The sequence below is a fragment of the Cricetulus griseus genome, chromosome 4, assembly GCF_003668045.3.
Source record: "Cricetulus griseus strain 17A/GY chromosome 4, alternate assembly CriGri-PICRH-1.0, whole genome shotgun sequence".
Classification (NCBI taxonomy): domain Eukaryota; kingdom Metazoa; phylum Chordata; class Mammalia; order Rodentia; family Cricetidae; genus Cricetulus; species Cricetulus griseus.
Genome location: NC_048597.1, coordinates 57,246,654 through 57,310,923, shown reverse-complemented (window position 1 = coordinate 57,310,923; position 64,270 = coordinate 57,246,654). Strand labels below are relative to the sequence as shown.

Genomic DNA, 64,270 nt, shown 5'->3' with positions numbered 1-64,270 from the left:
GCATAATGCCCGAACCTTTCAATGACCGCAGCAACTCTTTTTTTCTGTGTGTAGGCTTGGCTGCCCTGGAACTCACTCTGTAGAGCAGGCTGGCCTCGAACTCACAGAGATTCACCTGCCTCTGCCTCCCAGGTGCTGGGATTAAAGGCATGCACCACCACCATCTGGCTCTTTGACCATAGCAACTCTTATAAAGGAAAACATTTAATTGAAGCAGTGGCTTACCGTTTCAGGGGTTTACTCCATTATCATCATGGCAGGGAGCAAGGCAGGCAGGCAGACATGGTGCTGGAGAAGGAACTGCTTGCTATATGTTGATATGTAGGCAACAGGAAGTAGACTGACTCACTGGATGTGGCTTGAGCATACACTTCTCTTTCCTGGGATGGTTCCATTACCTGTTAGCAGCTTTCCTCGGCAGGTGTCTGCCACTCTGGGCTGGCATGTGTGGTCTCTTAGAGTCTGAAGCACATCTATATAGGCCTTTCTGGCTTTTGGAATCTCCATTGAGAAGTCAAATGTACTTCTATTTACATGTTATGTGGCCTTTTCTCCTTGTAACTTTTAATATTCTTTCTTGTTCTGTATGTTCAGTGTTTTGATTATTATGTGGCTTGGGAACTTTCTTTTCTGTTCCAATCTATTTTGGTGTTCTGTAAGTATCGTGTACCTTTATAGGCATGTCCTTCTTTAGGTTAGGAAATTTTTTTCTATAATTTTGTTAAATATATTTTCTGGGTTTTCGAGCTGGAATTCTCCTTCTCCTTCTCCTTCTCCTTCCTGCAACATAGGTCTTTTCATATGTTGCAGATTTTCTGGATGTATTCTGTTAGAAACTTTTTAGATTTAACATTTTCTTTAACCAATGATTCTATTTCTTCTATTGTCACCTGAGATCCTGTTTGATCTCTTATGTTGGTGATGCCTGCATCTATAGTTCCTTCTCACTTACCTAGATTTTCCACTTCTAGAATTTCCTTAGTTTGTGTTTTCTTTATTGCTTCTATTGCCACTTTCAGGCAATAGAAGTTAGTTTCCTTCACCTGTTTGTTCAAGACCAGCCTGGGCTACAGAATGAGACTCCAAAGCAAAAGGGGAGGAGAGCAATCCATTCCAAGTGGAGCAGGAAATGTGAGATGAATCACTTGTTTTTGCATCTGTAGTAAGAGAAGACTGGAATAAACTAAATTCCCACAGATAGGAGAGAGCAATTTTAAAAATGGGCCCTTATAACCATGGATACCGTGCATTGGCTGAAAGAAATGCATAAGGAGGAATGTCTGGAGCAGAGCAGGGCTCCACATACAGACCTGTGACCTTGATCAGGTTACTTACTTTGCACCCCTGTTGACTCCATTTCCTCATGTAAAATAGGAGCAATGGAGGCTGGAGAGATGACTCAGTGGTTAAGAGCAGTGCTCTTGCAGAGGACCTGGCTTGAGTTCCCATATCAAGCAGCTCACAACTACCTGTAAACCCAGTTCCAGGGGTCAGACATCCTTTTCTGTCCTCTAAGAGCAACTGTATTTAATGTGATGCACATAAAATCACACAGGCACACACATATAACATAAATCTAGAAAAATAAAAATAAAGTTGAAAACATCTAAAATGGGAACAATAGCAATACCCAACTCATCAGGTTGTTCTACAATATCTGAAAATGAGATTAAAATAGATATGTCAGTAAAATTCCTCACACACCCACAATGACATATGAGAGAACATAGTAAGACATAAATCTTGCCAGGCAGTGGTGGTGCATGCCTTTTATCCCAGCACTTTGGAGGCAGAAGCAGGAAGATTTTTGAGCTTAAGGCCAGCCCGGCAAGGGTGAGCCAGAATGAATTCCAGTACAACAAGGACTACACAGAGAAACCTTGTCTTAAAAAATAAAATAAAAAACAAATCTTATTCTCAACTTAAAAAAACAATAACCAACTTAGATGCCACAAGGAAAGTATACTTCCTGTCTTACTTTCCATCCATTTAAACGGAATTCCACTAGACTGACTGTTAAACCCCCGGAAAACTCAAGCCTCTGGGGTCTCAGCTCAGGACCTCAGTCACCCTAATCACCAGGCTGATTCGAAAGCTTGCTGCAAACTGCATGAGGCTTTATTGTTGCTTTAACGAGCTAACCCCATGTTAGCTCGGGTCTTTCACCCACCCGCCATGGCTAGCAAAGACAGCTCGAAGGGGCTGCATAGAGATCTTGTAGGGCATCGTAAGGGGAGTGTCTAGGGGTACGCACAGGCTCAGGATTGGTGTGCTCCAGGCTTGGAGGTTTTGCCCTGTGTTGATTGGTCAACTGGTTGTTATGGCTCATAGGCCCTCCCAGGGTGGTTGCTATGCTCTGCGCATCATTGCTGTGCACTTGTCCATAAAGTACACCCAGGGTCGTAAAGCATAGCACCACCAGCTAGCTTCTGATTGGTTCCTTGCCACGAGGCAGGCACCTAACCTCTAGTGACCAAGGCAAGGTCAGAAAAGCACGTGTTACTGTCATGGCGCCCAAAAGGGGCAGGCATCTGACTTTAGTGACTAAGACAAGGTCAGACAATACGTGTTCGGCTGTTATGGCTGCTGAAATGGGGAGCTGGTCCCTTCATGACAATTTATCTCCAGAGTGACTCCATTTATAAAAACTGATCTGTGCACACTAGGCTCATGTAGGTGGGTTTCTGTCCCACCAGCAGCTCTAAAACACACTGAGGCTTAAATTAATTATAAATGTTCAGCCAATAATAGCTCAGGCTTCTTACTAGCTAACTTTTACATTTTCAATTATTCCATATTTTTATCTACACTTTGCCACATGACTTGGTTCCTTTCCTTAGTACAGCATGTCCATCTTGCTGCTCTCTGTGTCTGATCACTACTTCTCAGACTCTGCCCTTCTTCCCAGAATTCTCCTATCTGGCTTTCCTGCCCAATCTCTCTTGCTCAGTTGTAGGCCAGTCACCTCTTTACTAACCAATGAGAGTAATACATATTTACAGTGTACAAAGGTTGTTCCACAGTATTTCCCTTTTTGTCTAATTAAAAAAGGGAAGTTTTAACATAGTAAAATTATGTACAACAAAACAGTTATCAAGTAAGAGTTATAGTTACACTATCCAGTTTATTTGTATTTGCCAAAATTAGAGAAAATATTATTTATCTTATCTTTGTGAGTCTAAAGTTTATACCTAATTTGCCTTTCACCATAACTAAGAAAAACTTTAACTATGACTATCTAGTCTTCAACTCCATCAAAGACCCCAGGAGGGTGTAATATTACCTAATGACAGGGACATCTGGCTGTCTGGACAGTCACCCAAAGTTCTTCTGTAATATTGGGGCATCCATCTTTGGCCTATAGGCCTAGTATATCTAACAGATGTTTTTTCAGAAGCAGGGAATTTTTAAGGACTGTTTTACCCTGTCTTGGCAAAGTTTGGCAGTCATCTTCTTTTGCATCCTGCTGGTCTATTTTGGACAGTATACTGTCAAGCAATTAAGGCAAGGACAGTTTTTTGCCCAAATGACTAGTTTTTGCCATAAAGAAATTAAATAATGAAGGAAAGCAGGAACTAGCCTATAAATCCAGTTGGATGAGTGTGGTGGCTTGAAGGAGACTATTCCCCTAGACCACCACGAGGCTCATGTATTTGGTGGTGCTCTGCCAGAAGGTTATGGATCTTTCAGGGCTCTGATCCTGGCTGAGGACATACGTCACCATCGATGTGGGCTTTTAGAGTTTATAGCAGTCATAGTCTCTAAGAGAATCTTGCCCCCAATAGGCTCAGATGTTTGAGTACTAGGTCCCCAGTTGGTGGCACTGTTTGTATAGGCTTGGGTGTAGCCTTTCTGAAAGTACTTCACTGGGAGTGGTCTTTGAGGTTTCAAACCTCTCTGCTTGGTGTGCGTGGTTCAAGATGTGAGCTCTCTGCCTCCAGTTCCTGCTGCCATGCCTGCAGCTTGCTACCGTCCTCACCGTGACAGACTCTTCTCCCTCAGTAACAAATAAAAAAGCAAACAAACTCTTCTATACGTTGGCTTGGTCACAATATTTTTTCACAAGAGAAAAACAAAATAGGGGGCTGGAGAGATGGCTCAGAGGTTGAGAGCACTCACTGCTCTTCCAGAGGCCCTGAGTTCGATTACTAGCAACCACATGGTGGCTCACAACCATCATCTATAATGAGATCTGGTGCCCTCTTCTGACCTGCAGGAATATATGCAGGCAGAACACTGTATACATAATAGATGAATAAATAAATCTTTAAAAATATTATAAAAAAAAAGAAAGAAAGGAAAACAAACTAGGCCCAGAGTGGGTGTGTATGCCTTTAATTCCAGCACTCCAGTGGCAAAGGCAGAGGCAGGTGGAGTTCAGGGCCAGCCTGGTCTACAGAGTGAGTTCCAGGACAGCCAGGACTACTGTTACACAGAGAAACCCTATTTAAAAAACAAAGGAAGGAAGGAAGGAAGGAAGGAAGGGAGGGAGGGAGGGAGGGAGAGAGAGAGAGAGAGAGAGAGAGAGAGAGAGAGAGAGAGAAAAGAAGACACAATAGACTTCCAGTTTACTCTCTGCTTCCTATGTATGGCTGACATGTGATCTCTTATCATCTTGATCTGGCTTCCTAATGCCGTACTTTCCTTGTCACTATAGATCTCCCTTTGTAAACTTAAGCCAAAATAAACTCTTTCTTCTGTAAATTGCTTTGGGTCATGGTGTTTCATCACAGCAACAAAAAGCAACTAATAAGAGGTAGCAAATTAGAAACCTATATAAAAATTTTTTGAGGGGGGGGTTGGTTCAAGACAGGGTTTCTCTGTAGCTTTGGAACCTGTCCTAGAACTAGCTCTTGTAGACCAGGCTGGTCTTGAACTCACAGAGATCTGCCTGCCTCTGCCTCCCGAGTGCTGAGACTAAAGGTGTGCGCCACCACTGCCAGGCCCTATATAAAAATGTTTAAACACTCTTTTTTGTGTTACACATAGGGACAAGAAGCCACCTAGTGTCTTTTATGCATTTGGTAACCTGTGGTGTAAATGTGTCACAGTGCTGTCAACTGAAAACATGCCCAAGGCTATAAGGCCATTTAATACATTCCCCGGGGCCAGAGGTATGATGTAGACATGTAAACCATTTGCCACTTGGGCGATGTTTGAAAATGTCTTTCAGGCAACCCAGGGGGAATTGGCTCTTACTAGTCTGCAAAACCTCAGTGTTCGCATACCCTCTGGATCACTGGATTGTTTCTCAGTTCAGAAAGATGGAGACTTTAATTACGAAGTCGGATGGTCTCCGATCCCTTCAAACAAAGAAACAGAATAGTGGTCCTTCTCCTTTTACACAGCATGCAGCATGGCTAACTGTGCCCAGCTAGGCACTTGTCTGTATAGAATGCAACCTCTTGTACCTTCAGTAATGCATGCCTATATTGTTGCATTGTCTGTGCTAGTGGAGGAGAGGGGAGCTGCTCCGGGTATTATGATGAACAATTATTATTATTATTATTATTATTATTATTATTATTATTATTATTATTTTCATGTGTGTATGTGTGGGGGTTCCTCCTTGGATACCAGAAGAGGGTGTTGGGTGCCCTGGAGCAGGAGTTACAGGTCATTGTGAGCCATCAGTCTCGGGTGCTGGGAACTTAACTTGGGTAGGTCCTCTGTAACAGCAGCAAGTGTATGTGCTTAGCCATCTCTCCAGCCATTCCCCGATTTCGTTTATAACAATGGTTCTCAGCCTGTGGGTCAAGACCCCTTGGGGGGGCAAACAACTCTTTCACAGGGGTCACCTAAGACCATCAGAAAACACAGATATTTATATTATGAATCATAACATTAGCAAAATTACAATTATTAAGTAGCAACAAAGACAATTTTGTGGCTTGAGGGTCACCATAACATGAGGAACTGTATTAAAGGGTTGCAGCATTAGGAAGGCTGAGAACCACTGGTTTATAATAATGAAAACTTGGAACAACCTGAATGGCAGTCAGGGGAAGAAGAGAGAGATGGTAGTGTGGTTGTATGATGGAGTGCAACGGTAAACATCCGTGTATCTAAATGTATCTAAACTTAGTACAGTAAAAATTCTAGTGAAGTGTGTCAACTCTCCTATAGTCTTTGGGGCCACCATTATGTATGTGGTCATTTTGTGGCTGGTGGCTGTGTGGACACATGGTGGTTTGGTAATGCACAAAACCCTTCTTTATGGAGTCATTCCTGTTAGGAGCCGTTACAAGCTGTGCGCATGCGCAATAGGTAACTTTGTAACGTTCCAGCCCTTTGTCTCTGCCCCTCCCGTGACGTCATATGGTCCGATCAGCTGACGTCATATGGTCCGACGGGCTTCAGCCAGTCAAAAAGTAACAGTCTGAGGCGATGATTGCCAGGCTATATAAGGAGGGGTTTTTTGGGTGTTCAGAGTCTCCGCTCTGTAAGCTGATGCTCTTCCTCTCAAGAGGCATTAAAGCTTTACTGCAGAAGGATCCTGAGGAGTGTCCCCGTGTCGTTTTTGCTGGTGAGGCAGTTAGCGCGGGACATCTGGTGCCGAAACCCGGGAAATTTACCTCATCATCGTCAGCACCATTGGAGACCCCTTGGCAACAAGGAGGATTCAGAACTGCAGGGAGGTAGGATTCGGAGAGGCATGTCTTTTCTGGACTTTGGCTTGGGATTGTTGCCATCTTGGGAGGTTAGTGTAGAGGCTTTTGTGCTTTTACTCGGAGCCATCTTGATCTTTTTCACTGTTGTAGCAATCTTGAAGAAGTCCAGAATTACATGTCAGAAACCGAACTTAGTGAGAGGTGGGGCACGCCCGGTCATAAAAAAGGAAAAAGGACCTCCCGGGGTGTCTCATGACAAGGGAGTGTATTTGTCAGATCCTAGGGGTATTTGTCCCTCCTGATAAATCTCTTGTGTGAGATTTGTTGTACAGTGAGACTTTGTGGTATTTATTCTTTGGCTCCTGACCTTCCCATGTGAGCTGTAACGCTTTCATTAGCCACAGTAGACTAGGACCCCTTCTACCCTAGTATGGCCTCATCTAAACTTGCATCAGAAATGACCCTGTTGTTAAAAGGACACATTCGGGAGTACCCAAGGGTTAAGAAGTTGGCATATGGTCTTTGAGTTCAAGGCCAGCCTGGTCTACAGAGTGAGTTCCAGGACAGCCAGGATGACACAAAGAAACCCTGTCTCGAAAAGACAACAAAAAATTGAACCTATGGGCTGGAGAGACAGCTCAGCAGTTGAGACTACTTGCTGTTCTTGGAGAGGTTTCCACAAGACAATTCACCTATGATAATACTTCTAGGGGAACTAATGCTCTCTTCTGACCTCTGTGGGCTCCTGCACACACGTGGTACACAGACAGACAGACACACACAACAATACATATACACACACAAAATGAAATATCTAAAAATGTTAACATATGACACGATTCAACCCATACCATTATGTTTATTTCTTTCCTATAGCAGTTTTCAATAATTAAATCCTCTTTTGTCAAACAAGTAAAAGCTTGCTTCTCAGATATGACCAACAACAGCTATGGCTTCTTAGCTTTGGCTTAGCAACCAAATTTTCTTGCCACCCACTTCAAGGAGGACTAACTATATGGTCTCTGAAAAGAATCCAGATAAGAATACTGACATGTAGGCTAATCGAGGTGGCACATGCCATTAATCCCAGCAGTTGGCATTAATCCCAGCAGTTGGGAGGCAGAGGCAGGCAGATCTCTGTGAGTTCCAGGACAGTCAGGGCTATGTAGAGGAAATACTGACATCTAAAAGACGGCAGACTACATGAAATTCTGTGGCTACTTGTGTATACTCTGTCAGCCACATGCTCACAGTAGACAAGGTTTCTTTTTATTTCTTCCTTTTTTTCTTTTTGGTTTTTCAAGACAGGGTTTCTGGCTATCCTGGAACTCACTTTTAGCCTTGAACTCAGAGATCCACCTGCCTCTACCTCCCAAATGCTAGCATTAAAGGTGTTTGCCACCACCACACTGCAAGTCTTTTACTTTTTCTAATAATTTATATTTTTTGTATATACATTGGTGTTTTGCTTGCATGTGTGTCTGTGTGAGAATGCCAGATCCCTTGGAACAGGAGGTACAGACAGTTGTGAGCTGCCATGTGGGGGCTGCCATGTGGGGGCTGGAAATTGGGTTTTCTGGAAGAGCAACCAGTGCTCTCAACCAACCACTGAGTCATCTCTCCAGCCCCAGCCTTTTCTTTTTCTTTTTCTTTCTTTCTTTCTTTCTTTCTTTCTTTCTTTCTTTCTTTCTTTCTTTCTTTCTTTCGAGACAGGGTTTCTGTGTAGCTTTGGAGCCTCTCCTGGCAATCACTCTAGAGACCAGGCTGGCCTCAAACTCACAGAGATCCGCCTGCCTCTGCCTCCCGAGTGCTGGGATTAAAGGCGTGCACCATGAACGCCCGGCCCCAGCTTTTTCTTTCTAAGAAAAAGTATTGCATTTATTTATTTGTCTGTGTGTATGTGATCTGAGTCAGTAGGGATCCTGCAGAGGTCAGGGGACAACTTGTAGGAGTTGGTTCTCTTTTTCTACCATGTGGGTGTCCGGGGAAAAGCACATGTGCACTTGTAACTGATCAAAGTGTTGAGAATAAAGTGCCTGTGAGTGCTGTATCAGCCTCCAACCCAGCCTAAGGCAAAAGGAACTCTGCAGGAGAGGGGCAGAAAGAGGCTGGAGATAGCCCATTGGTCAAGAGCACCGTTTACTTTTCCAGTTCTGAGTTCAATTCCCAGCACCCATACTGCAGCTCACAACTGTCTGCAACTCCAGTCCCAGGGGATACATTGCCCTCTTCTGGCATTTTGTAGGAACTGGGAACACAAACAATGCACAGATATACCTACAGACAAAATACCCATACACATAAAAATAAACAAAAATTAGAAAAGAAAAGAAGAAATACTATAGGTTGGAGGGTGGGGGGGTACTGTGAAATGCTGTCATGGAACAGAACATGGCTGCTGCACTCATGAACTCACAGCAGATGTGGCACCTGCCCAGAATCAAGTCAGCACAGATGGGAGAAGGGCTCACTGACGGCTTGTGTGGGAGGAAGAGTCATTTTTAAAACTTGGGGTGTGGTCACTCGAAAGTTGACCATGCTCTGGTGGAGGGCCCCATGCCCGTGCGTGTCCAGGCAGGACTCCGTGGGAGAAGAATGAGGAAGCAGAAGAAGAAGGGGAAGCAGAAGCAGCAGTAGTTGGGTGGCGACACACCTTTCATCCCAGCACTCAGGAGGCAGAGGCAGGAGGATCTCTGTGAGTTCGTGGCCAGCCTGTATACATTGTGAGTTTCCAGGACAGCTAGGGCTCCACAGACCATCTTAACAATACAAGACACCAGAGGACATGGAGTTGGGGGGAGGAATGTACTGGGGAGACTTTGAGGGGAAATTGTAGGGGGGGACTAATGGGTGGACATGATAAAAATGTGTACGTGTATGAAAATTTAAAAAAGAATATTCCATTAAAGAATAAGCACAAACGGACCTGTTTAGTGGGCAAATGGGTTTCCACATGAGCATGGAGATCCCTCCAGAACCCATGTAACAGTGCAAAAAGAGAACCAACTCCCGAACCTGTGCACATGGCACAAATGCCACCTGTTGTGGAGTATCACTTTAACTATGTAAAGATGTGGTGCTTTTGTTAAGGCTGCATTTGTCTGACTATGTAAAGATGTGCTGCTGTTTTACCTTGCCTACATAAGGCACCTGATTGGTCTAATAAAAAGCCGAACAGCCAATAGCTAGGCAGTAGATGAATAAGTAGTAGGAGGAATCTAGGCTTGAGCGAGGTCGAAGAAAGAGAGACACCAGGGGCCAGCCAGACACAGAAGCAGGAAAGCAGGGTGGACGGTACGTATGTGAGGTAAACAAATCTCAGGGAACACATGATTCATAGAAATGGGTTCATTTAAGTTAAAAAAAAAAACGCAGCTAATTAGAAACAAGCCTAAGCTAAGGCCTAGCATTCATAATTAATAATAAGTCTCTGTCATGATTTGTGGGTCCAAGAAAGGCTACCACAGCCACACCCTACCTCATGCATACAGACATTAACAGTAACAAACAATAAATAATGAGTTATTGTCCAGGGTCTGGCAATGGATGGGTCTGAATTTAACTTCAATTTATATTTAATGTATTACACTTTACTGATTTACTTGGAATACAGGTGTATGTCGGTGGGTGTGCCACAGCATGGGGGTCAGAGGACAGTTTTCAGGAGTTGGTTCTCTTCCTACCATATGGGTGCGGAGAGTAAGTTTCAGGTTTTGGGCTTGATGGATAACCCCTTTACCTGTTGAGTCATCTTGTCCATCTAGTTTGACTTAGCTTTGTTTTCATCCTGAAAGGTGATCTTCTGGTTCAAGGGCAAATTACCTAGAAACTTGTTAACTATATCAGTATGAATGTTTGACTCCATTCTCTTACTTTGCAGAATTTACCCAGGCATCCTCTTGTAAAAAGGCTTCCTAGACACAGTATCTTAGCTGTGATCAATATATACGTGTCAAAACTTACTTGATGATCTGACTATGGATCTTGTCCAGGCTGACCTCACACTTGTTATGTAGCTGAAGGTAACCATGAATCTGGTTCTCCTGCCTCCACCTCTAAGGGCTGGATCACAGGTCTTCTAGATTGTAGAGCTAGTAAAGCCAATGAGGAAAGCGAGACAGCAACAGCTGTTTAAAACCTTCTTCTTTTTTGAATCAGGGTCTCACTATATAGCTGTGGCCAGGCTGGGACTCAGAGATCCTCCTGCCTCTGCCTCCTGAGTGCTGAGACTAAAGGCATGTGCCTACACAGCCTGCCCTTTTACATTTACTTAGTGTGTATATGTATCCATGTTCATGCCATAGTGAACACGTGGAGGTCAGAGGAGATCTTGTAAGAGTCAGTTCTCATGCTCACTTCGGCAGCACATATACTACAATTGAACAATACAGAGATTAGCATGACCCCCTGTGCAAGGATGACACGCAAATTCATGAAGTGTTCCATATTTTAAATGAGTCAGTTCTCTCCTCCCATCATATGGATTCTGGGGATCAAACTCAAGTCCTCAGTCTTGATGCCAAGAGCTCTTACCTACTGAGCCATCTCACTGACCCCAGCAGGAGCTCCTTTATTGGACATCATTCACTGTCTGCCTCAACTACAAATTAGTTCCAACTGCCTTTGAACAGTTTTACTCCAGACGTGTTTGAAACTGAGATCACTACCACCTAGCCAATTCCTCCTTTTCAGCTCCCTATCTTTTTAAAAATATTTTTATTTATTTATTATGTATACAACATTCTGCTTCCATGTGTATCTGCACACCAGAAGAGGGCACCAGATCTTATAATGGATGGTTGTGAGCCACCATGTGGTTGCTGGGAATTGAACTCAGGACCTCTGGAAGAGCAGTCAGTGCTCTTAACCTCTGAGCCATCGCTCCAGCCCTCAGCTTCCTATCTTAATGAGGGACCAGCCCTATTCTCAGCTGATCACAGCAACAATGTTTTGTTCTTCCTGTATAGTCAACTGACCTTCCTATTCTTTTTCTTGGGGGGGAGGCGTGGAGGGGCAGGTGTATAGGTAGATGTTCATGCGTACTGTCTTGGCTAGATTTTGCAAACTTGACATAAGCTAGTGGATTGGGGAAAGAGATTCACTGTTGAGAAAATGCCTCCATAAGATTTGACTCTAGGTACCTGTAGTACATTTTACATGATTGATGTGGGTGGTGCCATCCCTGGACAGGTGGTCCTGGATGACATAAGAAAGCAGGTTGAACAGCTTACATGGAGCAAGGCAGCAAGCAGAGTTCTTCCAAGGCCTCAGCTTCAGTTCCTGCCCCCATGTTGCTGCCCTAGCTTCTTTTTACTCTTCAAGTCAGGACTATATACCGTAAGGGGAGATAAACCTCCTCTCCTCTTTAGTTGTTTTCCACCTTTTCTGAGACAGGGACTCTTACTGAACCTGAATGACACTGATTCAGCTAAACTGGCTGGCCAGCAAGCCCAAGGGATTACACGCCCCCTCTGCAGCACTGGTGGCACAGGTGTGTGCCACCAAGCCCAGCTTCCACAGCAAACACTACCTGCTGAGCCATCTCTCCATGCCCTCAGAATATCTCAAAACATCTCTCCTTCATATTCTTAGTTGCCTTGGTTAAGCCTTAGTCATTTGCTATCCTGACCGCCTGTTACTTTTTGCAAGTGGAATACTCATTGGATTCTATCATGGATCATGCTGTGACCCTGCTGCAAACTTTTGAGTGGCGTCCCTACGAGTCAGGAAAAACCCAAAGCTCTTAGTTTGACAGCTATGTAGTGGCCTCAGTATCCTGGAACTATACTCTCACTTCTCCAGCAAACAGTTGCCAGATACTACTTACACCTCATATCACAGCAGACTGCCATCTATAACAGTGATCTATATACTCTCATCTCCTGAGACTCTACTTAGACGTCAGTCCAGGTTTAGAGCATCCATTCTCTTCTACCACAGGGGACCCCATGCTTAAGTCCATTAAGGCAATGATTCCTTTGGCACTGTGGCCATCTTCCCATCTAACTCAAGAGCAACTGCAGAACAGTGTTGTTTCTAGTTTTGTTCACATCTTTATATTTATATCCATAGTAGCTGGCAAGTGCCCTGCATGTGGTGGGTGCTACAAGATACTTAATCAATTCTGAATTGACTCTTGATTTTTTTCATTCTTTCTCAATTCCTGTAGGTGGCTAATAGCAGGGTGGTTGGGGAGATGTTTCAGAAGCTGCAGCTTAACTACAGCCATGTAAAACACATAAAAAGTGTGGCCCACTTCCATGGAATGACGGCATAGCATCTAAGTTGGCTAGAGTTTGTGCTGGAAAGGGTGGGTGTCATTCGGCTGCTTCAGAACACTTCGTACAGCCAGCCTGTCACCTTTCAGTGAGTGATCCTGTGTGCGCACTTTCACCACTCTGGGAATCTTGACTAGAAATGACTATCACCTTTTAGCTTCTGAAGAGGACTGTCACTGACAATTTTCATTCCAATTTTTGTTTTGAGTTTCTGTGTTTTGAGTTGTTGGGTTTCTGTGTAACAGCTCTGGCAGCTCTGGCTGTCCTAGAACACACTCTGCATAACAGACTGGGCTCAAACTCCACCTGCCTCTGTCTTCCAAATATGGGATTAGAGGCTTGCATCACTACCACCACCGCCTGGCTTTCATTCCAATCTTAAAGTCCTCTTTCCTTCCAAAGTAAAGTAATCCCAGTACCCTGAGATACAGGCAGAATAACTGATACAATTTCAAGACCAGCCTTCTCCACTCCCTAGTGAGTTCCTATTTCAAAAAACAAAAACAGTGACTCAAAGGCTGCATTTCCCATCATATGCAGAGTCTAGACTTAAATGCACACACATATGACATCAAAGAAGCTGGAGGGAGGACAGAGGTAATGAGAAGGGTGTGACCAAAGTGCATGGAATACAGATGAAAACAGCCTAACAAAACCCATCATTCTTACAGTGAACACATACCAACAAAAGAGCGCAGAAAACAAAACCTCTTTAAATACAGATTGGGAAAGAAAGCAAGTCAGCCATGTTAAAATGAAGATACCTAGCCTACTCCCATTATAATACACTTAGAATTAAACTTTGGAGGCTACCATTTTGTTATTTACTTACAGAACCTTGTGCATGCTAGGCAAGCATTCTACCACTGGGCTATATGCAGACATTAGCTTTTAAGAAAACATTATCTTTACATTTTGTCAGCACACATGCATGTACTTATGTGCCACAGCCTGCATGTGAAGGGTAACTGTCAGGAATTAGCTCTTTCCTTCCAATTTCATGGCCACAGAGATCAAACACAGGCCATGGGGTTTAGTGGCAAATGCCTTTATCTGCTAAGCCATCTTGACAGCCCTAGTTTTAACTTTCCATTAGGAAGCTAAGACAAAACAACTATCCCTGCACCCTAAATTAAAGCCTAATATTCTATTTTCTATTCTGAACAAATATGAAATCTACACTAAGAACTAGAAAGTCATTACCAGTATTTCTGAATAAAGAGGAGTGGCCAAAAAAAAAAAAAAGCATTGCTTCAATCACTCAGATTTGCGTCCTGTACCTTCCTGCTCCACCTGGACTACGATAAAGTTTCTCTCATCTGTCTTTGCTTATACTTTGGTCTGTATATTTAGAAATGCTTTGGTCTTTCTTCCAAATTCTTCTTTTTCACAGAAAATATGTGAGCCCCTGCTTACCTGGCTTAGAGACTGGGCACAAAGGCAAGGAGTACATCTGAGATACTGTGTTCATGCAGGGGAGCTAGACACTATAAGCAGGCTGTAAAGCCACACAGCTTGAGTCAAGTATGTATTAAAAAATAAAACTAGGAAATTGCAGGGAAGTAGAGACTCTGTTGAGGGGAGAGTGAGGAAAATGTAAAATGCTATGAGGGTACCATTTGGGTTGGACACAAACTGTTCCAACAATCCCAGCCGTGGTAGTCTTGACTTATAGAATCTTTTCAACACTTCACTTTAAAAAATTCCTTAATTTGTCTCATCAAACTGTTCATTTCTTAAAATGGTTAAAAGATTCAAAAATGATGAGGTTAGCTATAATTTCTACGCTGTTTTTCAAGCTTCCCAGACAAATCAGGCCCAAGAGACAGGCGGTTCTTCAGCAGAGAGCCATTGCAGATGCTCAGCTGCACCAGGCAAACTTGCTTCAGGTCTGTCAAATCTGTATTTAAGCTTATTTGAGTAAAAATGAGAGATGAAGACGGCTTGACACTCAAAAGTCATCAATGAAAAAAAAATAATGGCAACTATGAAATGACATCTAATAACACAGAATTCCTTGTATGAGTTTTTAATGAATTATGAGCCAATGAACATTACAGAATTAAGCCTTAATATTTCTTCTTTCCTATGAAAAACCAGATAATTATAACAGCCTATCTCAAGTAGGCAGAGGACCATAGTGAATAGTCATAGTAATTAAGGTTTGTTCCACCCATGCATGCTTCCTCAAACAAACACACAAAAGCTCCCCACAGCAACAACAAATTCAATTACATGTCTTCCTGATCACAGCTGCAGGTGAAATAGAACAGATGCTCGCCTTTCGGCAGCCTTCTCACCCACAACACCAGCACTCTGGGTGTTTTCTCTTGTACCCTCTGTATCCTTGTGAGGTAGTGAGGAGAACAAGGATTTCCTAATGTGTAGATGAGAAAACCCTAGGTGAAATTCAGCATATCTGCTCTCAACCTTGGGCAGCATTCTGAAACCAGCAGGACATTTTTAAGCCCTTATGGTCAGAACATATCCCACCAACACCAGAATCAGGGTTAGAGGGCCCAACCTTAAGTATTTCTTTATATTTCTCCAAACTCCAGTCGAGCTGGAGTGGCAATGATTTAATGATGTAGGTGATATACTCGGCCTTCGGGTACAACTGTTTTCTGTTACATGCTTTCTAAGCACCGCGTTCAGCACTGAGCAGTTTGCCTTGATGATCTGGACAGCCACTGCTCGTCTCTAGTAACAAACAGACCCAGCTGTAAACGAAGGCTCTCTGCTCACCTGATGCTCATCCAATCTAGGAACACTCAACTCTTTGAGCTAAGAATGGCTTGTTGTTCTGGGAATGGGGCATATAGTTGTATTCCCAGTATTGGGGAGGCTGGGCAGGGAAGACCACTGTGAGTTCCAGGATAGCTTAAGCTACACAGCAAGAACCGTCTTAAAAAAATCAGAAACAAAACACAGAAAGACTGGCTTGGTGTTAAACCATTAGGCAATTCTCTGATTTTAGGTTCAGTGAGGAATGAATAACCATGTGATTTTCTTTTCCAGTCAGCACCATCAGAACTGTGTTGCAAATGAACATTTATGACAAGACAGAAACAAAATTATAAACCAAACTCATGAGAAGCTGGAGGACTTGTCACAACCTGAAGATACTTAAGGACTGCCATCACCTTTTACCTAGTCAGTCTTCATCCTAGTCAGGTCTCCAATCAAATTTACACACCACCAAATTGAGTTATTCTAGACCAGAAACAAAAACAAAAACAAACAAAACATCAGTTCCTGGGCCAGCTATCTTCCTTAACATGTTTAACATATAATTCCATGTTGTACAAGGTTTCTTCTTGATACAGATTGTAAAAAAGATCTTTAACAAATGTCTCTTTTTCAAGCAACATAGCAAATACACAGTAAATACCAGTAACCATTTCAGGAGGCAACTACAGACCTGTCCTATGGTTGGAGCCTCCTGCTTCATAGCAGTATGGACAAGTTTAATTCTCAAGGACTCCAAGAACCCCAGCAAGCTGCTCACTGCCCCTAATTTTATTAGATTTAAAACAAAATATACATACAGCAATCATGTAAAAAGTACAAAGATTTTACTTGCCTTCATCAATTCTTATGTATCTGAACCATATTAATTATACTGTCATACAGAAAGACGTTACTGTTGTAACAAAAGAAAAAAACAAAACCCTCAGCTCATGTGTGTTGAATTATTAATTTCAGAGAGTATTAACGAGAAGGTTTATGGGTCAAAATAGGAGACCATGTTTAACCCTTTCCAATGAAACTTTCCAATTGTTGCCAGCCTAAGTTTTTAGCATTAAATCCCATGGGTCAATACCTAGGTGATCAAGAACACTCTTAACGGGGTTCTGGCTGGCGCTGTTTCAAGTGGGTGAGTAAACATTTTGTTGACAGCCCCAGTGGAGATTCAGAGGCTTTGATTGTTGTATAATGTAAACAATATGAAATTAAAAATTCTTCATAACATCTACAGCATTATAAAGTTAGAAAATAAAAGAACTGTTGACCATGTGTTCTAGGGTTTATTCTAATAGTGCTCATACTGAGTACTGTAAGAGCAGTTGGTACTGTTCTGTGTGGAGACCAGTTTTCTCAGAAGGCCAAAAACTAAAGCCAAATGCCAAGAGACTCACATTCCTATTACGTCTGCATCAGCCTTGCTGGCAGATGCATAATTATAAGTAGCTCAATTTCCCCAGTCTTTAGCCAGCTGAGGAAATTAGCCTGCTGAGGAACATTTACCATAATTCTGTTACAGCCATGGACTATAAGCCCAAACACAAATGAGTTAGTACAACATGTCTCCTCTTCTTTGTATTACCCTACTGTCCCCAAATATCACTCTAGTTTTGTACCATGTAGTGATTTTTAAGAAACTGAATTAGAACAAAGCAATCCCTTTGTCCTTTTGGTTTTTTTTTTCCTTTACAGTTTTTACACACATTATATATACAACTTTTAAAATAGCTGCACAATTTTATTTCTCATTGCTAGAGAAGTGCAGTCCAGGCAGACCATGCTTCTCAATATATTAAAAAATATTAAATAAAACCCAGCCAGTTTCATACTTTCTAAGTCAAGCTGGCTAGAAGTAAAGGGACTGGAGGAAGAACAGGCAGTTGTAAGATGGGACTGTACCTTCTTCAGAAAACTACCCAAAATCCTGCGGCTCCCTTCTAAGCATCTCTACACCTCATCTTTGAGCTGGAGTAACACACTGCTAATGTAGAGAAGAATCTGCGGCAACATGCACATGTCAACTGCCCACTCAACCAACTGCAACCCTGAGGATTTTTCTGGCCCAGTGGAAAGAGGAAACACTAAGATGATCGCTGTTGTACAGTTTCTTCTCCAGTTCTCAACTCCACGTGTTTTCAGGATGTTCCTTGGGCATGCACACATGATACTATCACTTCATGGCTCTACTTTCCAAAGTAGATCTCTTCTCCACTGTCCTTCTTCCCAGAAAGCCACTGTCATCCATCCAAAGGTTTTCCAAGATAAACCAAAGTCACTTCTGTGTTGCCATATACAGCAGACACTGCTGGGTATAAGCAGGCCTTTGGAAGTCCTCGAAAGGCAACCCCCAGGAACTCATACCCACGCTCAAAAGCTAAAGTCTTATCTTCCATGTCCAAGATGACTCGGATTCTCTCTCCTATCTGTAAACAGACATCACAAGGTTAGCGGGGTATCCACCAAAGGATGACTACAAGAGAGAGGGTACAAATTAGAAAGTGGAAGAAGTACAACGGTCTTTAATCATCTCTGCAAACCAGAGAGGACATTCTGTGTCGGGTAAGGACCCAGAAGGAACACTTATTATCAACACAAGTGTTTCTTTAGATCACCTCTAAAGAAGATTCACATGGGATCTACATTTAATTACTTTAAAGTACTCAAAGGCTCAAAGCCTTTTCTTAAGGAAGTCAACACCACCGTCTATAACTTGGTACATTTTACGGAAATGATCTATCTAAATAACCCCCCATGTTGCTGTAATATATACCAAATAAAATATTAAATAGCCAGAAAAAGAAATAATTTTGTTTGTTTTGGTTTGGTTTTTCAAGACAGGGTTTCTCTGTGTAACTCTAGCTGTCCTGGAACTCGATCCGTAGACGAGGCTGGCCTCGAACTCAGATAATCACCACCTTCTCTCTCTGGAGTGCTGGGATTAAAGGTGTGCACCTATGCCACCATGCCTGGCTTTAAAAAAGAACAGCAGCACTGACTGTTTACACTGCAAACTCAATACATTCAGCTCTTCACCCACTTTGAAAAGTAAAACAAAACAGTAAGACTGTGTCATTTTTATAGCTTGCAGCCATTAAGGAATGCTGCATTTGTATGCTGAAAAGTGGAGAGTAGGACTGGCCACAGAGCTCCTCTGACAGACTGCTTGCCTAGCATGCAGGAAGCTCTGGGTTCAGTCCTCAGCACCACATAACTGCCAGCACTTGGGAGGTGGCAGTAGGAAGCCAGAAGTGCAAGGTCGTCACTGGCTACACAGTGAGACCATGGCCAGCCTAGGCCACATTCAGTTCTGTCTCCAAAATGGGGTAAAAGATGTAGAGTCCTAGGATTGATAATTGAGATTAATACTTCCTGATTATGGCAACTCCTGCTGTTGTCATTAACTTTCCATCATTTCCTGTCCCAAATAACCACCAACATCTGCTATTTTCTACCCTTTGCCCAATTCACGACTGACATACCCAATCTTGCAGGCCTCTAAACCTTTACCATGCCTACTAACCAAATACAAACAGAACAACACTCATGTTCTGTCGAACACCACTGTCTAATGTCCTAGGTAGGAGTCCTCTCACCAGTATCAGGAATTAATCCTACATTGCAGCAGATTAAGAAGACACAACTAGCTGGGTGGTGGTGGTGGTGATGGTAGTGGCGGCGGCGTTGGTGACGGCGTTGGTGGCGCATGCCTTTAATCCCAGCACTCAGGAGGCAGAGGCAGGCGAATCTCTGTGAGTTCGAGACCAGCCTGGTCTACAATAGCTAGTTCCAGGACAGTCTTCAAAGCCACAGAGAAAACTGTCTCAGGGAAAAAACAAACAAACAAACAAACAAAAAAGACACAACTAATTCTGCTGAAATTCCCAAGTTTGTTTCACCTTGAAACACATGTATATTTATGTAAAGGAATTGAAAAGCACAGGTCTCACTAGTGTTGGTGTCTGTGGGTAAAATGTGGGTAGTAGGCCAGGTAGTATAAGCGAACACCTTTAATCCCAGCACTTGGGAGGCTGGCAGAGGCAGGTAGACCTCTGAGTTCAAAGCCAGTCTGGTCTACAGAGGAAGTTCTAGCACAGCCAGGCTTACACAGCACTATGCTGTCTCTAAAAATAAACAAGTGTTGATGGCAGAACAACCAGACACTGTGAAAAGGAGTAACAGAAGAGACCATCCAAATCTGAATGGGTTCTACGAAGGTCTGTGTGAGTCCACAGAGATGGGGGGGGGCATGAAAAGCTCCCAGGGAAGTGGACTGAGAAAGCAGAAAGGCCGAGGAGACATGAGCCATAAACTGTTGCTGCATACCACAGGGGCATGTAGTTTGCAGCCTTGAGTTCCAGCAAGTTAAACTTGCTCACACCAAAGAACAAAGCAGTTTCTAGAAAAAGACATTCCAGAGTTGCTAGTACATCTTACCCACACATGCAATTTTCAATTAAAAACCATCACCGTGATAACATAGAAAAAGTATGACTCTTGAAGTGGCGGGAAATCAAAATAAACTGACTGGCCAGGCAGTGGTGGTGCATGACTTTAATCCCAGCACTCGGGAGGCAGAGGCAGGAGGATCTCTAAGTTCAAGGCCAGCCTGGTCTACAGAGTGAGTTCCAGGACAGCCAGAGTTGTTACACAGAGAAACCCTATCTTAAAAATCAAACAAACAAACAAAAAAATTGACTCTTACCTGGACATAGGTTTTCTAATTTGACAAAGAACTCAAAGTACTTATAGTTATTATGTGTATAAACATGTATGCATATGTAACTGTGAAATGCAGTCAAATATTATATATGCACTAATATATTATAGCCACTTGAAGTATGTCCAAAGAATGAAAGAAACAGGAAACTATAAAACAGAAATGGATACAGAAAAAGAAACCAAATGAGATCTAGATCTAAAGCATACAATAACCAGAACTCATTAGCTGGTTCAACAAGTTGAGATGGTAAAATAAAGGCAGTGGACATGAAGCTAGAGCAACAGAAATTATGCAGTTAAAGAAGACAGAGAACCAAGCATGGTGATGCACACCTTTAATTCCAGCACCAGGGAGGCTGAGGCAGGCAGATCTCTGTGAGTTCCAGGCCAGTGAGGGATATATAGTGAGACCCTGTCTAAAAAAAACAAAAAAGAGAAACAAGGCTTGTAGATGAAGAATAAAAAGATCATAAATTAAGGAACAAAAAGATAGTATTAAACAATTACAATATCCGTAAATGGACTAAACTTTTTTTTTGTTTTGTTTTGGTTTTTTTTTTTTTTTTTTTTTTTGAGACAGGGTTTCTCTGTATAGTTTTGGAGCCTGTCCTGGAACTCACTTTCGTAGACCAGGCTGGCCTCGAACTCGCAGAGATCTGCCTGCCTCTGCTGCTGGAGAGCTGGGATTAAAGACGTGCACAATCACCACCCAGCCTGAACTAAACTCTTAAAAAGACAGAGTGTAAAATGCAGTTAAATAAAGAAGACTCAACCACATGCTATTTAGGGATCCCATTTTAATAACAAGATGAATCAAAAGCAAAAGTCTGGAGATGCTTTGTAATAGTATTCCATAAAAAATTGGAGTGGCTACATTAAAGTCAGACAATACAGACTCAAACACAATAATATTGGTAGAGTCAAAAGTCATTTGTAATGATAAACAGGGAAATGTAATAATTACAGCCCTTAAGTATATGAAGCAAAAACTGACAGACCCAAAAGAAAAACAGACAAACTAGAAAGCACAGTTGAAGACTTCAATTCTTTTTTCAGTGAAAGAACAAGTAAAATCAGTAACAATATAGACAATTTAAATCCTATCAATCCATCTAAGAACTGGCTAAACTAGTAGAAATATATTTCAAAAAATGGAAATAAGATGGGCAGTGGTAGTGCACACACCTTTAATCCTAGCACTCAGGAGGCAGAGGCGGGTGGATCTCTGAGTTCAAGGCTAGCCTGGTCTAAAGAGCAAGTTCCAGGACAGTCAGGGCTACACAGAGAAATCCTGTCTCAAAAACAAAAAACAACAAAAACCAAAAAAGGGAGGAAGGAAGGAGACACAGAATGATCTCTGAAACCAAGGACATGAGGGTTTTCACTACCCCTGAAGGTAGTGATAAGACTTCATGTTCAGTGCTAAAACTGCACACGCCTCTCCACAAGACATATACAGAGCCTAAAGAGACAATGAGGAAATGATTTTATGAAGGAAAATCCTTCCAGGTTTTGCACTTCAAGAAATGGATATACATTTTACCTTTTAAATTAATATGCCAGAGCTGATAATTTTATGATCATATTTTTTATGTGTATCGGTCTTTTGCCTGAATGTGTCTGGGCATCACTTGCATGACAGTGCCTGTGGAAACCAGAAGAGGGCATCAGATTCCTGGGAACTGGAGTTGTGAGCTGCCATGGATGCTGGGAATTGGACATGGGTCCTCTGAAAGAGCAGCTAGTGCTCTTAACCTCTGAGGCATCTTGCAAGCCCCTGTAAGCATTACCGAAGCTGTGGCTCTGAAATATGAAATGTACAGTCTCTCAAGACTTCTGCCTTGGGAATTTTTTTTAAAAAAGATATTTTAAAAAATTGTGTGTTTTAGCTGGGCAGTGGTGGTTTATGCCTTTAATCCCCGCACGTAGGAGGCAGAGGCAGATGGATTTCTGTGAGTTCAAGGCCAGTCTGGTCTACAAAGTGAGTTCAAGGACAGCCAAAACTGTTATACAAAGAAACCCTGTCTCAAAAAACAATAATAAACAAATGTGTTTTAATATAGCACTGAATAAATGATGTGAGTTGTCAATGGATGAGTGATCAACTAATAGCTCTCCTAGTAATTGACTTACTTTTCTTCAAAACAAAATAACAAAAATAATAATTGTGTTTATAGTGATGGTGCACACATTTAATCCCAGCACTCAGAAGGCAGAGTCAGGTAGATCTCTGTAAGTTTGAGGCCAGCCTGGTCTACAGAGTGAGTTCCAGGGCACCCAGGACTGTTTCACATCGAAACCCTGTCTTGAAAAACAAAACAAAAATGTGTGTTTATGTGTGTGCGCAAATGTTTGTAGGTGCCCACAGAGGTCAGTTAAGGGAGTTGAAGCCCCTGGAATTGGAATCACAAGCAGTTGTGAGCTGCTCAAGGTGGGTGATGGGAACTGAACTCTGGAAAAGCAGAAAATGCTCTTAACCACTGAACCAACTCTCCAGCCCACTTCTTGGAATCTTATTGAATTGTTTTATCCTCTGCTAAATCTATACCAATTTGCTTTAAGACACAAGGGTTGTAATTTCAATTCTAGAATCAAATGAGCACAAAACATTAAGATGGAAGTATATGGGGTAGAGAGGTGTCTCGGCAGTTAAAAACACTGCCTGCTCTTCTAGAGGATCCAGGCTCAATTCCCAGCACTCACATCGTGGCTCACAATATCTGTAACTTCCAGGGGATGTGACAGCCTCTTCTGGCTTCCAGGGGCAGCAGGCACACATGTGGTACACAGACATACATGTAGACAAAACACCCAAACCCATAAAATAAAGTTTAAAAACAAATTTAAGATAAGAAAAACAAACAAAAAAATGTAGCAGTTTGCCTGAACTTGTCAATACCTCCAAGGACTTTGAATCCATGTATTAGTAAGAAGCAGAGGGTAAATATGCATGTATACACATGCATTTGTTGTGACAAGGTGACCAGAAAAGAGGGAAAAAAACAGAACAAGCAAGCAAAAGACCTGGATGTTTCATGACACAGGGAAGATGACAATCTTGAACATGATCCAGCACACTGTAGCTCCTGAGCCACACTGGTCATGCAGCTCACAAATGAGGTCTTTTGAAGACAGCCATGCTTCTTTATTCACATTACGTATAGGTGATGTGATGACACCGCAGAGCTCAAAGTGGTTCTAGCTGGGCGTTGGTAGCCCAGGCCTTTAATCCCAGAACGGGAAGCAGAGGCAGGCGGGTCGAGTTCGAGGCCAGCCTGGTCTCCAGATCAAGTACCAGGATAGGCTCCAAAGCTACACAGAGAAACCCTGTCTCGAAAAACCAAAAAAGAAAAAAGAAAAAAAGTGGTTCTGAGATAGCATGGACAACAAAGCCTAAAATAGTTACTCTTTGGCCCCAGACAGAGGAAGTGTGGATTGCTCAAATATGTATTAAGAAATACTGACATATAACCTACCATTTATTTTAAAAATTACAAAAAAAGTACAAAGTTAAAAAGATTACCAAAACAAAGACAAACACCTACAGTGGCTTTATAATATATTTTAAACAAATTCAGATGTGATTTGAAATGGCCCACAATGAGAAAATATCATTTCTCACCTGATATTTTGGTGCATTGTTGCACTGTGGAAAACTGCCATTGACTTCCCCATTATGTAGTAGATTATTGTCCACCAGATTCCAGCCCCAGCTCTGGTCGTCACTCCCCAGCAATGCCACATAACCTTGGCACTGCATAGGAGCCCGTTTCGTAGCAATTCCTATCACTGCCACAGTGCCCAAAGGGCCCTCCCACCATACTTCCCAGGCGTGGCGGCCCTCACTGAAACCAATCTTGGTCCTTGCACCATCGGTGCTCTGAGCGATGGGGTTCCGATGCAAAGTAAAGCCATTCTTCTTGATATAGACATTCCTGGAGCAGTCATTTGTGCTGAAGGCATGTTGGAAAGCTCGTACCTAAAAACATGAGAAATAGACCAAAAGAATAAACTTGATTTTTTTCTTTTTTAATTTTCTTCCCCCCTCTTTGGTCCTTTTTTTTTTTTTTTTAATTTCATTTACATTGGTGTGAGGGTGTCAGATGCCCTGAACTGGAGTCAGAGACAGTTGTGAGCTGCCATATGGGTGCTGGGAATTGAAACTGGGTCTTCTGGGAGAGCAGTCAGTGCTCTGAACCACTGAGCCATCTCTCCAACCTCTGATTTTTTTTTCTTAAATATTAAAATGTAGCAAACTAAATGTGGTAGCTCATATCTGTGATGTCAGCCCTCTGGGATGCTGAAGCAGAATTGAAAGTTCAAGGCCTGTCTGGGCCACTTGGCAAAAGCCCATCTCTCTCTCTCCTGCCCCCAAACTAAAAAACAAAAAACCCTGAGGTTTTGTGTTTATAGATAATAAGATTATAAACTTTTAAATAACACTTATTTCCAAATAATACATAAAGCTTCTGGATGGTGAACAAACATTAACTATTGTATCCCATTAAAAATAACTCCCAGCTAGAGCTAGACATGGTAACACATGCCTGCAATCCTAGATACTCTAGATGGCTTGAACCAGTTTAAGATGAACACAGTAAACAGAGAAACCCTATCTAAAGAAAGGGAGGGAGTAGGGCTGGAGAGATGGCTCAGAGGTTAAGAGCACTGACTGCTCTTCCAGAAGTCCTGAGTTCAATTCCCAGCAACCACATGGTGGCTCACAACCATCTGTAATGAGATCTAGTGCCTTCTGGCCTGCAGGTGTACATGAAGACAGAACACTGTATACATAATAAATAAATAAATCTTAAAAAAAGGGGGGGGAGCAATTCAACTGTCTTACTGAAATTCCAAACTGTAGTATAATTTCTACAAGTAAATTAAAACGTCAAAACATACACACAACTACTATCCTTGTACTTTTTCAGATATATTACTGAAATGTTTATGCATAAAATGATACATGGTAATTGCTTTGAAACAGCCAGAGGCAGAGTAGAGTAAACATGAAACTAGATGTCATGAGTCATTGGTAAAGCTTGGTGTAGATGGCATATGGAAATTCTGCAAACTACGTCCTTTACTTTTATTTATACTTGATTAAGTGATGCAGTTTCCACACTGTCAATACAGTGATCAAAAAAATTACAGTCTAGCTTGGCACATGCTGTGATCACTGCTTGGGAAGATCCGAAGTTCAAGGTCACCCATAGCTAGGTAGTAAGGTAGAGGCCTACCTAGGCTACGAGTTCATTGGTAGAGTGCTGACCCAGCATATGTAAGGAGGGAGGAGGGAGGAGGGAGGGAGGGAGGGAGGGAGGGAGGGAGGGAGGGAGGGAGGGAGGGAGGGAGGGAGGGTGTGTGTGTGTGTGTGTGTGTGTGTGTGTGTGTGTACTACATAAAATATTAGATCTTAAGTTCATGAAAGAGTTTAGTGACCACAAACCACTGTGGATTCTCAATTTCCTTGTTAGGCTATCACTCCCACACTGACATCACCACTCTCAATGCACATCTCCTAGGTAGCACACAAAACAAATTCAACCAGGTTTTTGGAAGAACAGCAGCTACCAATGGGACATGCTAGGGGGCCTTTCACAAGGTTTTAAAGCTCCTGCCATGAAAACAATATAAAAATAGCTCCTTTGTACAAATAATGACAATCTCATGTTTTAAAAATATAAAACTTGCTAAGTGTGGTGGCAGAGGCAGAGGCAGGTGGATCTCTGTGAGTTCAAGGTCAGCCTGATATAAAGTGAGTTCCAGGACAGCTAGGGCTGTTACACAGAGAAACCCTGTCACAAAAAACAAAAAAACAACAACAACATAAACCCAAAAACCAACAACAACAAAACAAAACATAAAAAAACAAACCCTTGGAGCTAGGAGTGGTGGTGCACCCCTTTAATCTCTGCACTTGGATGTCAGAGGCAGACAGATCTCTGAGTTCTAGGCCATCCAGGTCTACAGAGCAAGTTCCAGAACAACCAAGGCTTCAGAGAGAGAAACCCTATCTGGAAAACGAATATATAAATACACATACATATATAGATACACATACAAATATTTTTGTTTCTATTTTACTTTAAAAATCCCATCTTTGTAGCTGGAGACATCACTCAGCAGCTCTTGCAAAAGATCTCAGATCAATTCCCTAGCACCCACACTGCTCTAGTTCCAGAGAAGTCAACACATCCTTCTGGTCTCTGGGGGCAGTGAATGCATGTGATACAATGACACACATGCAGGCAAAGCACTCAGTCACAAAAAAAAATAAAATAAAATAAAATAAAATAAAATAAAATAAAATGAGGCTACAGACCTAAAGGACAGCTACTGAGTGCATGAACCCAGAAAAGAGCCAGGGTCAAAAGCTCATTTTCCAACAGCCAGCATTTTACTGTTTCACTGCTGCCCTGCACAGCACAGAGTAATAGCTTGTTTCATAAAATATTCTGTTTTCATAAGGAAAATGAACAAATGAAGCATGGTGTGGTGTGTGTGTGTGGTGTGTGTGTGCGCGTTCGCGTGTTTGCATACATATGAGATCAGTGCCTATGGAGGCCAGACGAGGGAACCAGATTCCATGAAGGAGTTAGTTGTTAGCCATCTAACAAGGATGCAGTACGCGCTCTTATGCTGAGCTACCTAGCCCTTCAATATATGCTTTTATCCACCTAAAGAATCACAACATAAGGGTAAACAAAGGAGAAAAATATCCATAAGCAAGTATTTTCTAAATCAAAAGAGTAACATAGAAAATTAATTCCTCATGATACTGTTAAATTAATATTTCCTCCAGGCAGTGGTGGCGCACACCTTTAATCCCAGCACTCAAGAGACAGAGGCAGAGGCAGGCGGATCTCTGTCAGTCCGACTACAGGAGCTAGTTCTAGGACAGCCTCCAAAGCCACAGAGAAACCCTGACTCGAAAAACAAAAAACAAAAACAACAACAACAAAAAAGTCTTCTAGTCACATAGGATAGCCTGGTTTATTGTATGTAAGGACTAGCTTGGTAAGAAGACAAATGAGGAAGAAATAAAATGTAATCTCCACGGTGCTAGAATTTTTAAAAAGTGAGTATTTCCTCACAGCCTATTACACAATTCTTGCGAATTCTAGCTGCTGTTTCTTTAATTTTCCCCTGTCACAGTGAAGTTGACAGCCTCTTCTTCAACCTCCTATCACAGCTTCCCGTTTTGCTGAAGTGTTCTACTGCATTCATTTGTAGTGACTCCCTTCCTCTGCCCACAGAAGCCTACAAACTCAGTCCTTAACCTTAAGCTCTTTCCAGAACTGTCTTTCTAAACCAGCATCTTCACGGACTCTCAGGTCAGCTACAGCCTCTGACAGCTCCACACATGGCACCACATCAACTCAGTTCTTCCTGGCTTCCACGCCTTCCAGAGCAGGCCGGTGCACCTCCTATGCCACCTGCCTCGCCGGGCTCCTCGTGCCTCCCCACTGCCCTCCTCCCACCGGGCTCCACCACCACCTCCATGAAGTATTCCTAGCCAGGGCCACCCAATTCCCATCAGTCTCTTCTCCTGAGTTCCCACTCACTATTGTCTATACCTCACAACACTTAGACACAAGGATCCTGTTATCTAATGCACCTCTAAGCACATGATTCTAGTAAACAGTATTTTGGAAAAAAAAGAAAAAAACCTACTATAATCTACATTGATCAGTGCTCTACACTGTATGCAGAGCCTGCAAGAAAAGGGAAAACAGAAGAGCACATTAAGCAACACCATGGGAATGAAACCAGAAACCCAGGATGTAACAAAAAAATTGCAGGGGCAGGAGGTGGGGATGGAATCAATCTGCAAACTAAGATAGCCCAGTAAGACTTAGCAACTCCTCGTCATGAGAATGTATGCAGATACTGATTAAGTAAACTATAATATTTCACATTTATGAGGCAACACTGCAATTTTGTATTAAGAAATTACTGTCAGTTTCTTTTTAGAGATGACAGTGGTATCATAGTCATATTATGTGTCTTTGTTTTTAGAATACTGAAAAATTCAAATAAAATGGAAAAACACCCAATTAATAAAGTTTAAGGCCAGATACGCCTTTAATCCCAGTACTTGGGAGGCAGAGGCAGGCAGGTCTTAGAGTTGAGGCCAGCCTGGTCTACAGAGCCAGTTCCAGGACAGCCAGGGCTACACAGAGAAACAAATACTGTCTTGAAAAACAAAACTAGGGCTGGAGAGATGGCTCAGAGGTTAAGAGCACTGACTGCTCTTCCAAGGGTCCTAAGTTCAATTCCCAGCAACCACATAGTGGCTCACAACCATCCGTTATGAGATCTGGTGCCCTCTTCTGGTGTGCAGATACACATGGAAGCAGAATGTTATATACATAATAAATAAATAAAATCTTTAAAAAAAAAGAAAAACAAAACTAAAGTCAAGTTTCTGTATCAGTTTTTGAACAGCCTACATTTCCTATTTCAACAGCATTAGTACAGACTTAGCTTTGGGTTTTAGAGTAGTTTCCCCTCAGCTCACAGCCCATCCTCATTCTCCAGTGTACTCAGCATTTCTCAACAAACTGTCTCTAATTCTATTTTGAAAAAAAGAAACAAAAATAAAGACCTAGCTCAGGATACAAGTCTGAAATTTAGAGAAGTATAGTTAGATACAAATTATTTGGGATAACCAATGCTACTTTGAGATACCTAAAACATGAGTTATAAAAAAGAACAATTCTGGAAATGAAGGTGTAGCTCAGTGGTAGAGTGTTGAACATTCATCAGGTCCTGGGTTTGAGCCAGAGCATGGAAGGGAAGATGAAAGGTAGAGCAAGGGAAGGAGGGAGAAAAAGATGAACCAACTACACACTTCTGAGTCCTTCCTATCCTCACCCTAGTCCTTCCATTGCCCAGACTCCTTGGGAGTTCTATTTGATCCACCCTCCCTAATCTCACCCACCATATCAGCTGTCACCTGTGTGGAGCTGTTCTGTGACAGCTTTCCCAATCCTGTCCTTCTCTCCTCTATGTGCGCCCTACATCTCATGGCCTGGTCTTATTAAAGCATAGCTTTTACTTTATTACTCTTTTGTTCAAACATGTATGATTTTTCCAATTGCAGAATAAAGCCCAAACAATGTATCAAAACTATATTTCAAAAGGCCTTCTACGATATATCTAGTTTCAGGTTACCTTTACAATCATATTTCCCTTCATTCAACTAAAAATTACTTTCTATCTTTAGCCTAGAACATTCTTCTGATCCTTGGCTACCAAGAGCTGCCTGTCTGAAGTCTGTTGAGTATCTCAAAACACTATGAATTCTGCTCTTCCTCAAATGAACTTGCTGTCATTTCTCTAAACTCTAGCTCAATAGACACGTATATTAGGTAAGCCAAATAACTAGGAGTCACTCTTAGCTCCTCCTTCTTCCTCATTTCTATTTCAAAACTACTGCCAAATTCTGTAGATTCTTTAAAAAAAAATTGTTTGATCCCGCAAATTTCAGAGAACACATAGATAATCCCAATATCTTAATATTCTCTGAGTGAAAAGAAATCAATTTTAATGTGTGATGACCTAAAATCCTAGTGCCATACCTAAAGGCAGCAGGAGGAACAGTCATCAGATTCTGTAGATTCTATTTCGTAAGTGTGTCCATTCCTCTCCATCTCCTTCACTACCTAAAGTCCTCTACAGTGAAGTCAAAAATAACCTCTTTAAAACACAAACTATTAAATAACCAATCCCCACGTTCATTTTTCTAGCTTACAACAAGAAATGGCTTCTCTATAGTTTGTCCCACGCCCTTTTATCTCATTCAATCCAGCATCACCTGAGCTAAGGGCAACCGCTAACATTCTTTTTTATTTCTCATACAGCCAGATTCCCTCCTAGAAGACTCTTCTTTGTTCTTCTTGGCCTGTTTATCCTTATTCTTTAGGTTTCACTAAGCTTATGCATCATGTCTTATAAAAAAGCCTTCCTGACCTCTGTACATAATTAAATCCCCCACTACTGATATTCAGAACACCATGTAACTCTCATTCATAATACTTAACAGATGCAGTTTTACAACTGCAATTATCAGATTAACATCTGTTCCCCAAGGCAAGGGATATAGCTAGCATGTATTCAATCCCCAGTACTGAAAAAGAGAAACACAGGCAGGCACACACACATGAATATGTGCACACCTTCCATAGTCTGTCATCCCCATAAAGCAAAGTCATGGTAAAACTTTGCTCAGAGTTCTTCATAAAATTTTCAAATCCACCTCATCTTAAAGTTCACCTTAGCATCATCATAAAGTCAAGCATTTCTAATTCTCCACTCAACTCCTAAGTTTTCTGTTCCAGTGAACTTCCAGTATTCCAATACTACACTAAGAAGCAGTGTGTGCCACACGTTACAATCATTTCTATCCATTTCTATCCTGGACTACTCTAAGGACTTCTAGACTCTCTGAATTCACCCTCCTAAATTAACCTTCCATCTTCAAAATATTCACCTAAAACCCAGGATAAGTACAAGTCCACCTTGTAGCTACAGTATACACAGCAGAAAGTTAGAAACAAACAAACAAAGCCACACACACACCCTCTCTGGAAAGTTACAAAACTAATAGCAATTTAGGTTGCTTCTAAGGATAAGAACTGGGTAACAATGGGACAGCAGCCAAAGGAAGATATGCTAGTTACTTCTACTGATGCTCAGCTCATATGGATACATTATCTTTTGCATGCTATGTGAACTTTTTGTTTATGTGTGGGGTGTATGAGTGTGTGCATAAGCCAGATGTGAACAGTGGATGGCTTTCTCTTTTGCTTACCACCTTATTTTTTGAGACAAAGTCTCTCACTAACCCTGAAGCTTGCAATTTTGGCTAATCCAGCTAGTCAGCGACAGCCAAAGATCCACTTGTCTACGGCCCCAAATGCTGGGCTGCAGATGCATGCCAGCCTGGCTTTTACAGCCAGCCTGGGAATCTGAACTCAGGGACTTGTGTTTGCCCAGCAAGCAATTTACCTACAAAGTTGTTTGCCAGTCCTTTTATCTAAATCTTGACTCATATAAACGTTACTATCACAAGTAAATACAAAAATGTATTAATTTATTTTGTTTTGTTTTTTGAAACAAGATTTCACTTTGTAGTTCAGGCTAGCCTAGATCTCACCAAGCTGCTTTCAAATTCATTTTGATCCTCCTGCTTCAGCCTCCCAGTACACCACCATATCAGGCTTAGAAACCTGAAGCTAGACAAAAATAATAAATCTTAAGGGAAATTTTTAAATTTTTTTTGAGATAGGGTCTTACTATGTAGCTTTGGCTTGCCTTGAACTCACAGAGACCCACAGAGGCCAAAAATTTTAATTTTAAAGTTAAGAACACTGAATATAAAGCAAAGTAGGACAATATTGAAGACTTTTGCACTCTCCTATAAATTGCTATACAATTAGTATCCACTGACTATCTATGATACACAAATACAATCCTGGCAAATGATGTTCTTTTACTTAACTAGAAAAACAAGGATTTACGAATGCTCTGTAGCCAGGTGGTAGTGGTACACACCTTTAATCCCAGGACTCAGGAGGCAGAGGCAGACTGATCTCTGTGAGTTTGAGTCTAGCTGGGTCTACAAAGCTCCAGGACAGCCAGGGCTGGGTCTACAAAGCTCCAGGACAGCCAGGGCTATTACCCAGAGAAACCCTGTCTTGAAAAACAAAAACAAAAACAGAACAACAAAACAAAAACAAAAAAACTCCCTGAACTTTCACAGTACCAAAAAGTTCAGTTCCCTGTGTGTGTGTGTGTGTGTGTGTGTGTGTGTGTGTGTGTGTGTGTGTGTGTGTGTGTGTGTGTAACTTCAGCTTCAGGGAATGACACTCTATCCTGGACTCTGTGAGTACCAGTATTCACATATTCGTGAGAGCATACCCCCATTTTTGAGTGAGTACATACTTGTACACACAAAAAATATTTTGCCAAGAGTGGTCACACTTTCATCTCAGGAATTGGAAGGCAGAGTCAGGTGGGTTTCTGTTAAGTTCTAGGCCAACCTGAGCTGCTAATGAGATACTGTCTCAGGAAAAAAAGACTATCTACCTGGTAATTGACATCTTCAACAGCAGTGTTCCCTCTCTTACCACGCCTAAACTTGTTTAATATAGAAGAATAAACCAGTAGCAGAGGCCCATACTATAACCCCAGCACTCAGAAAGGTGGCAAGCTGGAGACCACTCTGAACTACATAGTGAGAGACCCTGTCTCCAAAAGGAGAGACATATACATATTTATAATACATGCATATCAAAAGAAATAGTGCGTCTATTTCACACGAAAAATTACTTTGACACTCACTAGCAATATAAAAAGGAATATGTTTACCATATTCCAGATGAGACTTTATTATCTCTCATATATGCTCCTACTCTATATGCAGACCAGGCTAGCCTCAAACTCACAGAGATGCACCTGCTTTTGCCTCTGGAGTGCTGGGATTAAAGGTATGCAGCACACACCCAGCTTCGTATTTGCTCTTGGTAACTGCTATTCTAAGGAGCTACCATCCATCTAAATGAACCTTAACCCAAGGCCCTTTGTCTGGGCTGGATCATCCTTGAGCCTGCCACAACCTGTTACTTAGCATTCTAATTTTGTTATGAAGACACAGTAATCGGGAAAAAAAAATACCCAAAACAATACCCAGCAAAACAGGTATCAACATATTAGATGATAAATTCGACAGAAGAGACATCAGCTGGATAGAACTATGAAAAAGACATCAAGGAAGTGATCACTAACAGCAGCACAAGGCAGCTTTATGAGTTATACCGCACCAATGGGAAGATGTTCTATTAAAGTCTTTTTCTTGCAAATTAGCAAACTCACTTGGAAGCATTAAATATTGTGGACGTATGAGAACGTGGGCGAAAATAATGAAAATGTGCTTATTATTCAGAGATTGGAAAACGTGAGGTGAACGCAAAGATCCCAGTAACTGAACCCATTTTAAAGCGACTAAGAAGAACTAAAAGTCGTTAAGTCTACTTGGGGGCCAGGGAAAACATAAAATCAAGGGTAATGGCGGGTGGTCTGTCTGTAAGAGCAAAGATTGTCGAAAGTAGAACGAATGATGAAAATCAGTGATGGGAAATCACCACCTAATAATTTAAAAAGCGGGGTGGGTTACGAAGCAGAACTTCAAAGAAGAGATCTTTACGGAGAGGAGGGGTGAGAAAGGTACTGACTGGCTGGAGCCGCGGAAAGGCGGGATGAGGTGAAACATCTGACTCACAAGCTTAGAAGGTAAACCCCGAGAGCGGCGGGCAGGCTAGGAGCCGGGCTTCGGCGTGGCCCGAGATTCCCTCACCTTGGCCTTGTAGCTGGGCAGGTTGCAGAGGATGTCCGTGCGCAGAGCCTCTTCTGCCAGGCTGCGGGCGCACAGGCTCCGCCACACCTCGCTGTTCTCGTCGCCGTGGAGGCAGCGGTACCAGTGCTTGCACACCAGGGCGCAGCTCCGCAGCTCGGACAGCTCCAGGTAAGAGAACACCAACTCCAGCACCCGGCTGGGCAGTCGGCCGCCGGCCCCGGAGGACCCCGAGCCCGCACTCGCGCCACCGCAGCCGGCGCCGCCCGAGGCTGCCCCAGCCCCGGGCCCGGCGCCGCCATCGCCTCACCAGCCGGCCCGAGGGCCGCTGCCGCCGCCGCTTCGCCCCGTCTCGGCACGGGAGGCCAAGCCTCGCCTAGAGATCGGAGCAGCTCGCTCAACAGCCCTTTCAGCTCCAGCCACCGGCGCCTCCACCGCTCCCGCCCCTGCCCGGGGGCGTCCGCCGCGTGCCCCGCCTCACTGAGGGCAGACGCGCGGGCCACTCGGGTCCCCGCCCCTCGTAGCCGCTCAGCGCGGGCGCCGGAACCACCCGCCTCGCCCGGCCTCCCCGCGACGCACCCCGGGATCCGCCATGCGGGTTGAGGGCAAGAAGCAAGGGCGCACGCCCAGCTCGCTCACCGCGCCTCTCAGCCCGGAAGTGACTTCCGCGAAGGCGCCGCGCTCCCTGAGCTTGATGGGATTGGAGGCTGCGGGTGAGGTCATCACTAGGCGCCGACCACGAACGGGAAGACCAGGTATGAGGAGGCTGTTGCTAGTCGGTTCGATCTACTCTCGAGTGTTTTTTTGTTTTTCTTTTTGTTTTTGTTTTTTTCTCTTTTTTCGATTAATGGCCTTTAGTCGGCTCTCCTTGGTCTCTCTTCCTACGAAGTTTCCTGTGTTATGTGCTTCCTGCTCAATTTCCACCTTGTGCACGACACTTGCCTTTTTTGCTAGCCAGTTAGTTCCCGCACCTTTACTTCGCCTGGACCCATTTTCTTTCTCTTTGGGCAATTGAGGACCTCTTGTCTTGGTCAGGTTAGATACATTTTTGTTTGTTTGTTTATTTATTTATTTATTTTGGTTTTTCGAGACGGTTTCTCTGAGTAGCCTTGGCTGTCCTCAACTAGCTCTGTAAACCAGGCTGGCCTCGAACTCAGGGATCCGCCTGCCTCTACCTCACGAGTGCTGGGATTAAAGGCGAGCGACACCACCACCCAACCCCCCCTTTTTTTTTTTTGTTACTGTAGACAATTGACCTTAGGGCATCTGTCCCGGTACTCCATTCTAAAAGTAAGGTGACAAAATTTGAACAGCCCTCGTAAATACGAGGCCTAAAACAAGTTTAGATAATCTCAAGGTGTCATTTGAATACTAAGCGTCACAATCTTTTTGGACAAAATGTAGTGCGATCAGATTCATCCCTTAGTAAAAAGATTAAGGAAATGTGGTGTGTGTGTGTGTGTGTGTGTGTGTGTGTGTGTGTGTGTGTGTGTGTGTTTTAATTTGTTAAACAATCCCAAGAGGGAGAATAAAGTGAAGGCATAATGATGGTCTCCAGGGAGTAAAAGAAATCCTGTATTATTTAGTCATACTATGTTTCCAAAATTTAAAGAGCACTTTTAAAAAGAATAATAGAGGGATGGAGTGATGGCTGATGGCTGAATGGTTAGGAGTCCTGGCTGCCCTTGCAGAAGACCTGGGTTCATTCCCAGCACATGTATGGAGGCCAAGGCCACCTGTAACTTCAGTTTGAGGTGAGCCAAGCCCTCTTCTGGTTTCATGCATGTCTGAGGTGTACATGCCATATGCATAAAGTAAAATAAAAGAACTGCAGTGTGAGCATGCATTATGTAAGATCTTTTAATCTGGCTTTTATATAATTCTCAAAATAGCTCCATTAAGTGGTTATAATAATAGGGCTCACAGACTTAGTAGTCAACTCCAGTGTCATGTAATCTTTATGTCGTAAGTCGTAAGAAGTCTTGACCGAGATCTGCCTATGTGTAATACAATTCCTGTTTTTTAATACAAACAAATGGACAGCAACTACTTCCCTACTCTGGTATAATTACATGCTTATTACTTGCCAATCCCTTCCTCAGAATCTCCTTCACCAAATTAAGTAACCCAAATTCTTGTCTGTTTTGTCAATGCTAATTCCACAGTCTTCTAGTTGTTTTGTTTGTTACTACTTTCTCCTCATGAGGACTAACTTCAGAAAACCCATATCTATGAGGAAATGTGGACCCACACTTAGTAATGGCCATCTATCTCTATGGTTCCTGAATGTTGAACCAAATATTGTCTGAATGACAGTTAACATTTCTTTTAAATCTGGTAGATCTGAAAAGGAGCGAAAGAACTATGCAGGATGATTAGATTGAAAGGCTTGGACATGACACCATACTACAAAATGTCTATAGTTGTAGCTACTTGGGAGCCTCAGGTGAGAGATCACATGAGCCAGGAGTTTGGGACCAAACTGGGTAAGACAGAGTCATTCAGTTTCTGCTTCTCCTGCTCTCCAAGGCTGGTAAAGCAGGAAGTCATAAATAAATTCATAAATAGAATTGTGACTGAAGAAAAATATTGATAGTAGAGATTATTCATTTATCACATACTTTGACCTTTATCTTGTAAGGATTTAATGATACTATCATTCTTTTCTCCCTCAAATCCTAGACAAGAGTTTCTCTGTGTAGCCCTGGCTGTGCTGGAACTCACTCTGTAGATCAGGCTGGCCTCTAACTCAAAGATCCTGCACCTCCCTCCCAAGTGCTGGGATTAAAGGTATGTGCCACCATCACCTGGCTGTTGTCACTTTACCCCAGTTATTCAGATGACTTTTAGTGGCATATTATCATTCAACGAACATCAGAGTAATTTCAAAGTAGAAAAAGGTTGCCTTTATCACTCTTGTTTTCTTACAAGTTTTTCACCTACTTTTCATGAACCACACCTTGTCCTTTTTTCCCATGTCAATATGTATTCTACCTGCTCATTCTACCCTTTAATAAAATGTTCTTAACATAGCCTACTTTGTTCTTATGCACTCCATGATCTCATTAGAGGAAATGATCTATTATCTAATTAAAGTAATCCATAATTGGATATGAGTAAATTCTGTGCTTTACCCTTTAAGCAACTACATAGGAAAAGACAAACATAGTGACTTGATAAACGAGTGAGAGAATATTGTCATTAACCTATTTCTACTAGGTTGTCGTCCAAGTGTAGAAAATCAACAACAGTAGCTTGCAAACAACTCATTTCTAGATTGTTTTGACTTAGCTCTTATTTAAGTAAATTTTCCTCATAGTCTTCTTAGTGTTTGACCCACACACACCCAGAGAGTCTCCATTAGCCCAGAGTGGCCCAGAATTCAAAATCTTCCTGCCTTAGTCTCCCAAATGCTAAGATTACAGGTGTGTGCCACCATTCCTGGCTTGTTTAACACTTTTTTAAAAAATTTATTTATTATGTATATAACATTCTGCTTCCATGTATATCTGCACACCAGAAGAGGGCACCAGATCTTATAACAGATGGTTGTGAGCCACCATGTGGTTGCTGGGAATTGAACTCAGGGCCTCTGGAAGAGCAGTTGGTGCTCTTAACCTCTGAGCCATCTCTCCAGCCCTTGTTTAACACTTTTAATAATGGTCTTTGGGTATGTTTTGTAGACCAAGTAAACAAATGATTTTGAAAGCTCTAGTTGGATCAATGATAAATATTATACATGATAAATGTTGATTGACTACAGTAAAAAAGCCTCACTGGATATTTATTTTAACAAAAATTTTTAGATTTGTTTATTTGATGTATATGAGTAAATATTCATAGATGTGCATGTCTTCTTGTGTGCCACGTGCATTCCTGGTACCCTCAGAGGTCCAAAGAAAGCATCGTATCCTCTGGAATTGGAGTTACTCTGTTTGTGAGCCGGGTGCAGTAACCAAAGCCAGTCCTCTGCAAAAGCAACAAATCAAGTTCTCTTAACCTCCGAGCCACTTCTGTGGCCCCAAATGAATACACACATTTTTGAGGCTTTCCTAACTTTTATTTAATAGTCCCACTAATATTTCTTTATTGTTTTTCTGATTACATAAGTGATCAATAAATATCTATGCGATTAAGAAATTTGGAAATTTAGTGTCATCATCCCCTACCTCAGGTACATTGAGTTGGATCTTGTTGGATTAATGAAAAATGATCAGAACTGCATTGTTGTCCGTAATAGTCCTTTTAACTATAAAATGTACTCATTAACTAACTTCTCTATTTGTTTTTTGGGTTTTGTTTTTGTTTTTGTTTTTTGTTTTTTTCGAGGCAGGGATTCTCTATATTGTTTTGGAGTCTGTCCTGGAACTCACTCTGTAGACTAGGCTGGCCTCAAACTCACAGATATCCACCTGCCTCTGCCTCCTGAGTACTAGGCTAGGCTTAAAGGCATGCGCCACCAATGCCCAGCTCAAAAATACCTTTAAAATTGAGTTATTCTTACAAAACACAAACAAAAAAGGGTAAGATTAGGAAACCTGCAAAAGCCTACACCTGCCAGTCAGCATGTATTTGGGTTCCTGTAAATAGATGTCTACTAGAGAAACAGAAATACTAGACACAGCTTATGTTTACCTAGAGTTTTGTAGATTTGGTTTTAGATGTCTTGAGAGGAGAGAGCAAGGGGATATATTGAGTTTTTAAGCTTCCTTTAAAAACTGTTGAGCCAGGTGGTGGTGCATGCTTTTAATCCTAGCACTCAAGAAGCAGAGGCAGGCGATCTCTGTGACTTTGAGGCCAGCCTGGTCTACAGAGTGAGTTCCAAGACAGCCAAGGAAGAAACCCTGCCCCCCCAAAAAACAAACTGTTGAAATGTTAGTTATATTTGTCTCATAGCAACAGTTCTTGTATAAAATCTAACACAGGTTTTGTCCCTCTTCACAGTTTTGCAGCCCATCATGGCAGTCAAGTGGACTGGTGGACATTCTTCTTCTATCCTCTGCCTGAATGCAAGTAAAGACGGGCTTGTGGCTTCAGGAGCAGAGGGTGGAGATCTTGTGGCTTGGGGTGAAGATGGGACTCTATTAGGACGCATGCAGTTGGAAGGAGCTGATGATGTTACCAGCATCTTGTTTTCTCCCTCCTGCCCCACCAAGCTATATGCCTCCCATGGAGAAACCATCAGTGTACTAGATATCAGGTCTCTTAAAGAGTCCGTGGACCGTTTTCATGTGAATGATGAAGAAATCAATTGTCTTTCACTAAATGAAACTGAAAGTCTGCTGGCTTCTGCTGATGACTCTGGGGCAATCAAAATCCTGGACTTGGAAAAGAAGAAAGTTACCAGATCCCTGAAGAGACATTCTAACATTTGCTCCTCCGTAGCTTTTCGACCTCAGAGGCCTCAGAGCCTGGTGTCATGTGGCCTGGATATGCAGGTGATGTTTTTGCAAAGAACCCTTGGGTAATTTCTGAGCAGGATTTGCTAACAAAATCCCTAGCTGTCCTGGAACTAGCTCTTGTAGACCAGGCTGGTCTGGAACTCACAGAGAATCCATCTGTCTCTGCCTCCTGAGTGCTGGGATTAAAGGGTTTAAGTGTATGTGTTGTGGGGGGTTAGAAGGTCTCTTCTCACTTTAACTGGAAATGTGAGTTGCTGGAAATGTGTGAGTGAACAGAAGCAGAGCACTGTGTGCAGTACTTTGGAAGCGGCATCACAAATTAGCCCTAGTTCAGAGGAGACCACTACAAAAGAGATGGGGTATGAAGCACACTGTATGGGGAAAGCTGGTGGGGTTTAAATGCTTTGTTCTCACAGGTGCAGATCTTGAATTACTATGAGAGTTTTTAGATAGCTTGAACTTTCCCATAGCAACTGTCCTTCCTGCAAAAGAAAAATCACATCACTAGGGTTGAGTGCTGAGGACTTTAAGTGCTTTGCACATAATTGTCTTCATTCTATTCATGCCCTCCTAATTATTGTTCCTTTTAAAAATAATTTCATCTTATGTGTATGGATGTTTTGCCTGTGTGTATGTTTGTGCACTGCTTATGTGCCTGGTGTCTGTGCAGGCCAGAACCGGGCACTGGATCCTCATGTGGAATGGCAATCCGGAGTCAGGTGCAGATATAAAGGTAGTTTATTTAGGAAAATGCTACTCACTGAGGTCAGCCTCGCCAGTCAGGTGCCAAACCTTCCTCACTGTCACCCTGACCACGCCCAAGCATTACTTGTAACCAGCCCCAAGTGGGCGGGCTTAGGGTATCCCCTACAGGATACTGTGGAGCTACGGTTAGAGACAGTTGTGAGATACCACATGGATGCTGAGATTTAAACCAACGTCCTCTTGAGGAACAGTTTGCTTGACTGCTAAGTCAATAACAAAAAATCAATATTGCCAGGCAGTAGTGGCACACACCTTTAAGCCCAGCACTCTCGGGAGGCAGAGGCAGACAGGTCTCTGAGTTCGAGGCCCGCCTGGTCTATAGAGCAAGTTCCAGTACAGCCGAGACTACACAGAGAAATCCTGTCTCAAAAAAAATGAAAAAGGAGAAAAAATCAGTATCATCCATAAGGTTGGAGGGCATAGTAGTGGAATCAGCAGGTGTCCAATGTGCGGGGACCCTCCCCAGATAATTCTCCCTGGAAATGTTTGTAGTGCCTCTGTTCTATTCAGAATCATTCAATGCAGAATTATTGTCGGTGTTTTTGTTTTTCAAGATAGGGTTTCTCTCTGTAGCCACTTGCCTCTGCCTCCAAGCACTGGGATTAAAGGTGTGTGTTACCACCAGGATACTTCTGTATTTATAGGACACAGTTTTCCCTACAGCCCACAACTAGGTCTTGGCCAAACCCTTCTGAAATCTGCATTCTCTACCCTCAGGTTGGCTCTTCCTCTGATTTTCAAGAAGCATCTGTGTAGCCAAGTGGCTGTTGTTTATAAATAATCAGATATAGTGTGTTTTGACTAGTCTTTCTTTCATCCTTTGGCTATACCAGTTTTCATCACTGGCGCATTAGTCATTAGGGGTTGTATTCTTAGTTTTGTTTTTTGAGACAAGGTCTCACTGGATAGCATTGGCTGGTCTGAAATTGGCTATGTAGACTAACCTGACCTTGAACTCATAGAAACCCACCTGCCTCCTGCCTCCTGCCTCCTGCCTCCTGCCTCCTGCCTTCTGCCTTCTGCCTCCTGAGTTAAAGGGATGTGCCACCATGCTGGCTGGCTTGTTTATTTTTGTTTTTCTTTCATTTTTTTAAATCTGGGGAATGATGCTGGGAGTTATATCCAGGGATTTGCAGGTGGCAAATAAGCCACTGAGCTATATCCTTAGCCCAACAACTGTACTTTCATGGAGTCTTTTGTGTAGAAGCTTTTAGGATCTGGCTTTGTAAATCCTACCTCCACCTCTGCATTCTAGTTTTAGTCTAGTGTCAAGTAGCATTACCTGGCATGTTGTATTTAGAATGTTATAGGAACTGTGTCATATTTTATTGGAAGCTCAGTAAGCACTGTAGTTGAGCAACATGCCTAGAACACTGTGTGACTGTGTAACTTCACCTTGTTTAAAGGTGATGCTGTGGAGTCTTCAAAAAGCCCGACCCGTCTGGATTACGAATTTACAGGAGGATGAAACAGAAGAAATGGAAGGCCCCCAGTCCCCTGGTCAGCTCCTAAACCCCGCACTAGCCCACTCTGTCTCAGTGGCATCTTGCGGCAATATTTTCAGCTGTGGCGCAGAAGATGGTAAGGTGCGCATCTTCAGGGTGATGGGAGTCAAATGTGAGCGAGAATTGGGATTTAAGGGTCACGCTTTGGGGGTATCCCAGGTCTGCTTTCTGACGGAGTCCCATCTGCTGCTTACTGGAGGGAATGATGGGAAGATAAGGTTGTGGAACGTGAGCAGTGAAATGGAGAAGAAACAGAAGAGTCCTGCAAAACACACCCACAGGAAGAAAGCAAAAAGAGCAGCTTGCCCCAAGCAGGGTAGGGACTCTAGTACCACAGGAGCAGACGAGGAGGAGCATGCAAAGGTTTTGCCAAAGCTCGATATTGAACACGGAGAAAAAGTGAACTGGCTCTTGAGTTCAAAAATAAAAGGGCACCAAAGTATATTAGTGGCCGATCAGACGAGTTGTGTATCTGTGTATCCCTTAAATGAACTTTAGTACCAATAAAAAGCTCTATAAGAACTCTGATAAAGTCTTTTTGGATTTTTGTTTGTTTCCTCCTTGCTTACTAAGACAGCCTCACATTTGTACCCCAGGCTAGTCTGGAACTCACCACATAGCACAGGCTGGCCTCAAACTTGTAGCAATCCTCTTGCCTCAGCCACTGAATTCTGAGATTACAAGCATGAGCCATCTCTCTGCTCTGCTGACAGAACTTTATTTTACTTTTAGGTTAAAAAAAAAACTCTTGCTTTTGGCCGGGCGTTGGTGGCACACGCCTTTAATCCCAGCACTCGGGAGGCAGAGGCAGGTGGATCTCTGAGTTCGAGGCCAGCCTGGTCTCCAGAGAGAGTGCCAGGATAGGCTCCAAAGCTACACAGAGAAACCCTGTCTTGAAAAACAAAACAGACAAACAAACAAAAAAAACTTGCTTTTAAGAGTAAGACTTTTTTAAGTGTGTAAGATCATGTCAGTTTGAACAAAAAATCATTGGATAATATTTCATGTAGTAAGTGACAGAGTTTGGGTAAAGAGATTGACTGAGTATTAACTGTCTACCAACTATTCACTGACTATTAATTGTGTGTCAGATAGTTGACACAATATTTCATTTTTTCCCCATACAAAGTAAGTTCGGGGCTTTCTCTTACTCTGACTTCTTGTCATTTTCCAATGAAAATCATTTTTGTTGGGTTTTAAACTTAATACTTTAAAATGGGGCTGGAGCGATGGCTCAGAGGTTAAGAGCAATGACTGCTCTTCTAGAGGTCCTGAGTTCAATTCCCAGCAACCACATGGTGGCTCACAACCATCCGTTATGAGATCTGGTGCCCTCTTCTGGTGTGTAGATATACATGGAAGCAGAATGTTGTGTACATAATAAATAAAATCTTTAAAAAAATACTTTAAAATGTTTTTCTTGTTTAAGATTATGATCTTAGCTGGGTGGTGGTGGCACACACCTTTAGTCCCAGCACTTCAGAGGTAGAGGCAGGCGGATCTCTGTGAGTTCAAGACCAGCCTGGTCTACAAGAGCTAGTTCCAGAACAGTCTCCAAAGCCACAGAGAAACCCTGTCTCGGGGGGAAAAAAAATAGGGGGCTGGAGAGATGGCTTAGAGGTTAAGAGCACTGGCTCTTTTTCCAGAGGACATGAGTTCTCAGTAACCACATGGTGGCTTATAATCATCTATAATGACATTTGATGCTCCCTTTGGTATGCAGACATGTGCAGACAGAACACTGTATATGTAACAAATAAATAAATCTTTAAAAAATTGTCATCTTAGAAATAATATATCCAGGTAGATAGTGCATGCTTGTAATCCCAGCATTCAAGAACTTGAGCTGATGACTTTGGTTTAGAGCTACTTAGTGAGACCCTGCCCCAGAAAGACAAAGGTAGAAGAAGGAAGGGAGGAGGGAAAGGAAGAGATGGGAACAGAAGGGTAGGAGAGGGAAAGAAAGGATTGGGTTTGTTTGTTTGGTTGGTTGGTTGGTTGGTTGATTGGTTGGTTTTGAGGCAGGGTCTTCCTGGGTGTCCTTTTGCTCACTGTGTAGACCAGGTTGGTCTTGAGCTCACAAAGATCCTCCTGCCTCTGCCCCTCCCCATCCCTAGTGTTGGGATTAAAGGGGTGCTCTACCACACCCAGCCAGAGATATTTTTCTTTTTTCTTTTTTTTTTTTTCCCCCCGAGACAGGGTTTCCCTGTGTAGCTTTGGAGCCTATCCTGGCACTCGCTCTGGAATACCAGGCTGGCCTGGAACTCACAGAGATCTGCCTGCCTCTGCCTCCCAAGTGCTGGGACTAAAGGTGTGCACCACCAACGCCCAGCATGCCAGAGATATTTTTCTAACGTTTAATAAAATATAGACTATTAGTGAATATTCAGTTATTGACTAGCTGATTGACTGAATGAGACAAGCCTAGGATTTTTTTTTTTTTTTTAACAATCATACATTCAAAAAATACTTTGGTTGTTTGGTAGACATACAGCACAGACCCCAGAATTAACCATCACTCTACATAAGAGTAAGTATGCTCCCTCTTTGCTAATCCATCATCTAGTCTCCATTCAAGAGTAGCAGTAGTAAGAAATAATGAGAAAACTTTTATCTTCCATGCCAAGGTATCTTTCATTTGAAAATTAGTCTTAAAATGTTTGTTTTGTTTTCTTTATTTTTAATAGCAGATAGCGGCTGGGTGGTAGTGATACATGCTTTGGGGGACAGTTTGAGGCCACCGTGGACTACAGAGCAAGTTCCAGGACATTCAGGGCTACCCAGAGAAACCCTATCTTGAAAAAACAAACAAACAAACAAAAAGTATTCAAGGCTTTTTAAAAAATCTAAATAAAACTGAAAATGCATTTAAAAACTGATATATGAATTCAGAAAGAAAATATAGTTTTAAATTTTACTTTATGAGTGTCTTCCTGGATGTATGTCTGTGCATTTTGTTGGTACAATACCTGTTGGAACCAGGGGAAGTTGGAACCTGGGGCTGGAGTTTTAGAAGGATGGTTGTGAGCCACCATGTGGGCTGGTGCTTGACCACTAGGTCCTCTGGAACAGCAGCACTGCTCTTAACTCCTGGAGTCATCTCCGCAGGCCTAAAAAGAGATTATTGTTGTGTGTAGCCAAGGCTGTTTTTGAACTTGGAATCCTCATACCCCAGTCTTCTGAATGCTGGTGTTATGGGCATGTACCACAATGACATTGAGGAGTTGGTTCTTTTTTGAAACAGGGTCTCACACAGTGCAGCAGATCTTAAAGTCTGTTTCATGAGTTCTAATTTGTCTTAATAATAAAAATCGGGAGCCAGATATTGAGGTAAATGCTGCAAGATCAGAGAGACAAAGGAGCAAGCCACAGCCAATTCTTAGCTCGACAACACCTCAGCTGAAAAAGGCAAACTCTGTCTCCTCTGGCCTTAAACTCTCACCACTATATCACTTCCTATCTGTCTGTATCTTCAGATCTTCAGGCAACCTTTATTTGTTAGGGCACAGACAAAATATCACAGAAGTCACTGTGTGAAGGAGGATAACCCTGAACTCCCAATTTTCCTGCCCCCACTTCCTAAGTGCCGAGTTACAAGCATGTATACACATGTGCCTAGCTCTAGAGAAAGTTTATGACTTAGTCATTTCTCTGCCTGTGATATCTTGTCCAATGCAAAAGAACCTGCTCTAAAGCAGCCAGCTCCAGACACATGATTCAGCAGGTGAAGCAACCTTTCAGCTCATAGTAAATTAATGCTTCCATTTAAATAGCTGTCATTTGGCTTGCATTTAATAATTTAGAATTGAATTCATAGTTGCTAAAGAACTGTATGCATAAGACAATTATACTTCATGTTGGGTTTGAACATACTTAAGCAGCTTTATACACAATTTTAATATAGGACTTAGTGATAAACCCTAAACATCTAATAAATTTTTTCTTTTATAAAGAATGCAGTTGTTAACCGGGCAGTGGTGGTGCATGCCTTTGGTCCCAGCATTCTGGAGGCAGAGGCAGGTGGATCTCTGTGAAATCTACAAAAGCTAGTTCCAGGACAGCCTCCAAAGCTACAGAGAAACCCTGTCTTGAAAAACCAAAGAAAAAATAAAAAGAAAAGAAAAATAAGAATGCAGTTGTTGGTCCAGATGTGATAGAGCACACCTTTAACCCCAGAACTCTGAAAGCAGAGACAGGTGGGCTCTCTGTGGGTTCTATGCTACCCTGGTCTACACATTGAGTTCCAGGCCAGCTAAGACTACATAGTGAGTGAGACCCTGTCTCAAAGTAATAACCATGCAGTCCTCAGGCCCTCAAGGTAGCTAGCTCATAAGGTTAACTGCTGGCTGTGCAAGCCTGCCAACCTGAATTCAACCCCCACAAGTGACTTTCACATGTGCTTCTCTCTTTCTCTCTCTCTCTCTCTCTCTCTCTCTCTCTCTCTCTCTCTCTCTCTCTCTCTCCATCACCACCATCATTCATACCATTCATACACACACACACCATCACCATCATTTATTCCATTCATACACACACACACACACACACACACACACACACACACACACACACACACTAATAAATGAAATTTAAAAAGAATGTAGCCTCAGTGACTGGGTGCTCCCCAATGCCATGACTACAGGTAGGGGAACACATAAGCAGTTATGATTAAGCCCTACCTAATTGCCCTGACTGGTCCTGAGCAGTGTCATTGCCAGTTCTTAGCAGCATGTAGTTTCTGATACTAGTCACTAGTCACTAGTCTTGCCTCCATGAGACAGAAGCCACCAGGCAGCAAGGATGGTTTGTAATGTGTCACCAAGGGGCTGAGTAGACATTTTTTTCTCTGTTCCCCTTAAATATCTTTCTATAAGACTGGCTCCTTTGCCATTAACATAAACCAGTTCAGCCTGGCATGGTGGTGCAAGCCTTTAATCCCAGCACTCTAGAGGCAGTTGGATCTCTGTGAGATCCAGGCCAGCCTGGTCTACAAAGCCAGTTCTAGAACAGCCATGGCTGTTATACAGAGAAACCTGTCTTGAAAAACCAACAACAAAAACATACACTAGTTCAACCCCCCACACTCCCTTGTTCCTTGTCCCCCTTTTTCGCCTCTTCACATTTCCTGATGCTGGGAGTTAAACCTAGGGAATTACTCATGATTGATTAATAAATGCCCCACAACTGAACAATATTGCCAGTGTTTACTTTTTATATTGTTCTAAGGCTGGTCTTCCTAATTTGTCCATGCTATCTGTTAGGTCTCCCTGATTTCTTTCCCAATTTGTCATTTGTATGTAGGAGGGCTACTGATTTTTGTGAGTTAATCTTGTTACTGCTATTTTGTTGAAAGTGTTTATCGGCTGTAGGAGTTCCCAGCAGCATTTTTAGGGTGGGTTATGTATACTGTCATGTCATCTGAAATAAAGATACTTTGACGTCTCCCTTTCTGTTTTGTTCCCCTTGGTCTCCTTTAGTTGTCTTTTAGCCATAGCTAAGCCTTCAAGTCTATATTGAATTAGTATGGAAAGAGAGGACAACCTTGTCTTATGCTTGATTTTAGTGAAGTTGCTTTGGGTTTCTCTCCATTTAAGTTGAGGTTGGCTATGAGCTTGCTGAAAACTGCCTGTATTATGTTGAGGTATGTCTCTTGTATCCCTAATCTCTTCAGGACTTTTATCATGAAGGGATGTTGGATTTTGTCAACAGCCTTTTCTGCATCTAATGAGGTGATCAGGTAGTTTTTCTCTTTCAGTTTGTTAATATAGTGAGTTACATTTATTGATTTGCATATGTTGAACCATCCCTGCATCTCTAGGATGAGGCCTACTTGATTATGGTGATCTTTTTGATGTGTTCTTGGAATTGGTTTGCAAGTATTTTGAGAATTTTTGCATCATTATTCATAAGGAAAATTGGTCTGTAATTCTCTTTCTTTGTTGTGTCTTTATGTGGGTACTATGGCCTCATAAAATGAATTGAGCAATGTTCTTTTGTTTCTGTTTTGTGGAATAATTTGAAGAGTATTGTCATTAACTCTTCTATGAAAGCCTGGTAGGAGTCTGTGCTACAACCATCTGGCCCTGAGTTTTTTTTGTGTGGTGGTGGGGTGGAGAGACTTTTAATTACTGCTTCTATTTCACTAAAGTTTATAAGTCTGTTTAAATTGCTTATCCTATCTTTAACTTTGTGGTATGTATCAAGGAAATTACACATTTCTTTTAGATTTTCTAATTTGGTGGAGTACAGATTTTTTTTTTTTCGAGACAGGGTTTCTCTGTGTAGCTTTGGAGCCTATCCTGGCACTTGCTCTGGAGACCAGGCTGGCCTTGAACTCACAGAGATCCGCCTGCCTCTGCCTCCTGAGTGCTGGGATTAAAGGCGTGTGCCATCAATGCCCGGAGGTGGAGTACAGATTTTTAAAGCATGTCCTTATGATTCTCTGGATTTCCTTGGTGTCAGTTGTTACATACCCCTTTCCATTTTTGATTTTGTTAATTTGGATATTCTCTCTTTGCTTTTTAATTAATTTGGATAAGGGCTTGTCAATCTTACTGATTTTCTCAGAGAACCAACTCTTTGTTTCCTTGATTCTTTGTGTTGTTTGCATCTATTTTATTGTTAATTTGGATATTCTCTCCTTGCCTTTTTATTAATTTGGATAAGGGCTTGTCAGTTTTACTGATTTTCTCAAAGAACCAACTTTTTGTTTCCTTGATTCTTTGTATTGTTTGTTTGTTTCTATTTTATTGATTTAGGCTGGAGAGATGGCTCAGAGGTTAAGAGCACTGGCTGCTCTTCCAGAGGTCCTGAGTTCAATTCCCAGCATCCACATAGTGTCTCACAACCATCTATTTTATTGATTTCAGCCTTGAGATTGATTATTCCTTGCCATCTGCCCCTTTTGGATGTGATTTCTTCTTTTTGTTCTAGAGTTTTCAGGTGTGTTGTTAAGTTGCTACTATGAGATTGCTCCAATTTTTTTTGTAGTCACTGAGTGCCATAAACTTGGTCTTAGAACCACCTTCATTGTGTCCCATAAATTTGGATTCATTGTGATTTATTTTTATTCAATTGTAGAAAGTCTTTAATTTCTTTGATAATTTTTCTCTTGACCCATTTTTCATTCAGTAGTGAGTTATCCAATTTCTCTGAGTTTGCAAACTTTCTGTTGTTGTTGAACTCAAGTTTTAATCTGTGTTGGTCAAATAGGTTGTAGGGAGTTATTTCAATTTGAGTGAATCTATTGAGACTTGCTGTGTGTCTAAGCATGGGGTTAATTAGAGAGAGTTCCATGAGGTGCTGAGAACGTGTATTCTTTTGTGTTTGGGTGAAAAGTTCTATATATATCTGTTAGGTTTATGATGTTAGTTAGCTCCAGTATTTCTCTGTTTAGTTTTTGTCTAGATGACCAGTCTATAGGTGAGAGTGTGGTATTGAAGCCTCCTACTATCAATGTGAGGATCAATATGTGATTTAAGCTGTAGTAGTATTTCTTTTATGAACTCGAGTGCCTTTGTGTTTGGGGCATAGATGTTAAGAATTGCAATGTCCTCTTGGATTTTTCATTTGATGAGTATGTAGTGTCCTTTCCTATCTCTTCTGATTGGTTTTGGTTTGAAGCCTATTTTGTCAGAGATTAAAATGGCCACACCAGATTGTTTCTTAGGTCCTGACTTAATCACTATTCTGTTGCTGTGAAGAGACACCATGACCAAAGCTCTTTTTTTCTTTTTCTTTTCTTTTGTTTTTGGTTTGGTTTGGTTTGGTTTTTTTGAGACAGGGTTTCTCTGTGTAACAGTTCTGGCTGTCCTGGACCTCACTTTGTAGACCAACCTGGCCTCAAACTCACAGAGATCCACCTGCCTCTGCCTCCCAAGTGCTGGCATTGAAGGTGTTCACCACGGTGCGGCAACCAAGGCAGCTCTATCAAAGAAAACATTTAATTGGATGTTTGCTTATAATATCAGAGGTTCAGTCCATTATCATTGTGGTGGGGAGGGTGTGGTTTCCAAGACAGAGTTTCTTTGTGTAGCCCTGGTTGTCCTGGAACTTTGTAGACTAGGCTAGCCTCGAACTCAGAGACCAACTTGGCTCTGTTTCTGGAGTGTTAGGATTAAAGGGGTGCACCACCACTGCCCAGTTTCTATGTGCTTCTTGTACCTTGAGAGGCATTCCCTTCTTTAGTTAGGGTAATATTCTTCTGTGATTTTTTTGAAAGTCTTTGCTGTGCCTTTGATCTGAGTTTCTTCTCCTTCCTCTATTTTTTCCCAAGATTTATTTATTAATTATGTATACAGTGTTATGCCTGCACACCAGCAGAGGCCATCAGATCTCATTATGGATGGCTGTGAGCCACCATGTGGTTGCTGGGAATTGAACTCAGTTGAACCCCAATATTAAGCCTCTCCACTGACACAGTAATCCAAATCAAGCCAAATTAAGAATTAAAAGTCCAGGGCTGGAGAGATGGCTCAGAGGTTGAGAGCACTGACTGTTCTTCCAGAGGTCCTGAGTTCAATTCCCAGCAACCACATGGTGGCTCACAACCACCTTGAATGAGATCTGGTGCCCTCTGCTGGCCTGCAGGCAGAAGACTGTATACATAATAAATTCCTTAAAGAAAAAAGAATTAAAAGTCCAGATTTAAATCACTCCTGGATGTTTTCTCGGCACCCAGACAGGAGCTGGGGAGAAGAGATGGCCTGTCTCTAGAGGGCAGTTTAAATACCCTGTAGGTGTGGCCTTGAGCATCTCCAGGGGAGGAGCCACTGTCTGGTGGGAGGAGGTGAGCTAAGGTAGAGCTTCCACCTGAACAATAGTGTCCCAGATTTCCTGGATGTTTGTGACAGAAGTTTTTTATAACATTTTCTTTGGCCCATGTGTCCATTTTTTTATGTCTTCAATGTCTGAATTCTCTTTCGCATCTCTTGTATTCTGTTGGTGAGGCTTACTTCTGAGGTTCCTGTTCAAGTTCCTAACTTTTTCATTTCCAGCTTTCCCTCTGTTTAGGTTTTCTTTCTTTTTATTATTTATGTGCATTTGTGTTTTGCTAGCGTATATGTCTGTGTGAGAGTGTCCAGATCCTCTGGAACTGGAGACAGTTGTGAGGTGCCCAGATGTGAGTGCTAGGAATTGAACCCAGGTCCTCTGGAAGAGCAGTCATTGTTCTTAACCACTGAGTCATTTCTCTAGCCCCTGTTTGGGTTTTCTTTATTAATTCTGTTTCCACTTTCAAGTCTTGAGCCTCTTTACTGACTTCCTTCCACTGTTTGTTTTTTCCATAGATTTCTTTAAGGGATTTATTTCCTCTTTAAGGGTCTCTCTCATATTCATAAAGGCTATTTTAAAGTCTTTGTCTTTGTTAAGTATTGGATCCCCAGTTGCTGGGTTCCTCCACCCATACAATAAGTCAAATTAAACCGAATAAATCCAAATTTAATGAACAGGGCAGTTCAAGGCAGAGACAGCACTACTGGGTGGCCCTCAAGAAGGCAGAGGACAGAACAGGAGGGTACACGTGGCAGATCTAGGCCAGGTCTAAAATAGCCAGTAGGCTTGGTCCCAGGCATCTCCAGGGGAGGAGCCACCTCTGGCAGGCTTTCAGGAATGGGGCAAGGTTTAGGGGGAGAGAGATGGGAGGAGAATTGAGGTGGAGATTCCACCAGAACAGTCTTGTGCTTCAGCTATGTTGCAATACTCAGAGCCTACTGTGGTAGAGTTGCTGGGCTTTAGTGGAGACATATTGTCCTGGCTGTTGTTGACTTTGTTTTTATGCTGGCATCTAGGCATCTGGGTTTGGGAAGATTGTAATTCTAGGTGCTGATATCTAGTCTTGTCTTTGTGGGATGGGTGTTTTTTTTTCCTTGGTTTCTATTGCCCTCTCTGGTTCTTAGGAGTGTGTGGTGACTGGTAGGAAATTCTTCTGGGGTCCTGCTAGGTATGGCGAGGGGGTGGAGTGTTCCATGTAAAATGTGTTTGTAGGTACTGGGAGCTGATACTCAGGAATGAGAATGCACTAAGGGGGTGGGCAGGCTGAGGGAGTCCACAGGAGGGAGGAAAACAGGCTGTTCCAACAAGATCTGCTTAGTCCCCTGGGAATGGGGACAGCGAGTGAAGAGAGGCTACAACTGTTAGTCTGCCACAGAGCTCAATGAAGTGTGACACTGGATATGGAGGAGAGTAGGGAGAGTGAAGATATGAAGCTCCTACCTAACCTGCTTTGCGGGCCTATTTGCTTCTCTGGCAGGCTTGGCTGGCCAGTTCCCAGGGAATGCCTGCTGAAGTTGGGGGCTGGGATAAAGCAAAAATCTGGATTAAAGGCATGTGCCGTCCTATCTAAAAAACCCAGATGAGAAGTAGAATGACCAACTTCAAAGCAAGCAGAAATCCTTTACAGTGCACTCCATTTTTGGATTTCAGTGAATTCCAGATGTAGTCACGTTGATAAGAATAGCCATCACACTTTCCTTCAGTTTCAAAGTCTCAGGTAAGTTTATTGTCCTTTTACAATTGTGTTATTAGGGGGTTGGAGAGATGGCTCAGTGGTTCCGAGCACTGGCTGCTCTTCCAGAGGACCCAGGTTTGATTCCCATCTAACAACCATCTGTTAACTCCAGTTCCAAGGGGATTCAAACTCTCTTCTGGCCTCCATGGCCACTGCAGGCATATGGTACACAAACACACAAGCATTCAAAACACATGAACACGGACTGAAAAGATGGCTCAGAGGTTACGAGCACTGACTGCTCTTCCAGAGGTCCTGAGTTCAATTCCCAGAAACCACATGGTGGTTCACAACCATCTGTAATAAGATCTGGTGCCCTCTGCTGGTGTGCAGATATACATGGAAGCAGAATGTTGTATACATAATATAAAAATAAATAAAATCTTTAAATAAAAAAAAACACATGAACACATAAAAATAAATAAACCTCAAATTTTTAAAATAAATTTGTGTTATTATTAGTATTTTACTTTTGAGGTTTTGGAGATCGATATATATTTTAGATGTGTGCTCCTTGTTTAATGTATGGTTTGTAGTTCTATTCTCCTGTTTGGTAGGTTGTCTCTTCACTCCGTCGGCTGTTTCCTTTGCTGTCTGGCAGCATTTTAGCTTTGTTTCCCCATGCCTCTCTGCTAGCATATTCCTGGGAGGAGGATTTTTGCCATCTGATCATTCATTCATAGGTATTATCCATTTAATTAACATTTATGATATTCAATAAGTATTGATGAGAATAAATTCATCAGCAAGTGAACAAACATATAACTTAGTTCTTATAAGCTTAAATGTTTTCTTAAGCTCACATGAATTTTTGTTTTGTTTTGTTTTGTTTTTCGAGACAGGGTTTCTCCGTGTAGCTTTGGAGCCTATCCTGGCACTTGCTCTGGAGACCAGACTGGCCTCGAACTCACGGAGATCCGCCTGCCTCTGCCTCCCGAGTTCTGGTATTAAAGGCATGTGCCACCAATGCCCGGCACTAACATGAATCTTTTGGTCACAATGTACCTTCATGAGCTGAAGTTGGTGCACACCTATAGCCCTAGCACTTGGGAGGCTACAGTAAACAGGACTATGAGGTAGAGGCTGGGCCTGGCTAGATAGCAATGGCAAGCCCCTGTTTCAATCAACAAAGAAACAGACATCTACCCAGGGTTCCCTGAACTAATTAGTTACCTTGTCATCTCTGTGCTTTTGCTCATGCAAAGTCTCCAGTCTATAGTATACTTCACACTTTTTCTCCCTGATAATCAAGGGATAACACTTTCCTTTAAGGATAAGACCCACCTTCAGTGTGAGCATTTTCCTAATAACCCAGCACTTCAGTGACCTACTGTCATCCTCTATGATTTTTAGAGTCTGTACCTGTTTGCTGCATGTTTCAATAGTAACAATAGGTATTTATTTTTGTTTTGAGAAAGGGTCCTGAGATGAGGCCCAGTTTGGCCTTGAGGCCATAGGCTGGGAAGATCTTCCTGTGTTAGTCTCCCAAAAGGGGTACTGTAGCCTCAAACCACTGTACCACAGAGAAATCCTATTTCACGCATATTTTTCTATCAATTCCTCATTTTATACTACAAGAAGCCCTCAATAATACTCCTTAATTTCTACCATTAGTTAGATTTTTAACTTTGAAACCATCATTATCATAAAAAAATGCAACGCACTCTTTAAAAACTGATTTAGATTGTAATGTAGTTTTTACGAAGCTATTATAATATGAAACTTGGGGCTGGAGAGATGGCTTACAGCTAAGCTCTTGTTATCTGGGCATAGTGGCACACATCCTTAAATCCCTGCACTTGGGAGGTAGAAGCAGGCAGATCTCTGAGTTCCAGGATAGCCTGGTCTACACAGAGAGTTCCAGGACAGCCAGAACTATGTAGAGAGACCCTGTCTGAAAAAAAAATAGCACATGTTCTTCCAGAGGGCCTAGGTTTGATCCCCAGCACCCACATAAAGAGCTCACAACTATCTGTTAACTCTAGTTCCAGGGAATCTTATAGACAGAAGTTTCTGTACCACCGATTCTGCATCCCAAATAAACACACAGAGGCTTATATTAATTATAAACTGTTTGGCCAATGGCCCAGGCTTCTTATTGGCTAGCTCTGTCTTAATTATTAACCCATTTCTCTTTTTCTGTGTATCTCCACATAGTCTTGGCTTAGCTGTGATGCCCGGGGCCTCTCGCTTCCTCGGCTGCTACATGGCATCTCCTTGACCCTGCGTACTACCTTTCTCTATCCCTGTTTGGATTTCCCGACTGGCTAAATCCTGCCTGTCCATTGGCTCAAACAGCTTTATTCATCAACCAATAAGAGAAACATGCAGAAGGACATCCCTCTTCTGGCACATAATGGACAGACTTATGTGCACACAAACCACTCATGTACAGCAAATATTTTTTAAATGAAAATAGCATCTGTAAGTAGAAGACTGTCATACCAGCTGTTGCTAAATAAACACACAGAGGCTTAATATTAATTATAAATGCTCAGCTGATAGCTCAGGCTTGTTACTAGTTAACTCTTACCACTTAAATTAACCCATTTCTATTAATCTATGTATTGCCATTTGACTCATGGCTTTACCTGTCCTCCAGCATGTCTTGTTCCCTCTGCGTCTGCTGGTGTCTCTCTTACTCCACCCTTCTTCATCCCAGCATTCTTAGTTTGGTTGTCCATCCTATACTTTTTGTCTGGTTACCAGCCAATCAACTTTTTATTAATAATGATAGCAACACATTTTCACAGTGGACAGCATTATTCCACAACAAGCATCTCCACCAAATTTAATTGTAAAGTAACATTTGTTTGTATGTCCCTATGTAAGTGTTCCAGTGTAAAGAGTTGTATTTGTGAATGGTTGCTTGTTGTTCTATAATGGCTTGGTCTGTTTTCAAAGGCAAATGTCATAGTGCACCCCAGGACACCTGTGTTCACACCATTGGTTCTTTGAAACTATATTTGGATGTTCAAGCTATTAAAAGCTTCATGTACTTAGTGACCTTCCAGGCAGAGTTTAGATTGGATGCTCCCACGTCTGCTGCTTGTTGCTGAGTGAAAAGCAGCAAGAAAATCCGGAATCTCAACCTCTATAGTGTTTTCATCTTGCTTTGTTTTATTTCCTTTCCTTTTCCTAAAGAAGATGAATCATGAAACCACAACCCTGGTATCCTTGAAGGAAGCAATGACAAGGTGGCTTAGGGTTACAGGGAGGGAATAAGCCAGGGTCTTCTGTTCTCAGAAGAAGGGGAGTGAAGAATGAAAAATAGAAATAAGCAAAGAATAGGAGACATACTAATTAGAGTTATGTTTGCCAAAGTGATTTGAGTCTTTTTTAATTTATTTATTTTCATTGTATGTGCATTGGTGTTTTCAGGTCCCCTGGAACTGGAATTACAGACAGTTGTGATCTGCAATATGGGTGCTGGCAATTGAACCCGGGTTCTCTGGAAGTGCAGACAGTGCTCTTAACCACTGATCCATCTCTCCAGCCCAAGTGATTTGAGTCTTGCAGATTCAAAAAATATGTAAACTGATAACAAAGAAAAGTCTGGGGTGGGGGTTGTGACTTAGCTCAGTAATAGAATTTTTGTGTAGTTGAAAGGCCCTGGTTTTTAAATCCTCTGCATCTGCATGTGCATGCGTGTGCATACACACACACACACACACACACACACACACACACACACACACAATCAAGAAAAAATTCTGCTTTACTATGCTATTATTCCATTCAATTCATGCTAGATTTGTAGAAATAAGTAAAATGTGGCTGTTTCCCTCAAGGAGCTCATAGCCTATCAGAATAGAAGAATTATTTTTTAAGGTACAGTTTAATACAAGTGACCTTATATTGATGATGTCCCTAAAAGACTAAAGGAACATGAAGGACAGATCAATCCATTTTGCCTAAGAAAATGGCTCTTCACAGAGGGATACTTTAGCTGGATCATAGCATCTGAGTGAGTTTGTGAGGAAAAAAATATGGGGAAGAATTTTATAGTGAGGAAACTACATTTTGGCTTCATAAAAGAATGGAATTAGAGTTTAGCATCTAGAATGTGTAAGACGACTCACACAGGCATTATGCTTACTGAGGAGATCCAATTTGTCTCTAAAGTCAGGTGGCATAAAAGATACATTTTTAGCTAAGTTAAATAATCACAATAGGGCTAGAGAGATGGTTCAGTGGTTAAAAAACACAGACTGCTCTTCCTGAGGTCCTGAGTTTAATTCCCAGCAATGACATGGTGGCTCAAACCATCTCTCATAGGATCTGATACCCTTTTCTGGCATAAACGTGCAGATAGAGCACTCATGTACATGAAATAAATAAATAAATCTAAAAAATCATGACAACAGTATTTTAGAGACGTGTGTGAAAGATGAAGACTGAATCAAGGACCCGGTAAGACTACTACAGTCCTAAGACCAGGTGAAAGATGGTGGACTGGTTTTCTGGGTATGACAAGTAGGAGATGGCTTAATAGATACCAGTTGTGGGGGAGGGGCTCAGAATTATTCTTAGATTTCTAATTCGAACCATTGAATAAACTGTGAGGCTGTTAGCTGAGCTGGGGAATTGTGGTAGCAAACATTACACTCAGGTTAAATTTTTAATTTAAAAATTCTTTTTAGATTCATTTATTTTATGTGTTCCACATGTGTGCCTGGTGCCCTCTGAGGTCAGAAGAGGGCATTGAATTCCCTAAAGCTGGAGCTTTGAGCCATCATGTGGGGGCTGGAAGTTGAACCAAGGTCTTCTACAAGAACAAGAACACTTACCTACTAAGCCATTTTTCCAGCCCATTTTTTGTTTCTGTCTTTGCTTTTTTTAAAAGATGTTTGTGTGTGTGTGTGTGTGTGTGTGTGTGTGTGTGTAGCCCTAACTATGCTGGAACTAGCTCTATAGATGAGGCTGGCCTAAAACTCACAGAGATCTGCCTGCCTTTGCCTCTTGAGTGCTGGTATGAAGGCATGCCCACCATCACCTGGCTTCATTTTTAATATGTATGTATGTATGTATGTATGTATGTATGTATGTATGTATGTATTTGTGTGGTTGGAGGAGTGCATGCCACAGGCATCCATATAGAAGTCAGAGGAAAACTTAAAGGTGCTGGTTTTCTCCTTCAACCATATGGGATTAAGGGATTGAGTCAGGTCACCAGCTCAGCAGCAAGCACCTTTACCTGCTGAGCTGTCTGTACACTATTAGAGTAGTCTGGCCGGTTGTGGTGGTGCATGCCAGTAGGATTTGCTGAAGGAGGCAGAGGTAGGAGGATCACGAGTTTGAGGCCAACCTGGGCTACATATTTTAACCAAAAAAAAAAAAAAAAGCTGGGCGGTGGTGGTGCAGGCCTTTAATTCCAGCACTCGGGAGGCAGAGGATCTCTGTGAGTTTGAGACCAGCCTGGTCTACAAGAGCTAGTTCCAGGACAGCCTCCAAAGCCACAGGGAAACCCTGTCTCAAAAAACAAAACAAAACAAAACAAAACAAAAACAAAAAAAGATGTAGAGTAGTCTGAATGTCTTCTGGCAGAGTATTCCAATGAACTGCAATTCTAAATTGTTATCACAATTTATAGCTAGGGTTCAGCTATATATGATCTTAAAATTATGGCTTAAAATCTAAAAGTTAAAGCTGGGCAATGGTAGTGCTTGCCGTAGTCCCAGCACTCAGGAGGCAGAGGCAGGTGGATCTCTGTGAGTTCAAGGCCAGCCTGGTCTACAAAGTAGTTCCAGGACAGCCAGAACTGTTACACAGAGAGCCTTGGGTTTACCCTGGCCTGAACTTACCTTTGATTCTTTAATCCTGTAGAGTAGACAACAAGCTCCAAGCTCTAGAAATACAGTTCAAAGAACTAGATGTCACCAAGGATAATCTGATACAGCAATTTGAACAACACAGCAAGACTTTGGCAAGCCAAGCAGCCCAAGATGAAATATGGACAGCAGTTCTGACCCTTGGGTGAGCAGTGGTTGAGGATTCGTGGCTTTTGTGGCTTTGTGAGAGATTTCAGTGACCATTCCCAAACTGAGTTCAGTATGTCCCAAAGGTATTACTTATGCTTGGGGTCCTTCATTCAGAAAAGGTTGACCTGAACACCTGTTTTTATGCCAAGCACCACAGTATCCCCCTTGTGAGTCTCTTACCTGCTGGTCTTATTGACATGGATGAGTAACAGAATTCCCTCACCATGGGAAGCTCATCCAATGGGTGGCCTGAGAACTCAGCCATAAGTTTGGTGCAGGCCATACTTTTAAAATGCACAACTGGTTTTCTCATGGGTTTACATTGAGCCAACCTAATCAAATGTAAGTTATGTCCAGGACAGCCTCCAAAGCCACAGAGAAACCCTGTCTCGAAAAACCAAAAGAAAAAAATGTAAGTTATGTTTGTACACAAAATATTCCATTTAAGGGCTGGAGAGGTGGCTCAGAGGTTAAGAGCTCTGACTGTTCTTCCAGAGGTCCTGAGTTCAATTCCCATCAACCACACGGTGGCTCACAACCATCTATAATGAGATCTTGTGCCCTCTTCTGGTGTGCAGATATACATGGAAGCAGAATGTTGTATACATAATAAATAAATTTAAAAAAAGAACATTTAAAAAAATATTCCATTTAAAGAGCTTTCCACATTTTTCATAGGTTTACCTCAATGGAACTGAATATTTTATACAGCTATGTCATTGAAGTCCTCATTTGCTTGCACACTCGAGTGCTTCAGAAGCTTCCAGACCTGGTGAGAAGTCTTCCAACCTTAGCCTCTGTCTTTAGACGAAAAGTCAAGAACAAACATGTTAGAATTGTGTGGGAGTCTGTCATGGAGGAGTATGGGCTGCAAGAGAGAGATGTCACAGCACTCTGTACCTTCTTCATTGCACATGGCAACAAAGCAGAACACTATGCTGCTAACATAAGACAGACATACATCAAAGATGTTACGTTCATGATCACCAATATGGTAAAAAACCAGGCTCTGCAGGATGCTTTGCTTCGGGCTGTTCAGGTCATCGAGAAGGGGAAAGCAGTGAGGACCCCTGAAAACCAAAGAGCATCCCTGAAAGAGTTGATGCCATCAACCAAAGATTAATCTGTTTTATGGGGATGTCCTTCTGTATATATGTTCTCTTATTGGTTGATGAATAAAATACTGTTTGGCCAATGAGAAAGGAAGATAGGCAGAATGAGGAGACAAGGAGAATTCTGGGAAAGGTTGGCAGAGGGAGCCAGACACAGAGTATCTATGCTGCTGAAGGAGTAACTACATGCCCGGGCATTACTGGGTAAGCCACAGCCTCGTGGCAATACATAGATTGATAGTGAAAGACCGCTGGAGGCTCAGGCCCCCAGGATCTCAGCCCCAGGACTGCGGTCACCCCAATCACCAGGCGGAGTCGAAAACTTGATGCAAACTGCAAGAGGCTTTATTGCAGTTGTTTAACGAGCTAACCCCATGTTAGCTCAGGCCTTTCACCCACCCGCCATCGTGGATTGCTAGAAAAGACAGCTCGAAGTGTCTGCATAGAGATCTTGTAGGGCAGCGTAAGGGGAGTGTCTAGGGGTACTGCACAGACTCAGGATTGGTGTACCTCAAGGCTTGGAGGGTTTGCCCTGTGTTGATTGGTCAACTGGTTGTTATGGCCCATAGGCCCTCCCAAGGTGGTTGCTATGCACTTGCCCATAAAGCACACCCAGAGCCGTAAAGCATAGCACCACCAGCTAACTTCTAATTGGTTCCTTGCCATGAGGCAGGCATCTGACCTCCTAGTGATCAAGGCAAGGTCAGGGCAAACACTTACTGTCATGGCTGCTGAAAGGGGCAGGCATCTGACCTCCTAGTGACCAAGACAAGGTCAGGCAAGTGTTCCGCTGTTATGGCTGCCGAAATGGGGAGCTGGTCCCTTCAATAGAAATGGGTTAATAATTAAGACAGAGCTAGCCAATAAGAAGCCCTAGCCAGGGCTGGAGAGATGGCTCAGTGGTTAAGAGCACTGACTGCTCTTCCAGAGGTCCTGAGTTCAATTCCTGGCATCCACATGGTGGCTCACAACCATCCGTTATATCTGGTGCCCTCTTCTAGTGTGCAGATATACATGGAAGCAGAATGTTGTATACATAATAAATAAAAACTTTAAAAATAAAAAAAGAAGCCCTAGCCATCAGCCAACAGTTTCATAATATAGTGTGTTCATTTGGGGCTGAAGCAGCTGGACAAGGCAAGAAAAAAACACCAACACCTGTAACTCTATGACTCAGAAATTCCGTTTTCAGTCATTTGTATTTCAAAAACAAAAAATAAATGATTTAATTAGTGTAGGTTTATTTTGTAGCAAAAGTGGGAGGAGCAATAAAGACATTATGACAAATTGATACAATGAATATTTTGTGTGTAGCCACATTTAAAAAATAGGCAAAATTTTATAATGAAATAGAGTCCGGGGGTATAGCCCAGAGTGAAGGAACCAGCTCCTCATTTCGGCAGCCATAATAGCCGAATGCGTGCTTATCTGACCTTGTCTTGGTCACTAGGAGGTCAGATGCCTGCCTCGTGGCAAGGAACCAATCAGAAGTTAGCTGGTGGTGCTATGCTTTACAACCCTGGGTGTGCTTTATGGACAAGTGCACAGCAATGGCTCACAGAGCATAGCAACCACCCTGGCAGGGCCTATGGGCCATAACAACCAGTTGACCAATCAACACAGGGCAAACCCTCCAAGCCTGGAGGCACACCAATCCTGAGCCTGTGTGTACCCCCTAGACACTCCCCTTACGCTGCCCTACAAGATCTCTATGCAACTGCTTCGAGCTGTCTTTCCTAGCCATCTGCCATGGTGTATGCATGAAAGGCCCGAGTTAACATGAGGTTAGCTCGTTAAACAACTACAATAAAGCCTCGTGCAGTTTGCATCAAGCTTTCGACTCCGCCTGGTAATTGGGGTGACCATGGTCCTGGGCTGAGATTCTGGGAGCCTGAGCTTCCAGGGGTCTTACAAGAGTACATGCTTTGTATGCATGAGGTCCTGGTTCAATCCCTAATACCACAAAAATAAATAATAAAATAAATTTATATGGAATCATCACTCAGATATGGTGGTGTTTTGTTGAAATATTTATCTAATGTTAAGTATTAAAAGGGGGCAAACTGAGCCAGGCATTGGTGGTACACGCCTTTAATCCCAGCACTATGGAGGCAGAGGCAGGTGGATCTCTGTGAGTTCGAGGCCAGCCTGGTCTCCAGAGCGAGTGCCAGGATAGGCTCCAAAGCTACATAGAGAAACCCTGTCTCGAAAAACCAAAAAGGGGGAGGGCAAACCAACTATATATGCATATCTATAATATTTTTAAAGATATTATGCATTGCCCGGCAGTGGTGTCGCACGCCTTTAATCCCAGCACTCCGGAGACAGAGGCAGGCAGATCTCTGTGAGTTCGAGACCAGCCTGGTCTACAAGAGCTAGTTAAACCACTCAGAAGGTGCCTTATCCAGATGAGGAAGACAGGAGACTCATATTCACCCAGTGTACTAAAAGATTATCTCAACAACAGATAGAGTCTGGATACTTTCTGCCAAGCTGTGGACCTTAAGTCTTTAAAGAAGAGGGCTGCAGGCATCAGGGTTGTGACATTAGAAATAAGTGTAAATGTCAAATTGTCACAGGTCCGAGGATTCTCTGTCTCAAACTTTCAACTTTCCATTGAGATCAGCCTTCTAACAGATTTACAGGGGAGCTGAGCCAGAGTCTGTTAGACCTGGAACTCTATGTTGCCTGAGTTGGACTTCAGCTTTAGATCCCCTTGCTTCTGTCTCTACCTTTATCACCTAAAGGTTGGGATTACAAAACACATGTGACCACACCTCTCTCAAAATACTTTTCTTTCTTTCGTTTTTTAAAAAGGTCTCTTTGAGTAGTACTGGTACCCACTGTGTAGACCAGGTTGGCCTCTAACTCAGAGATCCTCCTGCGTCTGCCTCTGAAGTGTTGGGATTAAAGGTGAGTGCCACTATTGTTCTTTTGTTTCAAATGCTAGGATAAAGCTGAAAGGGGGTCCTGCGTGGGGGACCGTGGCAGATTCCATGGCTGGCAAGGGTGACCAAGGCGGGGGACAAACATGCCAGGTAGATAGAGCTTAAGTGAGAAGTTTCATTAGAAAAGGAAGGGAGGGGGCAGGGAAGGGGAAGGAAAGAGAAAAGAAGTAAAGAGACACAGAGGGAGGGCAGAAAAGCAGAAAGAGAGGAGAACGGAAGAGCAGAAGAGCCATCACCTAAGAGAGAGCAGGAAAAGCAGAGAGGAGAGCCGGAAAGAGCAGAAAGAGAGCGTAAAATCCGCCTGCCTCTGCCTCCCGAGTGCTGGGATTAAAGGCGTGTGCCACCGACGCCCGGCAAAGCAAAAATTTTTTTAGCTGAATTTGTTGCAATTTTTTTTTCTTTTGGCCCTAAGAACTTTGGAAACTTTGGTTAGGAGATACAAAATGTAGTTCTAAGAGTACTGAGAGAATAATTATCAATATTACTGCTTGGATCTTGCTTAGCGAGTTCACTTTTGAGCCAGTGACTAACCAAAATTTTCACAGCCTACACGGATGAAACCACCTTAGACTGGTGGAGCTGCGACAAGCAGATAGGGCTCGACTGCGCGCGCGCGCAGCTCCCGGAAGCCCCGCCCAATCGAGAGGGTGCTTGGGTAAGGAGGGCCGTTTTGGCGGGGAATTGTGACGTCTGTGGACGTGTGTACCTGCTCCTGCCGCCGCCAATGAATGGGCCGGCGGCGCAGCGGATCTGAGCGGCTGGGTCTCGGGACCCTCCGCGAGGCGACCAGGAGCTGTAGCGCGGGGACTGTAGCACTGCCTCCGCCTCAACGGCGAGACGGAAGCCTAGCGGCGGCCCGAGCCCGACCTCCGGGCGGTACGAGGTGCTCTCGGAGCGGCGGTCCCCGCTTCGGGACCCGGCAGTCCCGGCGGCCTCGCCCGAAGAGGCGGGTGCTCACCCGCTGAGGTGAGGAGGGGAGCTGGAGCCGACTGTCCGCCCCGCGGGGAGCCGGAACCACTCACCGACCCGAGCCGGCTGCGCTCTCGAAGGAACGTTCGTTCATTCCCTTGCTGGACGCAGGGCATAACTGCTCGCCTGTTTGCCTCGAGCCTCGGGAAGGTCAGCCTGTCTGGATTCCAGTACGCTGCCTGTGTGTCAGAGTAAATACCAAACCGCTCGCCGGCTTCCTTCGTACCGTGGTTAGCCGAAAGGCTGGTTTCTTTGAGCTCTTGACGTTGAGTAGGCCTCGTGAGCGTCTGGAGATGGCGGCATCCAAAGAGGCCATCCCTTCCTTAGCAGAGTGTCAGTGCGGCATCTGTATGGAAATCCTAGTCGAGCCGGTAACCCTTCCCTGCAACCACACGCTCTGTAACCCGTGCTTTCAGTCAACTGTTGAAAAGGCCAACCTGTGCTGTCCCTTCTGTCGCCGCCGGGTCTCTTCGTGGACTCGGTATCATACCCGAAGAAATTCTCTTGTCAATAGAGACCTGTGGGAGATTATTCAAAAACACTATGCAAAGGAGTGCAAGCTTAGAGCCTCTGGGCAGGAATCAAGGGAAATCAGTGAGTAAAATTCAACATGGTTTTGGGGTTAAAAAGAAAAAAAGCCCAAAATGGTTTAGAGAGGTATCCATCACTTTTCTATTTAAAGAAAAAAGGTGTGTGGGGGAGGAGGGAGGTGGTGGCGCACGCTTTTAATCCTTGGGAGGCAGAGGCAGAGGCAGGCGTATCTCTTGAGTTCAAGGCCAGCCTGGTCTATAGCGCTAGTTCCAGGACAGCCAGGGCTACACATAGAAACCCTATCGGGGGGGGGGACGGGGGGGGGAGAAAGAAAAGAAAAAGAGGACTAACTAGTCTAAATTGACCTTGGGGATTTGTGGTTTTGTGAACCCCGCCCCCATATCGGTTAAAGGCAAAGGCAAATTTTTTTTATCACCTGTAATAATGCTCAAGTTGTGTTCACCAGCTGTGAATTGAGTTTTTAAAATTGCAAAAAAAAAAAAAAAGAATCGCCCCTTTAGAGTTGTCTAACTTCTCAAAGAATTGTGTGGTCAAATTCCAGAGTTCTTTGGCTTTGCATTACTTTCTCTGACCTGTTTATTAATTTCCTTCATTTTATGCTCCGTCCTTAGTATGCAGCAAGCCAAAAATAGATTCCAATTGCCAGTTCCATCTAGTTCAGTCATTTTTGGTTGACCCCTTCCATTCTGGGGGTGCAAAGAGCTACAAACTGATCCCTAGTCTTTAACACTATACCAGTATTACAAGCCATTCAGTATTTCCTTTGGGGCCTGAATGTGGTGTTGGTCTGTAGAGTACCTGCCCTTTATGTGTTTC

At 42.7% G+C, this 64,270-nt stretch overlaps 4 protein-coding genes and 2 non-coding genes across 11 annotated transcripts in view; 4 read left to right on the top strand and 2 right to left on the bottom strand.

The window, feature by feature from the left end:
* The first annotated feature begins 10,959 nt into the window (after positions 1 to 10,959).
* Positions 10,960 to 11,063, top strand: LOC113835434. The gene has a single exon (XR_003484979.1). It is a non-coding gene; the product is annotated as a U6 spliceosomal RNA (small nuclear RNA).
* A 3,839-nt stretch (positions 11,064 to 14,902) lies between these two features.
* Fbxo45 (F-box protein 45) lies at positions 14,903 to 34,307 on the bottom strand. The gene is made up of 4 exons (XM_027413267.1): positions 34,268 to 34,307; positions 33,717 to 34,018; positions 23,976 to 24,332; positions 14,903 to 18,057 (listed from the first exon to the last, which is right to left on the bottom strand). Exons 1-4 carry the CDS (start codon positions 34,305 to 34,307, stop codon positions 17,872 to 17,874), a joined length of 885 nt encoding a protein of 294 aa, XP_027269068.1. The 3' UTR covers positions 14,903 to 17,871.
* LOC113835409 lies at positions 29,825 to 29,968 on the bottom strand. Its single transcript, XR_003484959.1, has one exon. It is a non-coding gene; the product is annotated as a small nucleolar RNA SNORA79 (small nucleolar RNA).
* A 39-nt stretch (positions 34,308 to 34,346) lies between the features above and the next one.
* Wdr53 (WD repeat domain 53) lies at positions 34,347 to 41,913 on the top strand. 6 transcript variants are annotated; one of them, XM_027412857.2, is made up of 4 exons: positions 34,347 to 34,468; positions 38,658 to 39,151; positions 41,287 to 41,466; positions 41,545 to 41,913. In XM_027412857.2, exons 1-4 carry the CDS (start codon positions 34,408 to 34,410, stop codon positions 41,881 to 41,883), a joined length of 1,074 nt encoding a protein of 357 aa, XP_027268658.2. In that variant the 5' UTR covers positions 34,347 to 34,407; the 3' UTR covers positions 41,884 to 41,913. The 6 variants fall into 6 exon arrangements, with proteins under 6 accessions (XP_027268658.2, XP_035300528.1, XP_027268657.2 ...); XM_035444637.1 differs by having other exon boundaries at positions 41,287 to 41,461; positions 41,545 to 41,687; XM_027412856.2 differs by having other exon boundaries at positions 41,287 to 41,913.
* Positions 41,914 to 55,039: 13,126 nt separating this feature from the next.
* Positions 55,040 to 59,158, top strand: Smco1 (single-pass membrane protein with coiled-coil domains 1). Its single transcript, XM_027413367.2, has 3 exons — positions 55,040 to 55,089; positions 57,719 to 57,868; positions 58,552 to 59,158. Exons 1-3 carry the CDS (start codon positions 55,040 to 55,042, stop codon positions 58,994 to 58,996), a joined length of 645 nt encoding a protein of 214 aa, XP_027269168.1. The 3' UTR covers positions 58,997 to 59,158.
* Positions 59,159 to 62,661: 3,503 nt separating this feature from the next.
* Positions 62,662 to 64,270, top strand: part of Rnf168 (ring finger protein 168) — a 17,694-nt gene continuing 16,085 nt past the window's right edge. Inside the window, exons 1-2 of the mRNA XM_027412855.2 lie at positions 62,662 to 62,809; positions 62,900 to 63,496. Coding sequence (XP_027268656.2) covers positions 62,662 to 62,809; positions 62,900 to 63,496 — 745 coding nt within the window. The remainder of the gene's footprint in view (positions 62,810 to 62,899; positions 63,497 to 64,270) is intronic.

Bases quoted from the DNA above. Each gene is read 5' to 3' on its own strand.
- Fbxo45 (XM_027413267.1), bottom strand. From the start codon at position 34,307: ATGGCGGATCCCGGGGTGCGTCGCGGGGAGGCCGGGCGAG. The intron at 34,019-34,267 runs GCGGGTGGTTCC...CCGGCTGGTGAG, and splicing joins TCGCGGGGAGGCCGGGCGAG to GCGATGGCGGCGCCGGGCCC. The intron at 18,058-23,975 runs GTGAGAAATGAT...GTCTGTTTACAG, and splicing joins ACAATGCACCAAAATATCAG to ATAGGAGAGAGAATCCGAGT.
- Smco1 (XM_027413367.2), top strand. From the start codon at position 55,040: ATGAATCATGAAACCACAACCCTGGTATCCTTGAAGGAAGCAATGACA. The intron at 55,090-57,718 runs GTGGCTTAGGGT...TTAATCCTGTAG, and splicing joins TTGAAGGAAGCAATGACAAG to AGTAGACAACAAGCTCCAAG. The intron at 57,869-58,551 runs GTGAGCAGTGGT...CATTTTTCATAG, and splicing joins ACAGCAGTTCTGACCCTTGG to GTTTACCTCAATGGAACTGA.
- Wdr53 (XM_027412856.2), top strand. From the start codon at position 34,408: ATGGGATTGGAGGCTGCGGGTGAGGTCATCACTAGGCGCCGACCACGA. The intron at 34,469-38,657 runs GTATGAGGAGGC...CCCTCTTCACAG, and splicing joins ACCACGAACGGGAAGACCAG to TTTTGCAGCCCATCATGGCA. The intron at 39,152-41,286 runs GTGATGTTTTTG...CCTTGTTTAAAG, and splicing joins CATGTGGCCTGGATATGCAG to GTGATGCTGTGGAGTCTTCA.